The sequence below is a fragment of the Procambarus clarkii genome, chromosome 30, assembly GCF_040958095.1.
Source record: "Procambarus clarkii isolate CNS0578487 chromosome 30, FALCON_Pclarkii_2.0, whole genome shotgun sequence".
Lineage (NCBI taxonomy): Eukaryota > Metazoa > Arthropoda > Malacostraca > Decapoda > Cambaridae > Procambarus > Procambarus clarkii.
Window position 1 is genome coordinate 18,272,064 of NC_091179.1, and position 65,000 is coordinate 18,337,063.

General features: G+C 44.8%; 2 protein-coding genes across 3 annotated transcripts; one reads left to right on the forward strand and one right to left on the reverse strand.

Annotated features, from left to right (window-relative positions):
- Positions 1-2,091: 2,091 nt before the first annotated feature.
- Positions 2,092-6,347, reverse strand: LOC123750853 (uncharacterized). The gene is made up of 2 exons (XM_045732953.2): positions 6,161-6,347; positions 2,092-3,176 (listed from the first exon to the last, which is right to left on the reverse strand). Exons 1-2 carry the CDS (start codon positions 6,345-6,347, stop codon positions 2,092-2,094), a joined length of 1,272 nt encoding a protein of 423 aa, XP_045588909.2.
- Positions 6,348-11,094: 4,747 nt separating this feature from the next.
- On the forward strand, positions 11,095-40,337 carry LOC123750854 (arrestin homolog). 2 transcript variants are annotated; one of them, XM_069333984.1, is made up of 7 exons: positions 11,095-11,715; positions 12,124-12,271; positions 17,352-17,596; positions 20,547-20,819; positions 21,177-21,290; positions 25,278-25,530; positions 39,088-39,253. In XM_069333984.1, exons 1-7 carry the CDS (start codon positions 11,614-11,616, stop codon positions 39,132-39,134), a joined length of 1,182 nt encoding a protein of 393 aa, XP_069190085.1. In that variant the 5' UTR covers positions 11,095-11,613; the 3' UTR covers positions 39,135-39,253. The 2 variants fall into 2 exon arrangements, with proteins under 2 accessions (XP_069190085.1, XP_045588910.2); XM_045732954.2 differs by lacking the exon at positions 25,278-25,530 and having other exon boundaries at positions 11,100-11,715; positions 39,088-40,337.
- The last annotated feature ends 24,663 nt before the right edge of the window (positions 40,338-65,000 follow it).

The following is a 65,000-nucleotide window of genomic DNA, read 5'->3' on the forward strand; positions in this document are numbered from 1 at the left end:
TAATGAGGCAGGTGAACAGATAATGAGGTATGTGCAGGCAGACGCCTAGTCCCTCCTACAGGCAGCTCGCGTCACCCCCCAAACTGTTCCACCAGGAAATGATTGGATAGGATAGTTCTATCCACCAGGATAGAAGATTGGCGGAAGATGCTCAACAGAATTAGTTCTGAAAATAACCTTTGTCCCAGCACACGCAGGTTGACGGCACGGGCGTCATTTGTTTCAACACAAGGGAAGAAGATTGCTTACATTTTTACCCTAACGGGTGGTAGAGAGTAATCAAGGGTGCTAGAGAGTAATCAAGGGTGCTAGAGAGCAATCAAGGGTGCCACAACATAATCAAGGGATAAATCATAAATCATAATCAAACCACAACTCACAAACAACAGCCACAACTCACAAACAACAACCACAACTCACAAACAACAACCACAACTCACAGACGACAACCACAACTCACACAATCAACACACAACACTCACTCATCACATGGGTAACCATGAACAAACACGTCAAATGAGTAATTAACATGTACGTAATGTGTTTTAATTCGTGCGTTAATTAGCAGCAACCACTTAATGAGGTGATTAAGAGAGCGAAAGGTAATTACTGTCTGGCGAATCTCACCTTAACGTAGACTATTCTTTGATGAAATCTATTTGAATTTGACTCTAGATAGAACCACATCAACTGGGAGATTATACAGAAGTTTAATAATAAAACTAATAATATATATATATATATATATATATATATATATATATATATATATATATATATATATATATATATATATATATATATATATATATATATATATATATATATATATTGAGAGTTGTGCCTTAAGCAGAGACACTGTGTCTTCCCATATTAACAGGGACTTGATGAAATTAACGTATAAATGACCCCTCACTTGCTCTGGTGCTCTTGGGAGGTGTTGATCTTTGGGGTATTTAAATACTCCGAAATTACCATCTCTTTTAAGGGTCTGAGCTGGTGCTGGAGCGGGTTAAGGCGTACCTGTTATGCCAGTTGCTGGAAGGCTTCTGTGCTGGCTAGGGTTCGAGTCTCCTGGTGGGAAAGTGTTCTAAAGTTGTATATATATATATATATATATATATATATATATATATATATATATATATATATATATATATATATATATATATATATATATTTATATATATCAAACTACAAAACTATATGTGCAATATGCAGGCGATGAGTCACAATAACGTGGCTGACGTATGTTGACCAGACCACACACTAGAAGGTGAAGGGACGACGTCGTTTCGTTCCGTCCTGGACCAAGATTCTCAAGTCGGAGAATAGTCCAGGACGGACCGAAACGTCGTCGTCCCTTCACTTTCTAGCGTGTGGTCTGGTCAATATAGGTGCAATGCATTGCAATGGGGAAAACGAGTTGCAAGGACACTAACAAGGCATTTTGATAGTTATCACAGGAAAATAGGCACAATTACTGAATAAATTTTATCATTAGGCTCGCGCCCAAAAAGATACACTTCAGCAATTACGAATCGAACCCGGGCTATTCGGACTACGAACCCCGAGCGCTGTCTACTCAGCCATGTGTGTGTGTGTGTGTGTGTGTGTGTGTGTGTGTGTGTGTGTGTGTGTGTGTGTGTGTGTGTGTGTACTCACCTAATTGTACTCACCTAATTGTGCTTGCGGGGGTTGAGCTTTGGCTCTTTGGTCCCGCCTCTCAACCGTCAATCAACTGGTGTACAGATAAAACACAGATTATTGTGTGTGTGTGTGTGTGTGTGTGTGTGTGTGTGTGTGTTAAACACACCATGAAAAAGTATATCTATAAGTCACAAATAATCACATACATCGTAAAAAAAAGCAAACTTTAACTTTTGTCAGGGATCCATCATAAAAGTTTAAAGTTGGTGAGCCGGAACTGCCAAAAATGAGGGGAAAAGTTTGGCGTCGAGGAAAATGGTCAAAGGGAAGAGGGGAAAAGCTGGAGAAGCTGCAGAATTAAATGGTAATTAAGAGAACTAATAGCAAGAAGATAGTTCACTAATGAACAGAGGAGAGTAAGAACAACACAATTATGGGTATTTAACATCGTAAGGAATTATTTAATACATCTACAGTCTGGTCTCTAGTGCTTGAGTCTACCTCTACAGTCTGGTCTCTAGTGCTTGAGTCTACATCTACAGTCTGGTCTCTAGTGCTTGAGTCTACCTCTACAGTCTGGTCTCTAGTGCTTGAGTCTACCTCTACAGTCTGGTCTCTAGTGCTTGAGTCTACATCTACAGTCTGGTCCCTAGTGCTTGAGTCTACCTCTACAGTCTGGTTCCTAGTGCTTGAGTCTACCTCTACAGTCAGGACCCTAGTGCTTGAGTCTACCTCTACAGTCAGATCCCTAGTGCTTGAGTCTACCTCTACAGTCAGATCCCTAGTGCTTGAGTCTACCTCTACAGTCAGATCCCTAGTGCTTGAGTCTACCTCTACAGTCAGATCCCTAGTGCTTGAGTCTACCTCTACAGTCAGATCCCTAGTGCTTGAGTCTACCTCTACAGTCAGATCCCTAGTGCTTGAGTCTACCTCTACAGTCAGATCCCTAGTGCTTGAGTCTACCTCTACAGTCAGATCCCTAGTGCTTGAGTCTACCTCTACAGTCTGGTCTCTAGTACTTGAGTCTACCTCTACAGTCAGGACCCTAGTGCTTGAGTCTACCTCTACAGTCTGGTCCCTAGTGCTTGTGTCTACATCTACAGTCAGGTCCCTAGTGCTTGAGTCTACCTCTACAGTCTGGTCCCTAGTGCTTGTGTCTACATCTACAGTCAGGTCCCTAGTGCTTGTGTCTACCTCTACAGTCTGGTCTCTAGTACTTGAGTCTACCTCTACAGTCAGGACCCTAGTGCTTGAGTCTACCTCTACAGTCTGGTCTCTAGTGCTTGAGTCTACCTCTACAGTCAGGACCCTAGTGCTTGAGTCTACCTCTACAGTCAGGACCCTAGTGCTTGAGTCTACCTCTACAGTCAGGACCCTAGTGCTTGAGTCTACCTCTACAGTCAGGACCCTAGTGCTTGAGTCTACCTCTACAGTCAGGTCTCTAGTGCTTGAGTCTACCTCTACAGTCTGGTCTCTAGTGCTTGTGTCTACATCTACAGTCAGGACCCTAGTGCTTGAGTCTACCTCTACAGTCAGAGACTCTCAGACTGGACAAGGAAACTGTGTATAATGTCGGTCTGTAAACTGGACAGTCTGTTCCTTTAAAGTGACTTAATTTTCTATATATACTTCTTTAAGGGGAAAAAGAAAAGGAATTTTTTTCAGGTTTTTAGGTGAGAGTATACCAATATGTATGAGTTGGAGTATACCCACGTGTATGAGTGTAAGTATACTAGCGTGTATGAATGACCGTATACCCATCTGTACCTTGTGTTTTAACATACAGAAGTGTGCGTTACAACTATCATACGATAATGCTTAAAAATAGGTCTCAAATTAAATATGTAATATGTAATGTATTAAAAATATGTAAAAATAAAAATTAAAAATATGTAGGTCTCCCACCTTCACCATCTTCCAAACATTTCGTTACCTTCGCTTCTCTTCGTCACCTTCACTACCCTTCACCACTCACTCTTTCAGCCTTGTAACTCTCTTCACCTCATGACGTCATCAATAAGTAAACTACGTGTGCCCAAATTAACATTTAATCCTGTTGAATAGATGCTGGATGATTCTTAGTGAAGAGTCATTTCATATTTGGTATTTAGCGAGACTGGAAAATGGTATATATGTTAATTTTTGCTAAAAGGGGGCAACCCCCTAATAATTTGTGAACAACCCCCTAATAATTCGTGAACCCCTTAATAATTCAATGTATTACCTCATTACTACATATAAAGCCAGTTGCCAATTATATATTTAACTATCCATAATTTCCATAATTATTTTCCATAATATTGATTCTGAAATTAGTTGATATTATTGGGATATCAGGGAATATCAGGGAATATCAGGGAATATCAGGGAATATCAGGGATATGATGTATGTCAGAGATATTCAATTCAATGACGTGAGTAATATAAGGGTCAGAATTCCTTATAATTCCTTATAATTCCTATAAAATTCCTTATAGGATGTCAGTAAAGGGATGTCAGTAAATGCCAAATATGCAAGGTATATTCGGGTCTTCAGGGGGATGTCAGTGAATGCCAGGTAGTGCAAGGACATGTTAACGTCATCAGAAATATCAGGGCTTCCAGGGGATGTCAGTTTAGACTACTATAATCATAATATAAAGTTTACCATGAGCCAGAATGCATGCACTTTGCATCTCGCCGGAGGTAATAGGCAAGAACCCTTGGGAAATAAATTTAAAATTCGTGTGACGTTTCTCCATGTATGTGAATATACGCTTATATACCCAGGTATACAAGTCTATGTATATATATGTATACTATATACATTCACATGTATTTATATCACTATTTGTATTATTACTGAATTATAATGGGAGCCGGTCGGCCGAGTGGACAGCACACTGGACTTGTGATCCTGTGGTCCTGGGTTCGATCCCAGGCGCCGGCGAGTAACATTGGGCAGAGTTTCTTTCACCCTATGCCCCTGTTACCTAGCAGTAAAATAGGTACCTGGGTGTTAGTCAGCTGTCACGGGCTGCTTCCTGGGGGTGGAGGCCTGGTCGAGGACCGGGCCGCGGGGACACTAAAGCCCCGAAATCACCTAAAGATAACTGGGATAGAGAGCTGGTAAATGAAATGTGGGTTGTAAACACCGCAGACTTTTCGAGAATGGTTTATAAAATTCTATTTTTCCCACTAATTGTCTCTCTTATTGGCTGGCTTCTCCCAAGACGGAGAAGTGTGGCGGAACACCTTCTTGGTATTTTGTAATGATTAAAAATTCTTGCAATTACCTTTCATATTTTTTGTCAATAATTTTAATTTAATATTTTGTCGGCTCTTGATTTCTCCATTCATTCTGGATTGTTTTTTTTTCTTGGTGATTATCTAGGTTTGCATAAAATATTTAATTTTATATAATTTAATGTTCAATCCTAATTTATTGTTTAATTTTATGTAATTTAATGTTTAATTTAATATAATCTAATGTTAAATTTAATATGATTTAATGTTTATTATAATTTAATGTTTAATTTAATATAATCTAATGTCAAATTTAATATAATTTAACGTTTAATTTAATATAATTTAATGTTTAATTTAATGTTTAATTTAATATAATCTAATGTTAAATTCAATATAATTTAATGTTTAATTTAATATAATTTAATGTTAATTTAATGTTTAATTTAATGGTCAAACCTAATTATATGTGTATTTTTGTAATTAAAGTTCAAAGAATTGGCATTTTAGTACATTAACCCGTCATTTACTAATCTTGTTTGTTGAGTCTTTTCTTTAATATTTCTCGTACTTCTTGATGTACCTGTGCTGCCTGGCTCTCTATGTGGCGGCCTACTGGCACTGTCTGCTCCACCTGGCACTGTCTGTTCCACCTGGCACTGTCTGCTCCACCTGGCACTGTCTGCTCCACCTGGCACTGTCTGCTCCACCTGGCACTGTCTGCTCCACCTGGCACTGTCTGCTCCACCTGGCACTGTCTGCTCCACCTGGCACTGTCTGCTCCACCTGGCACTGTCTGCTCCACCTGGCACTGTCTGCTCCACCTGGCACTGTCTGCTCCACCTGGCACTGTCTGCTCCACCTGGCACTGTCTGCTCCACCTGGCACTGTCTGCTCCACCTGGCACTGTCTGCTCCACCTGGCACTGTCTGCTCCACCTGGCACTGTCTGCTCCACCTGGCACTGTCTGCTCCACCTGGCACTGTCTGCTTCACCTGGCACTGTCTGCTCCACCTGGCACTGTCTGCTCCACCTGGCACTGTCTGCTCCACCTGGCACTGTCTGCTCCACCTGGCACTGTCTGCTCCACCTGGCACTGTCTGCTCCACCTGGCACTGTCTGCTCCACCTGGCACTGTCTGCTCCACCTGGCACCGTATTCACCACTCTCACTGTTTGCTCAACTGTTGGTGGTACTCATGCATCATTCATCCTGATACATTTGCGTGATTCATTGCACTATTCATCGTTGAACGTCCGGCATGACTACTCATGGCACTGCTTACGATACTCATCATGGCACTGTTTACGATACTCATCACGGCACTGTTTGCATGACTCATCGCGGCACTGGATGAATATACGACGATACACTTTGCCTGCAAACCTGTAATTACCCACATAACAACCGGTGATAACCTGCAATTGGTCTATGTCTTCCGGTGCATGGTTGCTTGTGTTCGAGTTTGCCATTTCTGTGCCTGTCTGTGTTCGCTACACTACTGTCTCCGCCTGTCACCGCCTGCTTCTGTCCGTACTGGGGACTGTGGACTCTCTTCCTGCCCTTCAACTTATGAATTAGATGGTAAGAACACTCTCAAATCTTTGGAGTCAATTTCAACTAGATGCCAGGTGTGTAATTGGGCATTTTCTACTCAACTGTTCAACTATTAGTGGGGAACACATGTGATTAATCGAGGCTTCTCCCTAGAACACCTTTTAACGCATTTACTCACGATTGGTCAAAATAAATTCAGGATTAAGGCGTGATAAGAAATGATAGTATGTATAGATATAGCTAAAATGTTAGTTATATATCTTTCCTCACCTGTAACTTTGCTGTACCTTCCTCACCTGTAGCCTTGCTGTATCTTCCTCACCTGTAATTAGAAAGATCGTGGGTTAGATATAACAGTATTTCGCCCTATTCTATGTATTATACCTATGAATACATGGATTATATATATATGAAAGCATCGTTCGAGTATACATACGCTCACGGACCTATATTATCCTCCGTGTAGGTATATTTGGTGTATACTCCATATACATATATATATACACACACACACACACATACATACATATATAAATATATATATATATATATATATATATATATATATATATATATATATATATATATATATATATATATATATATATATATATACACAATATATATATACAAGTACACTTTATTGTATATATATATATATATATATATATATATATATATATATATATATATATATATATATATATATATATATATATATATATAGAAATAAAGAGTACCACCTCTAGCTGGAAGAAGGGGGACCCATAGCCTCGGAGGAAACCACGCATAACGCATTAGAGGGAATGTTTAGATCCCCTCCAATACAGTTTCTGTGTGCTTTTCTCCTACCACCCCCTTCCTTGAATATTTTTTGTGCTTTATTATGCATTTGATGGTTACAAGATATACATGGGTTGATACAAAAATAATAATGCAAAAAGGTGCTTAAAGGTTATGAATCTCTTGAAGAACACAACAATGGGAAATATTGATGAATGTCACAGACGGGTTCGATCATTGTTGCAAGTCAAACACTTCTTCGAATTCCTCTGAAGTTGGACTAGTGCCCAAGACGCAACAGGCATTTCCCCTCTGAATCGCAACACTGAGGCGCTGGAACAAGAAACTTTTTGCTCTCTGGTCTTTTGTAGCGCTGATCAATTTGAATTTATATAATTATAAATTTATATTATAAATAAATTTATTTATTTTATAAATATAATTTATAAATTTATATTTATATTATAATTTAATTTTATATAATTTATATACAAGCTGAATTTATATATATATATATATATATATATATATATATATATATATATATATATATATATATATATATATATATATAATAAAGTGTACTTGTCATTGGGGGAGTGTTGACCTCCGTCACCTTCGATATTGACCTTATTAGTGAGGATAGAGGTCATAGTTGATGGTCAATACTCTCCCTCCAGTATTAATCTCCCTGAAGATGAACCCCCTCCTTGACCTCTGTCAGTCATAATCCCTGACTTCAGCGAGACATTTCCCGGGTAATGAATCATTATCTACCGTTGCAAATTTCTCTTGCTAATTACCAAGGCGTTAGGTCTAATTGTTGACCTGTAATATCACGTATTGATATTGTGCCCATTACAGAGAGCGTTCTGTGTTATCCTGTTGACGATAATTATAGATAAAAGATAACGAGGTGTTTCTTCAGAGATAAGTGAGTGAAAGACGCCTCGTCGACGTTGTCTGAGCTAAACGTGTACTTAGATGACAGGATTTTCGTGCCTAAGTTTGTGAATGCTTCGCCCTAGCTACCCCCTTGCAGCAGTAGCTACAGCAGCAGCAGCAGCAGCAGTAGCTACAGCAGCAACAGCAGCAGCAGCAGCAGCAGCAGCAGGGGTCCTCGTGGTAAACCGCAAAACCTTGAATTGGTGGTCTGGTTGATATCTGTTTCTCGTCTGGTATTGAAGGCACGCAAATAACGGCCAACATCAAAGGCATATTTGACAGTCATGAAATATTGCGAGTTGGGGTTGAGAAGTGGCGGGGCCCAAGCTTTATTATTGCGTGTGTGTGTGTGTGTGTGAGCACACGCACACACACCACACACAAACACACACATACACAGGCATACATAAACATGGAAGTTAACTCGAAACTGTTTGCATGTTAAATTTGTGAAATTATGGTATGAATTCAAAACTTTGATAAGTATTATTAGAAAGTTATCATATAATCAGAATTATTATTTGTTTCTATTTGTTTGTTCCTATTGTTATCTCTATATCTCTTACTCTGTCTCTCCCTCTCTCTCTCTCTCTCCCCCTCCCTCTCTCTCTGTTTTTTTTTAACTAAGAATAGGGTTCATTAGGGCTGTCAACTAAGGTATCTATTGAAACTGCCATCAAGAGCTGTTATCCTATCTCGGCTCATTTGAAGCCTTCCCCTACAGCCTTTCTCTCTCTCTCTCTCTCTCTCTCTCTCTCTCTCTCTCTCTCTCTCTCTCTCTCTCTCTCTCTCTCTCTCTCTCTCTCTCTCTCTCTCTCTCTCTCTCTCTCTCTCTCTCTCTCTCTCTCTCTCTCTCAATGGCTTCAGTGCTCCAATAATTAATTCCTAAAGAGAAGAAAAGCTCCTTTGACTAACGGTAAACCGTATTGACGAAACCCAAGACCTCTCGGCCTCGACCAATCACACACTCTCGTTTTCAAACCAACCAATCACAAGAGAGGATGATGATGACGTCACTGAGACCCGTCCATAATTGGGAATAAGATGGGAGAGTTATGAAGTCTAGTCGTAGTTTAAGACAAAAAAAGTCACTTTACTGGCATTGAAAGACTACCAAATGTTGTATTTAATGACATATACAAATCAATGAGAATTTCCGTCTCCTGTTAAGTAATTTAATACCTGAATTTTTTTTCCTATATAATTACGTATTTGTCTGGGATATTTGTGTCTGTGTCAGGTGGCTTTCTTGTCTTTGTCAAGTGTCGTGTTTTATCTGTGTCTGTGTATTTCTCTGGTGTCTTTGTCGTCTCTCAATGTGTGGTTGTAAACTGTTTTCTGTCTCTTTTATTTCATCCTAATTCTTGTTAATTATGAGTCTTAAAACAACAGTTGTTTTTAAAACTTTATTTCAGTTGCTGAACTGTGAAAATAAAATGGAGAACATGAAGCCATTAGCAGTCACGTGTGTGTGTGTGTGTGTGTGTGTGTGTGTGTGTGTACTCACCTATTTGTACTCACCTATTTGTGCTTGCGGGGGTTGAGCTTTGGCTCTTTGGTCCCGCCTCTCAACTGTCAATCAACTGGTGTACAGATTCCTGAGCCTACTGGGCTCTATCATATCTACATTTAAAACTGTGTATGGAGTCAGCCTCCACCACATCACTGCCTAATGCATTCCATCCGTTAACTACTCTGACACTAAAAAAGTGTGTGTGTGTGTGTGTGTGTGTGTGTGTGTGTGTGTGTGTGTGTGTGTGTGTGTGTGTGTGTGTGTGTGTGTGTGTGTGTGTGTGTGTGTGTGTGTGTGTGTATGTGTGTGTGTGTTCTCACCTATTTGTTGCTGCAGCATCGAGTATTAGCTTTTGGATCCCGCCTTTCTAGCCCACCAGTTTTTCTAAAGCAATGACTCCAGGCTTATTTCCCTATTATATCTCATTTTAATATGATGAAGGGAGGTTTGCCCCTACACCCTGCTCCTCCAGTTCATTCTACACAACGTCCAGAAAGCCGACAGGAACTTGGACAGAGAAATATAATGAACACAATAATCACATCATGTGACGAATGTCATCACATTATGTGACGAATGTCATCACATCATGTGACGAATGTCATCACATCATGTGACGAATGTCATCACATCATGTGACGAATGTCATCACATTATGCGACGAATGTCATCACATTATGTGACGATTATCAGATAGTTACTTGTTCATAACTTGTTGTTCACTGTTCACTAACTAGTAGTTACTTGTTAACTAAGTTGTTTCTACCTGTTCACTACATGCTTCCCTCTTAAGTTATCTTGTTATACCCTCTAAACCGCTTAGTTCACCTATAACTACCCACCCATCTGAGTAAACTACTCAACGACCTCACATTTAACGAATCAACTATCTCGTTGATGCTTGTTAACTGTTCAGTAATTACTCGTTCACCTCGTTCATTACCAAGCATCTCATCTAGCTAACTACTCAGCCACTGGTAACGATGCCCTTCACTGATAAGATGCTCAATTAACTGTTTCGTCACCAAGCTACAGATAAGCTTACCATACAGTTTCCCATACAACTTACCATACAACTTACCATACAGCTTACCATACAACTTACCATACAGCTTACCATACAACTTACCATACAACTTACCATACAACTTACCATACAACTTACCATACAACTTACCATACAACTTACCATACAACTTACCATACAGCTTACCATACAACTTACCATACAACTTACCATACAACTTACCATACAACTTACCATACAACTTACCATACAACTTACCATACAACTTACCATACAACTTACCATACAACTTACCATACAACTTACCATACAGCTTACCATACAACTTACCATACAACTTACCATACAACTTACCATACAACTTACCATACAACTTACCATACAACTTACCATACAACTTACCATGCAACTTACCATACAACTTACCATACAACTTACCATACAGCTTACCAGCTTTCTGCGCATTTTTCTTGTCACTTGAACTAGCTAATGTCCCTCCAGATTAATCCTAATTTATTTAACTATCATGTGAACCTAATTGCTTGTTGTCTCTCCCCTCTGGCTGGTCGGTACAGCGACGGCCTCGCTTCTTGCAGGGCGGCGTTCGATCCCCGATGGTCCTAAGCAGTTGATGGGGCACTATTCCATCCCTCCGTCCTATCCCAAGCGATGTCTCCTGATAATGACCTGCCCTATGTGGATACCAAACTGGTTCTAACTATTTCCTTTGTGAGACAAGATTGTGGTGGGCGTTCGAGTTAGATGGTTCGTTAATGTGTCCAATTTCCTTCTCTATTGGTCAAGCCCAATTTCCTGATGTAATTGATTCCCGTTTGAGCCTAATTATATGTTCTGACTCCCGCAGGAGGCTAATTACCTAGACTAATGACTCAATTACCTCCCACCCAAGGTAATGGGACTGAGGTTCTGCAACGAGGCGTGTCTTCAGGCCCAGCAGCTGTGGCCTGTCCCTGAGGACGACCACCACGACCACATGAACCTCACGCCGCTGCAGGTGGGTGGTGGTGGGTCGTCCCGGTGGGTGGTGGGTCGTCCAGGTGGTGGTGGTGGTGGGTCGTCCAGGTGGGTGGTGGTGGTGGTGGAGGGTCGTCCAGGTGGGTGGTGGTGGGTCGTCCAGGTGGGTGGTGGTGGGTCCTCCAGGTGGGTGGTGGTGGGTACTCCAGGTGGGTGGTGGTGGTGGGTCGTCCAAGTGGGTGGTGGTGGTGGTGGTGGGTCGTCCAGGTGCGTGGTGATGGTGGAGGGTCCTCCAGGTGGGTGGTGGTGGGTACTCCAGGTGGGTGGTGGTAGTGGTCGTCCAGGTGGGTGGTAGTGGTCGTCCAGGTGGGTGGTAGTGGTCGTCCAGGTGGGTGGTAGTGGTCGTCCCCCACAGGGCTCACCAAGGTACCCTCCTCCTCCCCTACAGGACACGTTGGTCAAGAGGCTCGGGGCAGGAGCTGTGCCCTTCACCTTCACAGTCTCGTCCCTGGCGCCGCCCTCCGTCACCCTCCTCCCCGCCAGGACCTACGTCGGCGCCCCCATAGGCACCAACTACGACCTCAGGATCTTTGTAGGTGAGTGCTGGGGGGTGTGGTTGGTGGCTCGTGTGGTTAGTGGCTGGTGTGGTTAGTGGGTGGTTGGTGGGTGACAGACGGACGGTTGACCGTTCGCCTGTCTGTCTCTCAGTAAATTTAACATTACGAAACCATGAAAACTGCTTAAAAGCTCCACGAGAAACAAACGATTTCAAAGACCACAATCGGAGGCGATATTTCTTAAAGTGAGACAATCTGGCTGACCCCATCCAACCTATGACAGTCACATACCACCTATGTGTCGTCTTGAATTGTTTTTCCTGAAACTAGCCATAAGCATCTGGCCTAAAAATAACTTTTGAATGTAAAAATTGAGAAGTGACCCATTTTTATATAGTTTCAGATCCTCACGAGTTGTGATAATCCTGACCTACTCCCTCTGTAATATATCCTCGGCTCTCTCCCTCTCTTCTCTTTCATCTCTCCACTCCCTTACCCATCTCCCTTGCCTCCTTCCTCACCTTCCCTTTGGAATATTCAGAGTGGATTACCTCCTCACCCTTGTTTGGCCTCACTGCTGTTAGGTAACTTGTTTACCCCTCTGTCTCTCTCTCTCTCTCTCTCTCTCTCTCTCTCTCTCTCTCTCTCTCTCTCTGTCTCTCTCTCTCTCTCTCTCTCTCTCTCTCTCTCTCTCTCTCTCTCTCTCTCTCTCTCTCTCTCTCTCTCTCTCTCTCTCTCTCTCTCTCTCTCTCTCTCCCCTTGACACAAGCGGTGCTGTTAATTGTTGTTGCTTGTGTGTGAGTCTGTGTTCACCTGCTCGTTGGTACCTGCCGGTAATTACACCTCCAGAGCCATATGCTTCACCTTGTTCCCCTCCTTGGTTTATATCATGCTTGGTTTAACACCACTAGTGGTTTATCGTCAAGATGTACTCACCTAGATGTACTCGCCTAGATGTACTCACCTAGATATACTTATATATACACTCTTTGCCTATCATTCAACCTCACAACATAGTAGTCAACAACACTCCCACACAACACACTGGTCAATAACACTCTCTTTACAACATATTGGTTATTAACACACTCTCACAACCCATTGATCAATAACATCACAACATATTGGACAATAACACCGTCTCACAACCCATTGATCAATAACACACCACAACATATTGGACAATAACATCGTCTCACAACCCATTGATCAATAACACACCACAACATAGGTTATTGATAAGGCTGCGGACCCCGTGTGTTCCTGTGTCATGTGCTGTGACACGTGGATTCAAGTGGATCGCTAAGACTGTGATGGTCATCCCTCCATGGAGTTCTGCTAGTCGCTTGTCAGTCTTCCTAGCGAACGCCTGCCTGCCTGCACCGGCGAACGTAAGTTCTACCTACACCGGCGAACGTTCGTCATGCAGGCAACTATACTGCTGGTCCTGTACAAGCTCTCAGGGATCACCAACTTCGTCTTGGTGAGGTTAACTGGCGTTCGGGAACGTTAACATGACTGTAATTGATCGTTTAAGCACTAGTGGTTATCCCCGGTAACAGGGTGATCGTGTGAACGTTCACAGGAGCGGGTGTAACATGGTGTAACTCTCTCTGGATTATGGGAACTAAAGCTCAGTGATTGGTGATCTCTGAGACAGATTATATGTGAATCTGTCTCTCAGGCTGACTGTCCTGTCACCTTCCTTCTCTCATACTGCCTCTCTCTCTCTCTCTGTCTCTCTCTGTCTGTCTCTCTGTCTCTCTCGTGCGCCAGACACTGCCAGGTGGTGAACAATAGAATCTGGAGGCGTCTGGAGGTATCTGGAGTTGTCTGGAGGAGTCTGGAAGAGTCTGGAGGTATCTGGAGGTGTCTGGAGGAGTCTGGAGGAGTCTGGAGGTATCTGGAGGTGTCTGGAGGAGTCTGGAGGAGTCTGGAGGTGTCTGGAGGTGTCTGGAGGAGTCTGGAGGTGTCTGGAGGTGTCTAGAGGAGTCTGGAGGTGTCTGAAGGTGTCTGGAGGTATCTATAGGAGTCTGGAGGTGTCTGAAGGTGTCTGGAGGTGTCTGGAGCAGCCTGCGGCCGTCGGGAGCTTGTGTCAACCCTCAAGAATATTTTCACGATAATTATTTATTCCTTGTCATTATCTGATATTAAATGCGTGTCGAGACTTATTGCAGTAATACATCGATGTGAGAAATTGATAGGAGTAGATAAAGACAGTTTACTTAACACCAAACAAGCCACAGAGACATTAGAAAGAACTATTTTAATGTTAGAGTAGTTAACAAATGGAATTATTATTATTATTAACATCTTTATTGACAAAATTAATTACAATTTTGCCTAATCTGAGGATTTTGATAGTCTTATTAAATTGAGGTTAATGCTAGTATTCACTGTCACGCAGGACAGAGGGTCATACATAAGACAATAGGCCTAAACTGTAGGCTGAAGCACATATATATCACGGTTACAATCAATGTTTTAATGTGTGGATATGTGAAAACAACTTTCTATTGTGCACTGCCACACAAGTGCAGGGATGGGTTCATAAGTGATACAGCTTAGAATATAAGTAGAAATTGTTCTTCATTCTTTAAAATGGACAAGCAAATTTTGGGTAAATTGTTAGGATGTCGTCCAGAACACCTGAGTCAATAAAATAGTTACACAGTTGGTGGTACAATAGGCCAGGAGGTCTAAAGTCCTTTACGGTTTCACATTCATCAATATAGTGTTCTAGTGAATGCATTAAAGGTTTATCACAGAGTTTACAATCTGAATATTCTGGTAGTGGCTCAGCCTCACTAACCTGCCAGATGTGTCTATAGCCAAGGCGAATTCGCGCGATTACTACATCACATTGCCTGGTCCGGTTACTGTGCTGACCATACAAATACCTATTATTACAGAACTTGTCATAACTTTTAATACTGCAGCTTTCAGGTCTCTGTGCATTTCTTAGTTCTTCTAAATCTGAATTAATTTCTTTAATTTGTATGTTTCTAATAACTGCATTAGATAGTCCAAAATCATAATCAATGTTTTCTTTCCTGCAAGCCTCATTGGCCAATTGATCTACAAAGTCATGTTTTTCAACTCCAACATGGGATGGGATCCACACAAATTTTATACAAGAATTATTATCATTGGCAAAAATTACATTCCATTTAATATTACAAGCTACTTCCGACATACATTGTGATGGGTTATTTAGGGACTGCAGAGCACTTTTAGAGTCACAGAAAATAACTCCACCACCATTGAGCTTAAGGTATTCAGTGGCTAGATAAATACCCAATAGCTCGGTCTGTGTCGTGCTTGCCCAGTTGTTCAATCTCTGTGTACTAGTCATGATCATTTCATTCCCTTTATACACTGCACATGCACAACCTGTTCTACCAGTGCCTAACTGCACAGAGCCATCAGTAAAGGCATAGGATTCAGTCGGTTTGAGAATTTGAAGATGACTGTCAATAGCTTCTAATGTTATACATCTCAAAATGTCAGTGTTATACATTTGTTTTACACTGATGGGAGTATAATGCAGAGAGACCTCCACATCTTTCCAAGGGGGAATATAGTGAACAGTTTTATCAGGGTTAAGAGATACATTCAGTTTCTGAAGATTATAGACACAACAACTGAGCCACACACTGTAGGGAGCTTTTTGCGGCGGATTGAGGGAACAGTCAGAATTGTTTAGAATGGATCTCAATTTAATTTGAATAGAGCTGGGGGGACCATTATTTTTCAAAGTTTTGGCGCAAAACATAGTACTAAGTAGAACAAATGGAATGCACTAGAAAGTCATGTGGTGGAGGCTGACTCCATACACAGTATCAAATGCACATATGATAAGAGCCCAGTAGGCTCAGGAATCTGTACACAAATTGACAGTTAAGAGGCGGGACCAAAGAGCCGAAGCTCAACCCCCGCAAGCACAACTGAGTACAAATTAAAAACTACATTAAAAACAGAATATAAATTTAGCGAGACACTCCTCACATAACTACAACAACAACAACAACAACAACAACAACAACAAATTTTTACTTAACATTTTTCCCAGACGAAATGGAATGTGAGACTTTTTAGAAACAATTTTCTCCTCGTTAAATAATGTAATTTCTTTATTTTAAAATTTTGACTTCTTCAAACTGTAAACATGACACAGAGTTCACAACAATGACGCAATAACCTTCACCAATCACAGTGGATGAATTCTGGTGACGTGTTTCAGCAGCGACCAATCGTCACCTCTAATGCTATGACGTATTTACATGCCAGCCAATGGCTGTTAGGCGCGTTCACTAACTACCCCCCACAGCAAGTTTTGCCTAATGACTTCCGCAGCCGCTGGCCACGCCGCATATTTCACTCTCGCTGGACAAGGCGTATGAATAAATGTATTTTTATCACTCCTGTTGTATCATTCAACTGGAAAGAAAACAGTGTTGCAGAAATGATCGAACTGGAACACTTATCGCTCACGATTGCTGTCGACACGGGTGAGGGACACAGACAGACTAATGACAAACAATGTTGGACAGAGAATAATGTTGACTGTAACCAGAGACGCAGAATAAATGCCTCAGAGCGCCGGCGAATGTGGAATTTAATTTTGTTTTTACTCAACTGATGGTGAGGTGAAAATGATTATTTTATGAACACTTCTCTGACCTCTGATGACCTCTTTTAAGGTCACTCATGATTCTTAGTGTTGTTCTAGGCAACACTAATTATATTGCAACACTACATACTTCTCTTCAACAGGGTAATGGTACCGCCACACACCACCAACAGTCTAATGGTACCCACACACACACACACACACACACACACCACAGACAATCGAATGGTACACCCATACACCACCAACAGTCTAATGGTACCCCCCATACACACCGTCAACAGTCTAATGGTACCCCCACACACCACCAACAGTCTAATGGTACCCCCCATACACACCGTCAACAGTCTAATGGTACCCCCCCAAAATACACTCAACAGTCTAATGGAACCCCAACACACACACTAACAAACCTCCCACCCCTGGTACCCCAATCACCACCCCACCAAGGCAGCCATCCCCTAACCTCTCCCTCTCCTGCCGCAGGCGAGAACCCGGAGGATAAGCCGCACAAGAGGTCGTCTATCCGGATGGGGATGAAGCTGTACCAGATGGCATCCGGGGCGGAGGTGGCCCTGCCCTACGCCGCCGCCTCCAAGCCGCTGCTCCTGGCCGACGGACAGGTGGAGGTGGAAGCCACCCTCGACAAGGCCGTCTACGAGAGGGACGAACAGGTCAACGTTAACGTCTCCGTCACCAACCACTCCTCCAGGAACGTCAGGAGAATCAAGGTAAGTGCAGGGTGACGGGGGAGAGGAATAGTGAGAGAGAATAATGGAAGGGAGAGAGGAAGGGTTCAAAGGGGAAGAGGATAGGTGTAGACTAAGGGGTATATAGCACTACGTATATAGCTACTAAGGGGTATATATACTACTAAGGGGTATATAGCACTACGTATATAGCTACTAAGGGGTATATATACTACTAAGGGGTATATAGCAAGTGCTATATACGAGTATATAGCACTTGCAAAAGGGGTATGAGGGATAAGGATTTAGGATAAGGCAGGGACGGGGGATAGCAATGTTGCACCCTATCAATCATGATATTTACTCCCACACAGACACACATTTATGCAACTGAGGTCTTCACGGCATTAATATCACTCCACCCACACTATCATATGTTTCAAAAGTCCACAAATCCTATTTATATCTTGTCATGTCATTCACCTGTGATGCTTTAAGATGTCTCTGTGAGAGAACATTACCTCAGGAATCCCTCCAAGTGTGGACGTCACTTTTATTCATTAATAACTAAATTCTCAGTTATTTCGTGTACTCGACCAATTCCTTGCTTGAATTGGTCTGCCACGCTTTTTGCAGGGTCGGCGTTCGATCTCCGTTGGGCTAAATGGTTGGGCATCGTTCTTTCTCACCATTATCATCATATTCCAGCTCCTTGTCCTCATATCCCAGCTCCTTGTCCTCATATCCCAGCTCCTTGTCCTCATATTCCAGCTCATTGTCCTCATATCCCAGCTCCTTGTCCTCATATCTCAGCTCCTTGTCCTCATATCCCAGCTCCTTGTCCTCATATCCCAGCACCTTGTCCTCATATCCCAGCTCCTTGTCCTCATATCCCAGCTCCTTGTCCTCATATCCCAGCTCCTTGTCCTCATATCCCAGCTCCTTGTCCTCATATCCCAGCACCTTGTCCTCATATCCCAGCTCCTTGTCCTCATATCCCAGCTCCTTCTCTTCATATTCCCTTCAAGTTGTAGAGTAACCCAACCCCCAAAAAACTATAGTCCTTGCAGTAACAACTTGATCGAACGTACAGAAATTCATTGTTACAGCAAAAATGTTCACACTGTGTACCAATAATTGCACGAAAAACACTCAGAAGATATTTTCAGGCCTAGTATAGTATACATATGTACGAAATTAGGTTCCTGTAACTGCAATCATTTTAGGACGCTGGGTTATTATACAATTCGTGCCCTTTACAGTCTTCTGACAGTCACTCAACATCAATAACCTAATGATGCGATTATTGTAAACTAAATTAGATTATTACATCAAAGGTCAAAACAAAATAGAGTTCTGAGCATTTTTTGTCCAATAAAAGCGACATATCGGAATGATTATTTACATGTTAATTATATCAGTGGGTATAGTTAGAATATATATATGTTTTTTTGGGTGGTCAAACGTGCGTTAAGGACTTTGGCGTTTGTGTGTGTTTGTCAGCTGACGGGAATTATACGGATCAATTAATTGTCGCCTTATGACAACATTACGCAGGAGTGTTGCCATATGGGGAGGATTGTTATTGATGGCCCATGATGTCGTTGGTGGTGATTGTGGAATTTTTAATTAATATAATTACTACAATGGTATTATTACTACTAAAGCTGCTAATAATAATACGACACAAGTTAGCTATCTTTATCTGGATATCTTTATACTCATTCAACATGTTTATACACAATGAAGATATAGATAATTCGCTGGTTTAAGATAGGAATTTGGTAACACAGGCTTGTTAATATGTGAGTATATGCACATATTTCGGTCGAACAACACCATTCGAAAAACATCGGTTGATCAACACTTCAGTCGAAACTCCCAACAAACAAAGAACAGATAAGAGGAAAAAAATGTATATTAAGTACTAGGACGCTAGAGAGAGAGAGAGAGAGAGAGAGAGAGAGAGAGAGAGAGAGAGAGAGAGAGAGAGAGAGAGAGAGAGAGAGAGAGAGAGAGAGAGAGAGAGAGAGACAGAGAGAGACAGAGACAGAGACAGAGAGAGAGACAGAGACAGAGACAGAGAGAGAGACAGAGACAGAGAGAGAGAGAGAAAGAGAGAGAGAGAGAGAGAGAGAGAGAGAGAGAGAGAGAGAGAGAGAGAGAGAGAGAGAGAGAGAGAGAGAGAGAGAGAGAGAGAGAGAGAGAGAGAGAGAGAGAGAGAGAGAGAGAGAGAAGGTACTGCAGCTCAAATATCACGATCTCTCTCGTGACGGGACCTGTATATTGGTCCTCTAATAGGCCTATATCTGGCCAAGTGATACAAGTACCTTGTTCCTGTGTCGTGCTTGTCTGTTGCTCTACAGGTGCGTCTAGTGACAATGTGTGCGTCTAACCAACTCTCAATAGAGCCAAGTAGCCAAGTAATTCACAATATGTAATCATTGTGTCTAACCACTGACAATATGTGTCTAATCACTGACAATATGTGTCTAACCACTGACAATATGTGTCTAATCACTGACAATATGTGTCTAATCACTGACAATATGTGTCTAATCACTGTCAATATATGTTTAACCATTGTCAATAGTTCTAATCACTGTCTGTATGTGTTTAAAAACTGACAATATGTGTCAATATGTGTTTAAACTCTGACAATATGTGAATCTATGTTTCCCCCTCCACTCACCCAGCTATCTCATCCATTTACTCAACTGCTTACTCAATCAACTGTTTATTATACTCATCTGAATTATCTCTCTCTCTCTCTCTCCCCTCCACTACCACTACCACCACCTACTAACAACAACCACCACTACCACTACCCACAAACTACAACCAAACATGCAACCCCCATCAACACCCACCTGCAAGCATTATTCCCTACCAACCATCACATACCACCACAATCCACCTTCACCAACGTCCCTCGCTACCAACCACACCACAACCACCACCCACAACCACCACTCCACCAACCACACAACAGATCCTAGTGGTCCAGTACGTGGACGTAGCCATGTTCAGTAACGGCAAGTTTAAGAACATCGTGGCGACGCTAGACACAACAGACGGCTGTCCCATCACTTCGGGAGCAACACTGACGCGCCAGTTCGAACTCCAGCCCGCCAGAGGACCCATCAAGAACTGGATTGCCCTGGAGGAGTTCTACGACAGGGAGAGTGCGCTGGCTTCCTCCGTCGTTAGACCCGACGCCCAGGAGAGGAACGTCTTCGCTATTTACGTCAGTTATTACGTCAAGGTGAGCACGGGCAGCGTCTGTGTAGGGGGGGAGGGGAGGGGGTTGTTTGGAGAGGTGTCACTAGCACCTTGGACACTGGTTGCTTCCCTACGTACTCTATGTAGAGGAGGGACCCCTTTGGTACTATTCTAGGCGCTAGGGCTCCTCTTTGGTACCATTCAAGGCGCTAGGGCTCCCCTTTGGTACCATTCTAGGCGCTAGGACTCCCCTTTTGACACGGCTCTAGGTACCAAGAGAGCTCATGGAACCCCTCTCCAGGAAAGATTCACTCCTTCCCCTAACTAGGGGGTCACCCATTTCTTGTGCAAATCTCCCACCTCCTACCCCCATGCTAACAAGGTTCCTCCCCCCCTGCAGGTGAAGCTGTTCACTAGTGCCATCGGGGGTGAGGTGAGTGTCAAGGTGCCATTCAAGTTGATGAGACGCCATACCGTGGATGATGTGGCCACCAACACCTCTCCCACGACAGAGGTCAGTCACCCTCCTGTCTCTCTGTCTATCTTGATTGACAGGTAGCGGTGTGGGTGCACCGTTGTATGTGTGGATTGATCAGTGGTTGATGAATGGATGGTTAGGTTTATTGATGGATGCATGCATGGTTGATGGTTGGATGAGTAGTCTTATTGATGAGTGGATGGATAGATGTATATATGGATAAATGTATGGGTGGATAGGCGTGTTGATTGGTGGATCGATGGTAGGATGGGTGAATGGCTTATTGGATGGATTAGTGGATGAATGTCTTCTTGGGTGGATGGTCTGCTAGGTGGATGTATGGCCGGGTGAGTGGATGAGGGAAGGTTTTACGTGTGTGTGTGTGTGTGTGTGTGTGTGTGTGTGTGTGTGTGTGTGTGTGTGTGTGTGTGTGTGTGTGTGTGTGTGTGTGTGTGTGTGTGTGTAGCTCTAGCTCCTGGTTGCCTGTCGGTAGGTCCCGTTGCCTGAGCCCCGTTATCCCGTTGGCAAAGGGGTGTATGTTACCTTGTCTGTTTGTCTGTTTTAATGGCTCTGTTTTATTAACCCTACAAAGACTCTTCCTCTGTGCAGCTTTGCTAATAACACACACACACACACATACACACACACACACACACACACACACACACACACACACACACACACACACACACACACACACACACACACACACACACACACACACACACACACAACTAGCTGACCGAGACGGATGTAGTGATGAGACAGCTACCAGCAGCAGGAAGTAGCCCCTCACAGTACTCCTCACAATACTTCTCGCAGTACCTCCTCCCTGCAACCCCCCCCCCCCCCCCCCCGCAAGCCAAGACTCAACAAAGCAAGATCGGGGAGCGAAGATCTCCCTTGAAAAAAGAAAAACTATTAGAACAGCAATTCCTGGAATGGGTTTTCAAGCTGAAGAAGCAGCTTAACAGTTTAAAAATAAAACAGGTAAGCTTAGAAGCGAGGCTGCCAAGACAGGCGTAATTACCGATGACTTCGCACAGGTAATTCGAGGTTGGAAATGTAATTAAAATCAATTATGTTTCACAGTTGCCAGGGGGGGGGGGAGTTGAACAGGTGAACAAGCTCCACGAGGAAGAACAGAGGTGAACAGATGCAACTCGCAGAAAAGGAATGAGAAGCGTGCAAACTGAACGTGAAAAATAATTACATAGAACAGTAGTATAAATTATGAACACGCCATTGAACAGGTGTAACTAGAGGCCAGGGAAATGAACACGAGGGAAGACGTGTTCATTTCTACAACTGAACACTGAACACGTGACGTGGAAACACGTGAAAAAATGGAAGAGGAAGAGAACGCTGAAGACAGAGACTATCAGGCAAAGAAGGGAACTGCCAGAAAGTCAGAGAACTACTCGATAGAAAGGAGTGTCAAAGGGAGGATTGCGACTAATATAAGACTTCACAAAGAGGAAAGCAAGAGATTATCTTCATCCCAAACGTGAGACTAAACAGGAAATACCAGTCCCGGGGTCAATGGCCAGGTCCTAGAATACATAAGGAACAGCAAGAGAACATGCATGAGATACAAAGAAAAGAGAACAAAAGTGAGCCGGAAGAGAGAGAAGAACGTGTATATACTAACAAGAAGAAAAGCTTGAATATGAGAATATTCTCATATTCTTCAATATAAGAATATTCCCATATTCTCAGAGAATATGAGAATAACAAAAAATGCAAGACAAATACTGCTCTTCCGAGCAGTAACATTAGAGAATATCTTTGAGGAGAATGAACAGGTAAACAGGCAAGAAAGAGAGACACGAGGGGTCGGTTGTACAAACAGAAAACAACAAAGAGATGTGTGTGAGAGGAGAAAGCGAGAGAGATTCCTGGAAGAATTTCTCCACGTGCCTCAACCCCCAGTAAACACTGACGACCAGAACTGACGCAATACAAATCAAAAGTTACGCAACAGAAGGTAATGAAACACTCAGAGAAGCTGAACATGACACGGGGCCCAAACTAGCATCTCGCCATTTATGTTGAATGAGGCAGTTGGGAGCAGTTATATTCACTTCGTTATATTCAGTTATATTGAGTAATAAGAATGAATAATGAGATGGAGATCAGATGAGCTTAACGTGACTTTACTGAGCTCAGCCACTGAGTGAATTCCTCTCCAAAATCTTACATGGATTAAAGTATAAATGAAGGAGAGATTATTGGAAATTTGATAGTAATAATAATAATAAAAATAAAATGATTGTAATAATACAGCAACAACAACAACAAATACAACAACTAATACAACTACGACAGTTTGTCCAACTAATGCAAAAGAGAAAATCAGAAGCCATGAAGAGGATTCGAACCTGCTCACTTGCTACTCTACAACTGCAACAACTACAACTATTACAACTACAACAACTACTACTGCAAAAACTACAACAATTCCATCAACGACGACAAAAACAACAACAATTACAACAACTACAGAAGTTGCTGCAACATTTAAAACAAATACAACAAACTACAGCCAATAAAACAATTACAACTGAAACAAATACAACAGCTATAACTACAAGAACCAGAACGACACAAAACACTACAAAACTACAACTACAACCATTGCAAAATCTGCAGCAACTACATCAGCTGAAGTTGTTGCAATACAACACATGTTACAGCTACTGTAACAACAACTACAACAACAACAACTACAACAACAACTACAGCTACTGTAACAACTACAACAACAACAACTACAACAACAACTACAACAACAACTACAGCTACTGTAACAACTACAACAACAACAACAACAACAACAACAACTACAACAACAACAACTACAACAACAACTACAGCTACTGTAACAACTACAACAACAACAACTACAACTACAACAACAACTACAACAACAACTACAGCTACTGTAACAACTACAACAACAACAACAACAACAACTACAACAACAACTACAACAACAACAACAACTACAACTACAACAACAACTACAATACTGTAAGAGTATTGTGAGCAAGAGCAAGATGAGGTGTAAGCAACAGAGTGCCAGCAAGGTGGCACCCCTCACCCCCCTCTCCAACAGTGTGCCAGTGTATAAGAGTGTAAAAACACTACAAACAAATCTCATGTATACAAGCACACTATAATACATACAAGCACAATACACAATACATGGAAAGCACAGTGATAATTCCAAAGCACTGAGAAGCATGTATACAAGCAGGAGAGTATGCGTTCATACATACACGCACATACGCTGCAATACATGCCACACACACACCTTACAAACACTCACCAACAACTTGGCAAACAAAATCCAGCTCAGCTTAGCTTCCAAACACACAAACACAGTGTCAGCGAGGCGGACAGCCAGACTGCTTTTGTAACTCTTGCCTCATCCTCTACCCATTCACCCACCTGTACTCCTTCTGTTGTACCCCTTTCTTTATCCACCTGTACCCCTTATGTACCCTTTCTTTATCCACCTGTACCCCTTATGTACCCTTTCTTTATCCACCTGTACCCCCTTATGTACCCTTTCTTTATCCACCTGTACCCCTTATGTACCCTTTCTTTATCCACCTGTACCCCTTATGTACCCTTTCTTTATCTACCTGTACCCCTTATGTACCCTTTCTTTATCCACCTGTACCCCTTATGTACCCTTTCTTTATCCACCTGTACCCCTTATGTACCCTTTCTTTATCCACCTGTACCCCTTATGTACCCTTTCTTTATCCACCTGAACTCCCAGTGTACCTTTCCAGCATCCACCTGTACCCCTGCTCTAACCCTTCTTCATCACCTGTTGCAAATTTAGTTTTGATAAAAGTACAAAGTATGGTGAGGTTGTAGAATTGTGTTGTAGTTGAAGTAGCACACGAGATCAGTCAATTCTGTCAATTCTGAGCATTAAACGATGTGGAATTGGATGATTTAGAGGACGACGATAGAGGTGGGAGTAACGTTGCTCCTCCGGTCATACAGTCGTTTCCAGAGACCAGCGGGGAACCTGCCATGTCCCCGGAGCCCTCAGGCAGCCTCCAGCAAGCCACGCCGCCCCCCCTGCCTCCGCCGGCCACCCAGCAGGAAGCAGATGTCCCCGATAAGCAGGCAGCGCTTCCCCAGGAGGAGGAGGAGGGGCAGCAGGGGGGACGGGGTGGGGCGGCAGAGGGGGACAAAGTGGTAGGGGGGACTGCCGGAATCTCCCGATGTCTTCGCCTCTGTCGACTCTGCCTGGGTGTGGTGATTCTGCAGCCTCACGCTAAGTCTCACACATCTCTCTATCTTTCTCTCTCTCTCACTCACTGTTTGCATCCCACACTCACCGCTGTGTCTTTATCTCTCACTGTTGGCACTGCCTTATTCCCTCCCGTGTCTCACTTATCTCTCAGTGTTTGCATCTACCTACCCATCCACCCGGACGTGTCTATACCTCAGTGTTCGTGTCTCTCACAAGTCTCTCACCAGTTACATCCTCCCGCGAACTCTAACTTCTGCATTCCCTCGTCTCGGCAACAGTTTAGTTCCCCCTTAAGAGACGCCGCGAGGCACGTCCCTCGTTGACCAGGGGCCAGATTCACGAAAGCACTGACGCAAGCACTTACGAACCTGTACATCTTTCCTGAATCTTTGGCGGCTTTGTTTACAATTATTAAACAGTTAATGAGCTCCGAAGCACCAGGAGGCTGTTTATAACAATAACAACAGTTGATTGGCAAGTTTTCATGCTTGTAAACTGTTTAATAAATGTAACCAAAGCCGCCAAAGTTCGAGGAAAGATGTACACGTTCGTAAGTACTTGCGTAAGTTCTTTGTGAATATGGCCCCTGGTCCCTCACCTTCAGGTGGACGAATGAATCATGATTCCTGACTTCAGACCATTACTAGAGCACAAGGTTCGTCACGATATCGTGTTAGTGTGGCGTTATCTGCTTGTGCTGTGACACAAGCAGCAGCAGACAGTGATAACAGGTGAGTGTAGAGCAGCGTGTGACGTCACGGAAGGCCCTCCTACCAACTAATCCAATAAAACCCGGCCAAAAATGTAGCAGCGGAACGTGGCGGTGTTCGGACCCTTGAATCCTGGCTTCGTTCGCCACTCGTGGGGCTCTTACATCGCGTCCTCCACAGTGTATACAGACAGACACAGACACACTGCGTGATCAGTATGCTCAGATAAACTCACATGGTACACACTGTTGTGGAAGCACATGGGGCATGAGTATGCCCCATGTACACATACTGTGTCTACAATACACACACACACACACACACACACACACACACACACACACACACACACACACACACACACACACACACACACACACACACACACACACACACACAGTGTGCCTCGCTTTCTAATGCTTGGCCACTCGGTATGTGACTAGCCACCCCTCCCCCCCCCGCCCAACGCCCCCTATATCCCCCCCCCCCTCCTTGTGGTCAGGTGTGTGGGACTTCGGCTCGTGAACTGTCAGAACTTGCACTTGTGTATAGCTTCGTGAGCCCCGTTGTTCAGGTGTGTGATCACTCGTCACATGTGTGTTTATCTGTGATGAAGTCATTATACTCGTACAGTGTTAGTTTACCAAATGGACATACATGTAATGGGGTTTATTAAAGTTGACCTTGGTAGCTAGTGAACTGTTAAATGGCTGTTAAATGGCTGTTAAATGGCTGTTAAATAGCCTTATTGGCGCAGTGATGGCCTCGTGGACTCCTATGAACATTAAAGTCCAGGTTTGTAGAACATACATGCAGCATTTACAAGTTCTACAGTGCCCAGCCAGCCCATACCCCAGCACCCCAACCACGGCATCACACCACTCAAGCCAAACACAAGAACCACGCCACCATTACGAAACACTAGAACTAAACAATTGGGCTCAACCCACTGTTGTGAGTGTCTAAACACACTGGACAATTTTAAAATCAATTCATTTAGCATAACCTTGAGAGATACGACATAATTGTCAGGGCACCCATATTGGGGTGACTTTCATGCTAATAGTTAAACTTGTATATGTTTTTAGTCTGAATTGGATGATGGAAAAAAAACTCAAACGCGAGTACCGACACTCCAGAGTCTGGAAATCCCAGAGTGACGTCACTGGAACGGGAATGACATGGCGGGAATGGTGTCGCGTTCCAGACAGACCCAAAACACTTTTGGTCAGATGGCCAGGGGGGCCGGACTCATCAACCAGGGGCTTGGACTCATCAACCAGGGGCTTGGACTCATCAACCAGAGGCTTGGACTCATCAACCAGGGGCTTGGACTCATCAACCAGGGGCTTGGACTCATCAACCAGGGGCTTGGACTCATCAACCAGGGGCTTGGACTCATCAACCAGGGGCTTGGACTCATCAACCAGGGGCTTGGACTCATCAACCAGGGGCTTGGACTCATCAACCAGTTCAACAAGTATTTTACCGACCTTTACATCTTTTCTCAATCTTTAGAGGCTTCGTTAACATTTATGAAACAGTTTACCAGCTTCGAAACTACCCAGTCAGATGTTACAGTTGTTATAAACAGCCTCCTAGTGCTTCAGAGCTCATAAACTGTTTAATACATGTAAACAAAGCCACGGAAGATTGAGAAAAGGTGTACTGGTTGGTGAGTACTGGTGGAGATGGTTGGTGAGTACTGGTGGAGATGGTTGGTGAGTACTGGTGGAGATGCTTGGTGAGTACTGGTGGAGATGGTTGGTGAATCCGGCTCCAGAGGCTGCAGCATCCGGCTCCTTCCCGCCTCCCGTAGCTCGCCTCCAGCTGCGTATGTAAGCTCAAGGCCACTAACAATGTCTCAATTTCTGGTGATTAGAAAAAGCTTTATAGGAGAGGGGGATATTTGGTGTGGAGTGGTGGTGGGAGTAGCGGTGGTGGTGGGAGTAGTGGTGGTGGTGGGTGTAGTGGTGGTGGTGGGAGTAGCGGTGGTGGTGGGAGTAGTGGTGGTGGTGGGAGTAGTGGTGGTGGTGGGTGTAGTGGTGGTGGGAGTAGTGGTGGTGGGTGTAGTGGTGGGTGTAGTGGTAGTGGTGGTGGTGCTGGGTGTGGTGGTGGTCCCGTAGCCCTGCTGGACACAAATGGTCACTCACGCACCTTACAAAGGTTAAGACACGCACCTTACAAAGGTTAAGACACGCACCATAAGTGCGAGGAAGTTAAGAGTAAGACATAACGGGTTTACAGACGTGATCACAATAACTACAGCATCAGGTGCTGGGACATTACTGCATCTATAAGACAAGCTAACAATGTTGAAGCAGGAAATATAAGTATGGGCCGAGTGCATCTTCCTGGACCGTCAGAAAGACTTCGACATAGTTTGTAACAGAGCTTATGTAATCTTGAGAAATAAGAATGTATAACTGGATGAATTTTGAACTGGGAGAGAATACCAGTCAAATAGGAAACAGAGTAATGATGAGATGAGAGAGAGTAGAGAGGCAGCAAGTCAGTCTCCGTGGTGTAGTGGTAAAACACTCGCCTGGCGTTCCGCGAGCGCTTTGTCATGGGTTCGTATCCTGGCCAGGGAGGATTTACTAGGCGCAAATCCTTAACTGTAGCCTCTGTTTAACTTAACAGTAAAATGTGTACTTGGTTGTAACAACGATTCTTCGCGGCGGGGATCGTATTCCAGGGGACCTGCCCGAAACGCAGCGCGTACTAGTGGCTGTACAAGAATGTAACAACTCTTGTATATATCTCAAAAAAAAAGTGCCTCAGGATTCTGTTATAGAAATTCCTACTGTGCCTGATTTAAACTTTAGAAAATGGATACAAATTTTCCATATTTGTGAGTGATACAAGCTGATGTAACGCTGAGGAGCACTGCCCATTGCTCCAGCATGACCAGGACCAGCTACAAACTTGATCTAAAATCTAAAAATGGTCTAAAAAATGGCTACTTGATGTCAATCCAACTATGTGCAAAGTGATGAAAATGGAGACATTGTTGAAGAGGGCTCATGGAAAATACAATTTGAGAGACAGGCCAATGCTTAAGGCAGACAATTAAAGAGACGTGGGGAAAACCACAGTTTTATGCTTGTCACCGGAAGTACACATTTGCAGGATAACATCAGCGTCGTATGAGACGCTGGCCAACGTTGAGGTGGAGGCCTTCAAGAGGCTCTACACGACCTATCCTAGAGCACTAGAGCCTCACTACATAAACAACAGAGGACAAAACTAGTGCATGCCCAGAGGTCTGCTTCAAGACTGGTTCCTGAATTGGGAGGACTGAGCGGTGAGGAAACAATGAAGGAACTAGATATAACCAAGCTGGAAACAAAGAGAGACGAGAGATGACATGATCACGACATGCACGATCTTAAACCCACTGGCCACGTGAAGGCCAATTAAATGTTTCGCACAAGCAGGTGTTTCACGCAATGGCATTGGTGGCAGCTTGTAACCTAAAGGAGGGGGGACCTGCTGCATGGGTAACAGCTTCTCCCCCGTACCAACCTATCCTGGCTTTGCGCCCTGGTGAGGCCACTCCAGACCGACAACCAGGGGCCAGATTCACGAAAGCACTTACGCAAGCACTTACGAACGTGTACATCTTTCCTCAATCTTTGACGGCTTTGGTTACATTTATTAAACAGTTTACAAGCATGAAAACTTCTCATTCAACTGTTGTTATTGTTATCAACAGCCTCCTGGTGCTTCGGAACTCATTAATTGTTTAATAATTGGAAACAAAGCCGCCAAAGATTGAGGAAAGATGTACAGGTTTGTAAGTGCTTTCGTGAATCTGGCCCCAGAGCGCTACTCCATAGTCTCCTGAGACTGATGGATGACTACTACTATAGTAGCCTAAATGAAGGAGTGAATAGTGATACAAGGAAGAACTTCTTAAGCGTAAGTGATCAAGTTAACTGTGCCTGAAGGACAAGTAGTTGAGGCTAACTTCATACATAGTTTCAGAAGATATGTTAAGATACAAGTCAGTCAGGAAACACTGTAATAGCTGACCAGAGGCTGAAAGGCGGGGACCAGGAGCTGATGTTTTACCCTGCAGAGAACACACATAAATTCTGCCATACTGACGTGAATATTATTATATACTCACCTATTTTTGCTTGCGGGGGTTGAGCTCTGGCTCTTTGGTCCCGCCTCTCAACTGTCAATCAACTGGTGAGGCTTGTATACGTATATATATACGTATATGTATACGTATAGAAGCATTAACATACGTTATCGCTAACTGCGACACCAATGGTGGTCAAACAGACATCAATATTATCTCTTCATTGACCTGGACGCTGAAGAAGCTATCAATTAACTGTGATTACAGGTGATCCCGACCAATTCAACCTTTCCCCCTACCTAGTCCCCTTCCATGTGGAGAATGGTCAGTCAGCTATCAGCCCCTCCTCCCCCTTCTCTGAACACAGCTGCCCTCCCCATCTCCCCATCACTGAACACAGCTGCCCTACCCATCTCCCTATCACTGAACACAGCTGCCTTACCCATCTCCCCTTCACTGAACACAGCTGCCCTCCCCATCTCCCCATCACTGAACACAGCTGCCCTACCCATCTCCCCATCACTGAACACAGCTGCCCTACCCATCTCCCCAACACTGAACACAGCTGCCCTACCCATCTCCCCAACACTGAACACAGCTGCCCTACCCATCTCCCCAACACTGAACACAGTTGCCCTACCCATCTCCCCAACACTGAACACAGCTGCCCTACCCATCTCCCCAACACTGAACACAGCTGCCCTACCCATCTCCCCAACACTGAACACAGCTGCCCTACCCATCTCCCCAACACTGAACACAGCTGCCCTACCCATCTCCCCAACACTGAACACAGTTGCCCTACCCATCTCCCCAACACTGAACACAGCTGCCCTACCCATCTCCCCAACACTGAACACAGCTGCCCTACCCATCTCCCCAACACTGAACACAGCTGCCCTACCCATCTCCCCAACACTGAACACAGCTGCCCTACCCATCTCCCCAACACTGAACACAGCTGCCCTACCCATCTCCCCATCACTGAACACAGCTGCCCTACCCATCTCCCCAACACTGAACACAGCTGCCCTACCCATCTCCCCAACACTGAACACAGTTGCCCTACCCATCTCCCCAACACTGAACACAGTTGCCCTACCCATCTCCCCAACACTGAACACAGCTGCCCTCCCCATCTCCCCAACACTGAACACAGCTGCCCTACCCATCTCCCCAACACTGAACACAGCTGCCCTACCCATCTCCCCAACACTGAACACAGCTGCCCTACCCATCTCCCCATCACTGAACACAGCTGCCCTACCCATCTCCCCAACACTGAACACAGCTGCCCTCCCCATCTCCCCAACACTGAACACAGCTGCCCTACCCATCTCCCCAACACTGAACACAGCTGCCCTACCCATCTCCCCAACACTGAACACAGCTGCCCTACCCATCTCCCCATCACTGAACACAGCTGCCCTACCCATCTCCCCAACACTGAACACAGCTGCCCTACCCATCTCCCCAACACTGAACACAGCTGCCCTACCCATCTCCCCAACACTGAACACAGCTGCCCTACCCATCTCCCCAACACTGAACACAGCTGCCCTACCCATCTCCCCAACACTGAACACAGCTGCCCTACCCATCTCCCCAACACTGAACACAGCTGCCCTACCCATCTCCCCAACACTGAACACAGCTGCCCTACCCATCTCCCCAACACTGAACACAGCTGCCCTACCCATCTCCCCAACACTGAACACAGCTGCCCTACCCATCTCCCCAACACTGAACACAGCTGCCCTACCCATCTCCCCAACACTGAACACAGCTGCCCTACCCATCTCCCCAACACTGAACACAGCTGCCCTCCCCATCTCCCCAACACTGAACACAGCTGCCCTACCCATCTCCCCAACACTGAACACAGCTGCCCTACCCATCTCCCCAACACTGAACACAGCTGCCCTACCCATCTCCCCCAGCTCTCTAGGGTCAAACACTGAATATAAACGAATTAGGACAATTTTCCCAGAGCTTTAGTGGTTCGATACTATGTGGCAGCTGAGCCCCTTCCTTCCCCTTCCCTCCTCCCCTTCCTTCCCCTTCCTCTCTCCCTTCCTTCCCCCTTCCCTACTTCCCTTCCTCTCCCCATTTCTTTCCCCTATCTTCACCCTTTCAGTTCGTATTTTACCATGTCTTAATCTATAATTTCTATCTACCCTTCGGCTCTTTCTTCTGTCCCTTCATTCTTCTTTCATCACTCTCACCCTCTCTCTCTCTCTCTCTCTCTCTCTCTCTCTCTCTCTCTCTCTCTCTCTCTCTCTCTCTCTCTCTCTCTCTCTCTCTCTCTCTCTCTCTCTCTCTCTCTCTCTCTCTCTTTCTCTCTCTCTCTCTCTCTCACTCTCTCTCTCTCTCTCTCTCTCTCTCTCTCTCTCTCTCTCTCTCTCTCTCTCTCTCTCTCTCTCTCTCTCTCTCTCTCTCTCTCTCTCTCTCTCTCTCTTCCTTCACCACAACCCATCCTTCCATCACCATTTCCCCCCCCCCCATCACCCTCCCTCAAACGGGATAGTGAAGGAACAAAATAATACCTGGCAGCGTATTGGCCCATTCCAGGTAGCTCCTGTTTACATCCACCTAAACGCGTTCCTATATATACACGTGTCTGACCTGCGCTTGAAACAATCCAGTGGTCTCCCCGTACGTTATATTACGTGAAGAATCCTCTTACCAAGCAACTGTCTACAAAGCTATCCTGTGCATCCAAATTTACGCAGATTTGAATTCAATGATTTGTATTCCACTTTGTAAATGAAAGTTTATTAATTACTTAATAAATTTACAAGTGTTTACATTTCAAGAAAGATTTTCAGTATCAATATCAAATTTCAATACATTTCACCGCTTAAAATGTAACCAGAATGTTATACATTTTATAACATATAAGATTCATGTATCTGTTCACCTGTTCAGCTAGGCAGAGTTATAGCGAGTTATAGAAGTTATGAGTAAGGCTTCTGGATGTTACATCAAGGCCAGTAATGATGGGACGAGGCATTTAAGAATCATTTTAGGGAACAATCGCTGTATAATACAACATCTGAGATTATGTTGTTAAAGATTTGCTACTTGGAACAAACAGTTCCAAGTAGCACGGGCTATGGTGAGCCCGTCTCTATCTGAGATTAGATAAATTTTGGGCAGGGGGCAAATTTTAAGGTACATTGTTGACCAGACCACACACTAGAAATTGAAGGGACGACGACGTTTCACAATCGACGACACAATCGACTTGAGAATGGTCCAGGACGGACCGAAACGTCGTCGTCCCTTCAATTTCTAGTGTGTGGTCTGGTCAACATACTTCAGCCACGTTATTGTGACTCATCGCCTGTTTAAGGTACATTAATCTTTGTAATTTGAGTCCATTTTATTTACTTTAAGGCTAGCATATTTTAGCCTGGTACACTTGGGATTAGGACACTTTAGGTAAGGGGGTATTCAAGTCAATAATAGAATTTTGAGCTTAAAGTGCAGAACATTTTAGTGAGAGTTTATGACTCACAGCGAATGCAGTCATTATTCTTTTTCGTTCACATATAATTAATTCTGGAGAGCAAATGCAGGGCAATTATACACTGCCATAATTAAAATTAACTACCCTGATGTAACTATATATATATATATACATATATATATATATATATATATATATATATATATATATATATATATATATATATATATATATATATATATATATATATATATAATTTAGTTCGTAGTATAGAAAATCTTTGAATTCCACTTTGGATTGAGCATGTCATAAATACTTTATATTTAGTTATGCTACAGTGACGTTATTTGTGTTGCACTAAGCTGTTGTGGCATGCAGCGGTTATCACCTGTGGCTCAGGTCTATTAAGTGCCATTAGTGACGTGAGACACTTGTGTTCAGGTCTAAATATAGTCCCTAATTACGAGGCGGAGAAGGTCTCTTTCTACGAGCCCCCTGTGTGATGGTTGTTGTTGTTGTAGGTGTTGTTGTTGTTGTAGGTGTTGTTGTTGTTGTTGTTGTTGTAGGTGTTGTTGTTGTTGTAGGTGTTGTTGTTGTTGTTGTTGTTGTAGGTGTTGTTGTTGTTGTTGTTGGTGTTGTAGTGGTAGCTCTGAGAAGCTTTTATATCTTCTTCTCTGTCTAGTGGAGGCATGTGTTGTAAATATTGTAAAAACAGCTGGCACTTATATCTAAAACAGTGTGTGTGTGTGTGTGTGTGTGTGTGTGTGTGTGTGTGTGTGTGTGTGTGTGAGTGTGTGTGTGTGTGTGTGTGTGTGTGTGTGTGTGTGTTGTGTGTGTGTGTGTGTGTGTGTGTGTGTGTGTGTGTGTGTGTGTGTGTGTGTGTGTGTGTGTGTGTGTGTGTGTGTTGTGTGTGTGTGTGTGTGTGTGTGTGTGTGTGTGTGTGTGTGTGTGTGTGTGTGTGTGTGTGTGTGTGTGTGTTGTGTGTGTGTGTGTGAGTGTGTGTGTTGTGTGTGTGTGTGTGTGTGTGTGTGTGTGTGTGTGTGTGTGTGTGTGTGTGTGTGTGTGTGTGTGTGTGTGTGTGTGTGTGTGTATGTGTGTGTGTGTGCCCGCGCGCGTTTGTGTATAGGTGCTCGCGCGCGCGCGCGTGCGTGTGTGTGTATTTGCTTATCAGCAAATGCTTTTAAAAACATAGATGAAAGCTGTCTCATTAACCCCGCAATAATTGGCCTGCAGAGTTTAGCAATAATCTCCACACTCCTGCTAATTTGCTAACTCATATTTATTCAAATAATTACCTAACAGATCCCTGATAATTTAGCAATAATACGATTGCAAAGATAATGATGATTGCATGACGAGGGTTAATTTAATATCTTTACTGATATTCATATTGCCTGATAGTAAATGAGAATATTATAGTCTGTTTATAGTTGAGTTTGGCGCGTCGACGTCAACTATCCGTCAATATTAACTACCTATATATAACTGTCGACCTCAGCTATCTGTCTACCTCAATATACAATGAGTGCAAATTGATGTGAAGAGGCAGAACAATGCGGAGATCGCCCCACTATCCAAGGGAGGTACTAAAGCAAAGGCAACACAACTACACACTAGTCACCTATGGTTATGGCGTGTGAGGTGCTAAAATAACCCAATTTGCCAGTTATAGGGGAAAAATGATATTATACAATCCGGGTCAAAAGTGACCATGGAAATTATAGCAATAGAATGAAAGTGTGGAGGAGTCAGGAGGTGGATTATAAATTGTCTAATAGTTTACAAAGTTTGGCAGTAAACTCAGTACACTACACCCTGGGTGTTGTATCGTGGGTGTTCCTGTCCAAGTAGGTACTGTCCTCCCACCGCTGCTCTCCCACGCCCTCTGGGACTCCCCTCCCATAGTCTTAGGGGGTCACCCTTGACTCTCGATATCGAAATAAGTATGAAAGCTACCTCAGGGGGCAAGATCTAGCACAATTTCAGATATAAAAAAGGTCTTCGGTGAACAGAGGAAAATAACATGACGTCTGTGTGCAGATGATGAGTCACAATAACGTGGCTAAAGTATGATGACCAGACCACACACTAGAAGGTGAAGGGACGACGACGTTTCGGTCCGTCCTGGACCATTCAAGTCCTGGACTATCGACTTGAATGGTCCAGGACGCACCGAAACGTCGTCGTCCCTTCACATTCTAGTGTGTGGTCTGGTCAACAGTACAGGAAATACAAAATAAATCCAATGAAACGCCTTGAACTTATTGCCAGAACCCGGTGTCAACCCCACACGCCAGAACCTGGTGTCAACCCCACACGCCAGAACCCGGTGTCAATCCCACACGCCAGAACCCGGTGTCAACCCCACACGCCCACAACCCGGTGTCAACCCCACACGCCAGAACCTGGTGTCAACCCCACACGCCAGAACCCGGTGTCAACCCCACACGCCAGAACCCGGTGTCAACCCCACACGCCCACAACTCGGTGTCAACCCCACACGCCAGAACCCGGTGTCAACCCCACACGCCAGAACCCGGTGTCAACCCCACACGCCAGAATCCGGTGTCAACCCCACACGCCCACAACCCGGTGTCAACCCCACACGCCAGAACCCGGTGTCAACCCCACACGCCCACAACTCGGTGTCAACCCCACACGCCAGAACCCGGTGTCAACCCCACACGCCAGAACCCGGTGTCAACCCCACACGCCAGAACCCGGTGTCAACCCCACACGCCAGAACCCGGTGTCAACCCCACACGCCAGAATCCGGTGTCAACCCCACACGCCCACAACCCGGTGTCAACCCCAGACGCCAGAACCCGGTGTCAACCCCACACGCCAGAACCCGGTGTCAACCCCACACGCCAGAACCCGGTGTCAACTCCACACGCCAGAACCCGGTGTCAACCCCACACGCCAGAACCCGGTGTCAACCCCACACGCCAGAACCCGGTGTCAACCCCACACGCCCACAACCCGGTGTCAACCCCACACGCCAGAACCCGGTGTCAACCCCACACGCCAGAACCCGGTGTCAACCCCACACGCCAGAACCCGGTGTCAACCCCACACGCCCACAACCCGGTGTCAACCCCACACGCCAGAACCCGGTGTCAACCCCACACGCCAGAACCCGGTGTCAATCCCACACGCCAGAACCCGGTGTCAATCCCACACGCCAGAACCCGGTGTCAACCCCACACGCCAGAACCCGGTGTCAACCCCACACGCCAGAACCCGGTGTCAACCCCACACGCCAGAACCCGGTGTCAACCCCACACGCCCACAACTCGGTGTCAACCCCACACGCCCACAACTTTTTAATCTGCTAACAACAAATATAATAAATGGCGCTGGAACAACAGTGGGAACGTCCAGGAGAGAACTGGACGAGCTTGTGGCGAAGTTACCGGATCAGCCAGGCTGTGATGGGCGTGCGGGTCTGCGGGCTACCAACACAACACCTTCACAGAGCTGGCCCTGGTGACTGTTATGATAGCAGGTGGGGCAGGTAGCAAGGCGGACAGCTCGACTGTTATCATACCTCTCACACGAGTCAGCAAGGCGGACAGCTCGACTGTTATCATACCTCTCACACGAGTCAGCAAGGCGGACAGCACGACTGTTATCATACCTCTCACACGAGCCAGCAAGGCAGACAGCACGACTGATATCATACCTCTCACACGAGTCAGCAAGGCGGACAGCACGACTGTTATCATACCTCTCACACGAGTCAGCAAGGCGGACAGCAGGACTGTTATCATACCTCTCACACGAGCCAGCAAGGCAGACAGCACGACTGATATCATACCTCTCACACGAGTCAGCAAGGCGGACAGCACGACTGTTATCATACCTCTCACACGAGTCAGCAAGGCGGACAGCACGACTGTTATCATACCTCACACACGAGTCAGCAAGGCGGACAGCACGACTGTTATCATACCTCTCACACGAGTCAGCAAGGCGGACAGCACGACTGTTATCATACCTCACACACGAGTCAGCAAGGCGGACAGCACGACTTCCTCACACTATCAACAACTCTCTCTTCCTCATCTTTACCGACAATCCTTCTCTTCTACAGCATCCTCTCCACTTGGTATCTCCTCTCGTTCTCTTCTCCTCACCCTTCTCTCCCTCTCCGCCTCTCCCCTCTCTACACAATAGATTCATAATTTTAATACTGAACAAGAGAAGGTGTTTAAATAGTCATACACTCTTTGTTGAACCTTGAGCAGGAGGGTAAGATTGTGTGAGAGAGAGAGAGAGAGAGAGAGAGAGAGAGAGAGAGAGAGAGAGAGAGAGAGAGAGAGAGAGAGAGAGAGAGAGAGAGAGAGAGAGAGACCACTTACCTTATAGCATCTTTCGATAACTTCCCTCCCCTCCTGATAACAGACCCTTGATATCGTGCCCTTTATATCACCCCCAGACGAACTCGGGTCCCTGGAGGGTTCATACTGCTTCCCCAGATGGTCCTCCGAGCCCTTCAGGGCAAGGGACCCTTCAGGGCCCCTTGCAAAGGGCGTTAAAATTGAGTTTTGTGGATGACAAAGGTGCCAGTGGTGTGTGGATTATAGAGGAGAGCTGGTTACATGCACCTTTCTCTCATAATCACTTTATTACCTCTCTGAGATTGTATTATATGTATACTCTATATATTTACTTCAATCCTGTTTTTAGTATGCATTACGGCTTTAAATGCTGTTTGAACATGTGTGTGTGTGTGTGTGTGTGTGTGTGTGTGTGTGTGTGTGTGTGTGTGTGTGTGTGTGTGTGTGTGTGTGTGTGTGTGTGTGTGTGTTTGTGTGTGTGTGTGTATGTGTGTGTTAGTGTGTGTGTGTTAGTGTGTGTGTGTGTGTTAGTGTGTGTGTGTTAGTGTGTGTGTGTGTGTTAGTGTGTGTGTGTTAGTGTGTGTGTGTAATTACCTAAGTGTAGTTACAGGATTAGAGCTACGCTCGTGGTGTCCCGTCTTCCCAACACTCTTTGTCATATAACGCTTTGAAACTACTGATATCCATGTGTGTGTGTGTGTGTGTGTGTGTGTGTGTGTGTGTGTGTGTGTGTGTGTGTGTGTGTGTGTGTGTGTGTGTGTGTGTGTGTGTGTGTGTGTGTGTGTGCGCGTGCGTGCGTCCTAGCAAAGAAAGGCATGACTATATCCATGTTTTTTTTCCCACCTTCAACAATCCATTGGCAATTCAGATATGTTATTTTATTCCCTCCCTTCTACGGCTTTGTTAACTAATGCCGGTGACCTTTGACCCCAACAGGCAGCAACCGATGGGGCGCCGATAACTACCTCCCAGTCCATGTTTGACCTGAGCACTGGCGACCCGCGCAGAGGGGCGACCAAAGTCAGAAAGTCGCCCCCGTCACGGTCGACCAGTGAAGACTCCGGCAGGAGCACCACAGCATCGTCAGCAGCAGCAGCAGCAGCAGGGCGGGGCTCCGTGGCCGCCGACCAGGGCGGCTCCGTGTCGGGACACGGATGCGTGGACGCGGAGACCTTCAGTACCACGGTACAGATCGAAGGGACTGGCCGTGGCCGGCTTGTGAACTCCGCCTGCTGAAGAAAGGACTCTGCACGTAGTTCTCGGACCTGTAAGGAGAGTTCTCGGACCTTCAGGGAGCGTCCCGAACCTAAGTTCGAAAGTCCCGGACTCTCCCGCTCCACCTTACCTCAAAAAGACTAACATTAAAGTCCTCATTTGACTAGTGGGATCAAACGAAAAATATTTTGACTTAGTTTTCGAAGAACTCCATTCGTCTTGAAGTTATAAAATGGTTGGTGTTGTAAACAAAATAATTTATACGGTTAAATATTCGTAATGAAAGAAGCAAACAGATTGGAGTGCCGGTTAATGGAATTAAATTAAATATTCGAGGCAACATATTTTGGTAGTGGGAGCTGGTGCCATGCCCTCGTATTGACCTGTGTCTGCACCACCCTCGTATTGACCTGTGTCTGCACCACCCACGTATTGACCTGTGTCTGCACCACCCTCGTATTGACCTCTGTCTGCACCACCCTCGTATTGACCTGTGTCTGCACCACCCTCGTATTGACCTGTGTCTGCACCACCCTCGTATTGACCTGTGTCTGCACCACCCTCGTATTGACCTCTGTCTGCACCACCCACGTATTGACCTCTGTCTGCACCACCCTCGTATTGACCTGTGTCTGCACCACCCTCGTATTGACCTCTGTCTGCACCACCCACGTATTGACCTGTGTCTGCACCACCCACGTATTGACCTGTGTCTGCACCACCCTCGTATTGACCTGTGTCTGCACCACCCACGTATTGACCTGTGTCTGCACCACCCTCGTATTGACCTCTGTCTGCACCACCCTCGTATTGACCTGTGTCTGCACCACCCCCGTATTGACCTGTGTCTGCACCACCCTCGTATTGACCTGTGTCTGCACCACCCACGTATTGACCTGTGTCTGCACCACCCTCGTATTGACCTCTGTCTGCACCACCCTCGTATTGACCTGTGTCTGCACCACCCTCGTATTGACCTGTGTCTGCACCACCCTCGTATTGACCTGTGTCTGCACCACCCTCGTATTGACCTGTGTCTGCACCACCCACGTATTGACCTGTGTCTGCACCACCCTCGTATTGACCTCTGTCTGCACCACCCTCGTATTGACCTGTGTCTGCACCACCCACGTATTGACCTGTGTCTGCACCACCCACGTATTGACCTGTGTCTGCACCACCCACGTATTGACCTGTGTCTGCACCACCCACGTATTGACCTCTGTCTGCACCACCCTCGTATTGACCTGTGTCTGCACCACCCACGTATTGACCTCTGTCTGCACCACCCTCGTATTGACCTCTGTCTGCACCACCCACGTATTGACCTGTGTCTGCACCACCCTCGTATTGACCTCTGTCTGCACCACCCACGTATTGACCTGTGTCTGCACCACCCACGTATTGACCTGTGTCTGCACCACCCACGTATTGACCTCTGTCTGCACCACCCTCGTATTGACCTGTGTCTGCACCACCCACGTATTGACCTCTGTCTGCACCACCCTCGTATTGACCTGTGTCTGCACCACCCTCGTATTGACCTCTGTCTGCACCACCCTCGTATTGACCTCTGTCTGCACCACCCCCGTATTGACCTCTGTCTGCACCACCCTCGTATTGACCTGTGTCTGCACCACCCTCGTATTGACCTCTGTCTGCACCACCCTCGTATTGACCTCTGTCTGCACCACCCCCGTATTGACCTCTGTCTGCACCACCCTCGTATTGACCTCTGTCTGCAACACCCTAGTATTGACCTCTGCAACACCCTAATATTGACCTCTGCAACACCCTAATATTGACCTCTGCAACACCGTCGTTCTGAGCGGCGTCTGCAGGGATAATCACCATTCACCCCGAGGCTGGTGACCCACTTCGACCTGAGCAGTCTTAACGAGGCGCCCGTGGCAATGACTTCGACTTGACCGTATTGGCCTGTGCGTGTGACCCCTTGTTGTCAAGTCCGGTACTCCTGTTAGTAACGTCACCGTAACGTGGAGACTGTTTCTGTCCTCGTGTCCGTTACCTGTTCTAGCAGAGTAGTCTGTTTAACGGAGTGGTCTGTTTAACGGAGTGGTCTGTCTAACGGAGTGGTCTGTTTAACGGAGTGGTCTGTTTAACGGAGTGGTCTGTCTAACGGAGTGGTCTGTTTAATGGAGTGACCTGTCTAACGGAGTGACCTGTCTAACGGAGTGGTCTGTTTAATGGAGTGACCTGTCTAACGGAGTGACCTGTCTAACGGAGTGGTCTGTTTAATGGAGTGACCTGTCTAACGGAGTGACCTGTCTAAAGGAACGAGTATCCTCGTTGCTCTAATCCTTTACATATTAACTCTTTTCTGATTTTCTCAAGTTTAGGCTTTATCTCTCACCGTTTTCTCACCTTATGACGTTTTCTGAATTTAAGGGTGACTGAAGCTTCTTGTCGCGAAGTGCTGTTGACTTTGTCATGCTCCTTCCTTATCTTGTGAATGCTCTGTCTTGGCAGTCATAGACTTGAATCATATTTTTATGACATGACATCATCTGATGACATCCTCTCTTGCTCCTCGAAATATGACATGTTATGGCGACTTTGTTGAACTCTACAGACGTATCCATATACATATATTAAAGTGAAATATGATCGTATAATGTATGGAGCCAATGTAGGTTTTATAGTCATGGCTACTTGACATAGCGAAAGGATAAGGACTAGTTTTAAAGTGAATGGTTAATGGTTGTTCATCTCTTCAAGCTCCTCTGATTCCAGGAAGGAATTGAAGGCACAAGAGTTTACCCTCTGGATCGCCACACTGAGGCGCTGAAGCTGGAAGCTGACTACCCTCGAATTGTCGGTATTAATGACCTAATAACTCAATTCGTGTGTCGATGGCCCAATTGCCTACGCTAGTTGAATTTAACTGCTTTCCTTTGGTTGGTAGCGCCAGCTTTCTGAGCTACGCTGAGGGAAAAGACAGGCATCAGGTGTGCTGGATACAGGTGTGTAGACCCACACCAGGTGTGTAGACCCACACTAGGTGTTGACCCACACCAGGTGTGTAGACCCATGCCAAGTATCCACCACCCTGCCGGGGAAGTATTGTGATGCCATCTGGACGACACACAGGACTGCCAGAGGTTTGTATCTGAAGAGATCAAGGCACTCCCCTTGTTAGGCACCAGGCAACGCTCCTCCTCTTAATGATACCATTAGTTGCATCGTGTCTTGCACGCCAACCCTTTGAACGTCTGCAGAGTAAACCTTTCAGTCCATACTGGCTACCTTCCGCATTACTGCAAATGCACTTTCATTCAGTGTCAACTGAGGAACCAAAGCGAAGGACCACTGGAGTGTGAAGGGCATCAGGGGCCCAAGACGAACGCCTGTTACATAAATATTGCTAAGAAAGTCCCATGCATGGGGGACACGCTCGGCAGTGAGACAGACCATCTCCCAGTGGAATGATGGAAGACATTCCCCTATTTTCCCCGCCAGTGGGGTGTGTGTTGTGTGTCGGGGTCTGGTTTAGGGGGCTGTGGCTGTGGCATCATCCGCTGGGATTTCTTTTTCAAAGGTCATGAGAGGCAACTGAGGAAACGTTGGTAACGCAATCAAAAAGGCTGTGCGGACACCAAGTCTGACAGGAATTGTAAGCTGTTTCCACTGCAAATCAAGAGCAAGAATGATGATTTTTTCTAGTATGGATTTAGTTAGTGTCATACTCAGTTTGTTGTTGCCGTGAGATGGGAAAAACAGTTCAGAAAGTTAGGAAGGGATTGGCATCTTGTGAAGGGTAGAAAGTAATATGTCAATAATATCGGACATTTTTGTTAGCCAGGTCATTTTTGTACCTAGGATCTCATCGCTTCCATTCCAGGAGTGTGTAATCCACAGGATCTTTATGCGAGTGTTAGCCTCGACATCCTTCACTCAGTCAACAATGCGAGATTTGGATAAGACTATTCATCCAAGGATAAGCTAAGAGCGAGAGCTAAATTGACTGCTTTCTTGAATTCTGCTCTAGTTCTCCAGGAGAGACTCTTAGGTCCCAGCGACTGTGTCATCAACAAGGAACCAGACATACAGCTCCCTGGACAGGCTACCGGTGATATTTCTAAATGGTCAAGCAAAAACGATAGGAGGGTGAGGGCTAAGGAATTCACGTGTTGGACGCCACCACACGAATCAATTCCATCTTCCCCAAAGAGAAGCTTTGTGTCGCCGCTGTAACATGACTTAACGACTCGATAAAGAGGAGATAAATGGCGATGAAAGGCTTGAGACGACAGCATCTTTACTGGCGCGGTTGAAGGCATTATTAAACTCGAGCTTAACCAGTGCCTTCTGGTGTGTGAACTTGGCAACGTGTGTGTCTGCTGCATGTGTCGCCACCACACGACCTTCGGGAACCACAGACCCTGGCTGACGAGGTGTGACCACTGTGGTAACTACCAGGTTAACTGCTCTCACCACAGGCTTTAGGCGTTGGACGATATTGCCTACAACAACGGGCCTGATTTTTTCCTAATCATTTTAAAGCACAGAGGGAGGCCTAAAGAGGCCTAATTGACCTCAGGGACGCCACCAGCCAGGCACTTGTTGGAGGGAACTTCAGGGAAGGGAATCTTCAGTTCTTGAAGAATCTTGAAGTTCCAAGGGAATCTTCGAACTTCATCTAGAAGATGCTGTTTTACAGTGTCAAGTGCATTTGTTGTGCTGGGATCGACGTCCCGTAAAGCCGCGAGCTGATCCAAGAAAGATATTTTTGGGAAACAACTTAAGATGGTCGATGTGACCACGATAACACATCTTTCCTGAACAAACTTTATTTGCAAAGTTAATCCCAAACTTATTGTAGCCTAATATATTTAAATTGTTTCTTCAGTGAGATATGTTAACGTAAGTATATTTTCTGCAGTTTGCACGTATACCTCGCTTTTAGATAATCAAAGGAGCAGAAAGATAGCGTAAACTAAGTCAATTTAGATATATAACGTATCCTTAATCACTATAACGAAAAAAATATTAACCGACAACATTCGAAAAAATAAAATTTTAACCTTATTTAAGCGAGTTTGTGCTCAACATTTTTGTCTAACTTAGCACTAAACTGTCACAATAATATTACAAACTGACACAGAAATATAAAACTTTTATAACGAACTTGAAAAAAAATATTTGGTGATCAAATATATTTCAACCAATCATCAGCAGTCATCAGCGCTTAAACTCCCGTTACAGCCGCTGATTGGCTGTCTTCTTCGCGCCAGTTACCAGATATCGCCTGACTTCAAGCGCCTGGCGATCCATCCCTACGATTCATCTTGTAATTCATCTTGTGATTCATCCTGTAAATTAACCGATGGGCAAGACTGAGCATCAATGTCTATCAATCATTTCTGTACTATTGGTCTCGAACCGAGGTCCACGATTTGGGGAAAAAAAAAATAGAAACTTAGTCAATTCGAATAGAAAAACCTTTTCACGTTTTCTAGAAGAGCAACTTTTAGTCAATGGCCCCAGTTATGCTTTTCTAGGCATCTACCCCCAAAAAGGCATCTACCCCCTAAAAAAATGAGGTATATTTGTCCTGTCGCCGTAATGCAGTTAGCGGATTCACGATTTGGGATTTTCGAGCCGATTTGATCAAGTGAAGAGAGACATATAATCTTTTTTACCATATACTCTTAAAAAAAAAGTGCCTGTTGGAATTTAGAACAACATTTTAACCGTGTATTTGCTGTATAAAATAAATCTGCTTGTGAGAAATCTTTAGATACATATTTAAACCATAATATTCTGATATGTAAAGAACTGCTTATGTTCACATTTTAACCGCCTCGTTGCAGCTAATGCAAAGTGTCTTTTATCATTCCAACCAATGGGACAGTAGCTCACTATGTATCTGACCAATGGGAAACCAGCTGAATATGTCACTGTCCAATGGCAGAGCAGCTGATTATGTCTGGCCAATGGCAGAGCAGCTGATTATGTCTGGCCAATGGCAGAGCAGCTGATTATGTCTGGCCAATGGCAGAGCAGCTGATTATGTCTGGCCAATGGCAGAGCAGCTGATTATGTCTGGCCAATGGCAGAGCAGCTGATTATGTCTGGCCAAAGCGCGAGAATATAATAAATTCCTAAACTTTCGAACAAATAACGTTAGTGTCCTTTACCTATATATTTAGTGCTGTGTAATTAACACAGAATTAATTATGTCTTTAGAAATGGAAAGTGTTATTAACACAAACCCAATTATGGGCATAATCAAAGTGCGGAATATTTACACAGAATTAAGAGAGATGAAGAGCTTATGAAATGGGCAGAGAAACAGGATAATTTTTATGGAAATATGTGCTAAGAAAATGTATTGCTTCGTTGTTTTTCCTGTTCATTGTAAGTCTGTCAGTGTTAGCTGTCGAATAATACATTATATATATATATATATATATATATATATATATATATATATATATATATATATATATATATATATATATATGTATATATATATATATTTGATTGAGAAAGAGTCTTATGTTTGGTTATTTCTAACAATAAAACAATGCAAATAAATACAGTCCTTTATTTACATTTGTTGTCGTTCAGAACACACACACACACACAATCCTGTGGCCCGGGTTCGATTCCCGGTGCCGGCGAGAAACAAAATGGGGCAGAGTTTCCTTCACCCTGATGCGCCTGTTACCTAGTATTAAATAGGTACCCGGGAGTTAGACAGCTGTTACGGGCTGCTTCCTGGTGTGTGTGTGTTTGGGGGAAAAAGTTTTTAGTTAGGAGTTAGTAACAGTTGATTGACTGACAGTTGAGAAGCGGGCCGAAAGAGCAGAGCTCAATCCCCACACTTCCCACTTCCCGCCCTCACAAATTACTTTCCTTAGAGTTCCTCCTTAGGGGTTGAGGGGAGGGAGGGAGGGAGGGGGTTGGAATACCTCCCATTACGGCCAATAAAATCATCTTCTATTGAGAGAAATGACATAAACAGGCAATTCAGGGCAACTTCCAGAACTGACCAATGACGAGGAAGAATGAAGCCTGCTCTTTGGTGATTGGTCCGTTGAAAAGGCTCGCCTGCTAGCCGAATGGTTGGTTACAATGTTTTCCTGCTCGTGAAAAGGTTCGCTTGCTCTGTGAGTGAGCAGTCCTGGGCACTGGCAGGGGCTCGAACAGGCGGAGCAGCCGCCAATCTTCCGGCAACGACTAACAAAAACATCTACAGCGCCTCAGCTCAAATACAACAATTCTAACAAAAGAGGTAGAAAGACATAGGAAAAAAGAATAGGAAGAAGGAACGATACAATTAAGAGGAAGATAGTGCTATGTGCGTGATTAAAGCGAACTGAGGTCCTCTATCACCCCCGTCCTCTTAAGGTTCCCCAACGTCAAGAAACTGCCGTACTAAAGTGCACTTATCCTAACCTACCAGAGGACCCAAAACAGAAAACGGGGACAGAATGTCAATTTATCGAGCCGCTATCATTTTCCAATACAATTTTTGCCCTTAGGTAGAGTATACGTCAAAATGCGACGTTCTATTAGGAGGACGGGTTTCCTCGATAGCAAAACTGGCTATTATATACGTTCTCGACTCGCAACTGATGAGGTCGGGTTTGATCCCCGGACGAAACAGAAATGGTTGGGCACGTTTGACTTACACCTGATACCGCTGTTCACCTGGCCGTAAGTATGTACCTGGGATTTAGTCAACTGTTGTGGGGATTTCATCTTCAGGAAGATCAGTAGTGTCCCCTCCCCACCATGGTGGGGGGGGGGACTTCGACACAAGCATAACATTTTATATAATATATATATACATATATATATATATATATATATATATATATATATATATATATATATATATATATATATATATATATATATATATATATATATATATATGCTTCCAGTCCCCGAGAAAACGAATTAATTATTATTACAGAGAGGAGGGAGTAGGAGAGTTGCATAAGAGAGGTTGCAACGCTCCGCCTCTGACAATTGCAAGAACTGTTGCGTGCCAGGAATGGGGGGAATTTAATCTGTAATGGGAATCCCGATTGGAAAATTCCCAAAGTTGTTTAGTTAAAGTTCCTAAAGATTGACTTGCTGGGAACAGTGCGTACTCACCTAGATGTGCTTGAAGGGCATAGTATGGGCTCCTAACCCCGCCTTTCCCCTAGTGCTGAGATCTGGCGCCTAGTTCTTGTACCTAGTGCGTTATGTATCATGCCATTCAGGTGCTAGGGCATGTCATAGGACTTCTAACACTTGCCCAGTCATTCCAAATGTTTACCTGCAATACAGGCTCGAGGGGAGCCGGTCGGCCGAGCGGACAGCACGCTGGACTTGTGATCCTGTGGTCCCGGGTTCGATCCCGAGCGCCGGAGAGAAATAATGGGCAGAGTTATATATGTATATATATATATATATATATATATATATATATATATATATATATATATATATATATATATATATATATATATATATATATATATATATATATATATATATATATATATAACTGCCCGAAACGCTGCGCGTACTAGTGGCTTTACAAGAGTGTAAATACTGTACTATGGTATGTATTCTCACAAACCCAATGTGCCTTCTTGTATATAAATAAATAAATATATATATATAAACATAAAAAATTGAAACATAAGATCACACAAAAGGCGGAATAATCTTGTTTTTGTTGCCACTGAAGAGATGCGGTTGGGCTTCCAGGAAATATAAAAGCCTCTTACAGGAATGTATTACATCAAAGGGCTGACAAATCAACCTATAATATCCCCCGTCCCTTTCATATAGTTATAAAGCTTATACAATAAAATATAAATCATTCTAGTAAACATTCTTTACAATAATCGCTAAGACAAAAGGTGGATTTAATGAATCGTTTATCGGAATGGGTTTTATATGAAAGACTTTATTAATGTTCTTGTATCACGATGAAGAACAATTGTGAACTCTTACATGGAGATGAACACAACTCAGGAATTCGAAACAGTTGATTGACGGTTGAGAGGCGGGACGAAAGAGCCAAAACTCAACCCCCGCAAGCACAAATAGGTGAGTCTATGTAACATGTGAACATCATGAGCAAAGGTACATCAAAGGTGCTGCCCGGGGCCTGCCTTCGACGGTTCTGGAAACCATCGAGCAAAATGACGTCTCTTTAGGTAATGCCAGCAACCTTCCCGCCAAAATCTTATTACGCTGAAAGAACGCCCGACTGGCAGGCGGGAGTGTTCGAATCCTCGCTTTGAACCTTGCCTTACGCTTCGCATCACTTAGAGTCGAAGTTACTCATAAAACCAGCTACATCACAAGACATTTTTAAATCGTGCAAGAACACTCTACCTATATACCTTTATAATTCATGTTGCATGCAACGAGGCTTGGAGAGGTGCAGTCAAGAGTGAAGTCACAGCTCGGGGATTGCGAGGCGTCTCGCCAGCAACACCAAGATTGAAACAAGAAGACAAAAGAGTCAGAATTATAATGAGTAACAGCGTCCTCATTGGATGTCTTTCCAGCCGGAAATGATGTCGCTTCTCGCAATATTATTATAATTTTTGTGAAGTAGTGTCACATAAGCGGCTTGTCGGGTTCATTGTTCCTTGTTAGGAGCGTGTGGGTGTGTGGGGGGTGTGTGGGTGTGTGTGTGTGTGGGTGTGTGTGTGTGTGTGTGTGGGTGTGTGTGTGTGTGTGTGTGTGGGTGTGTGTGTGGCTGTGTGTGTGTGTGTGTGTGGGTGTGTGTGTGTGTGTGTGGGTGTGTGCGTGTGTGTGGGGGGGGGGTGTGTGTGTGGGGTGTGTGTGTGTGTGTGTGTGTGTGTGTGTGTGTGTGTGTGTGTGTGTGTGTGTGTGTGTGTGTGTGTGTGTGTGTGTGTGTGTGTGTGTGTGTGTGTTCGTGTACACATGTGCAAGCGCATATCTGAGTGTACTCGCCTCATTGTCTTACCTAGTTATGCCAAGTAACATTAGGCTTAAGCTCTTGGACTCCACGCTCGTCTAATGCAATGTATATTAATGGTGTACTTTAACACACACACAATATATGTATATTAAAGTACATTACCCAAGTCTGCTGCATGGGTAACAGCTTCCCCCCCTCGTATCAACCTACCCTGGCTTTGCGCCCTGGAGAGGCCACTCCAGACCGACAACTGGAGCACAACTCCATAGTCTCCTGAGACTGATGGATGCCTACTACTACTACTACTTATTAAACTACTTTGCAGGACAAAGCCTCAGCTCCTGTGACCCAGTCTTCCCAGCTGTCGTTCGCCTAATGCAGTCATTCTCGTCCTTCGTCATAAATCTGGTGGTTTCATATTCCTCGTGTGGTGAGTGGCTAACATGGCACTCCTTTGAGGCACTCATGCGAGGCACTGTCCTTGCTCTATTGTGAACATCTCCTGGAATCTCGTGAATGTGAAGGGCAGAAGGTGAGGCAGGAGACATTCCCCTCTGACGCTCCCGGGCGCCTTCTCGCAGGGGAAGACATGGCCGCCGAAGGCCTGGCGGGAGACGTAGACGGCTCGACAAAATCTCGGTAAGGTACGATCATCAAAGATGTGACGTCACACGTCTTACGTCATCACAGGGTTGTGTTGCTGATGCACGATGATGTTCAAGAATTAAATGTCTAATTATTATGACTGCTGGTGAAATTCACTGACAATTATTGTATTAAAATTTCAATAAATCTGCTTTATTACAGTGATAATTATACATATTATTACCACTATTATTCAATAGTTCTTAAATGATGTTATTAATTTGTAGTTACTATTCACAATTTTTATTACTAACTCCCGTCACAAGCGAACTGCCGCAGTCACGAGGGAAACAGTCAAATTTAGGTGGTTCACATTAGTTAAGGTAGTTCAGACTAGTTCAGGTAGTTCACATTAGTTCAGGTAGTTCAGACTAGTTCAGGTAGTTCAGACTAGTTCAGGTAGTTCAGACTAATTCAGGCAGTTCAGATTAGTTCAGGTAGTTTAGACTACTTCAGGTAGTTCAAACTAGTTCAGGTAGTTCAGACTACTTCAGGTACTTCACACTAGTTCAGGTACTTCACACTAGTTCAGGTAGTTCAGACTACTTCAGGTACTTCACACTAGTTCAGGTACTTCACACTAGTTCAGGTAGTTCAGACTAGTTCAGGTACTTCAGACTAGTTCAGGTAGTTCAGACTAGTTCAGGTAGTTCAGACTACTTCAGGTACTTCACACTAGTTCAGGTACTTCACACTAGTTCAGGTAGTTCAGACTACTTCAGGTACTTCACACTAGTTCAGGTACTTCACACTAGTTCAGGTAGTTCAGACTAGTTCAGGTACTTCAGACTAGTTCAGGTAGTTCAGACTAGTTCAGGTACTTCACACTAGTTCAGATAGTTCAGACTAGTTCAGGTAGTTCAGACTAGTTCAGGTACTTCACACTAGTTCAGATAGTTCAGACTAGTTCAGGTAGTTCAGACTAGTTTCATATTTCCAGGCTGTTAACGTATCACAAATAATCACATTAACGAGGTCTTCCTGTCCCTAAACCCTTCCTTTTATCAAATTATTGACTGTTTCCCCTCATCATTAATCTTGTTTATCGCTTATTAACCTTTATTATCTTTTATCGACGGTTTATATCCACCGAAACTTTATTAAAGCGACGCAGGAACGATGACCTTTGAACTGAAGGCAATTGCCGAAAAAAAATTCATATATAAAAAGTCAAAATTAATGTTCGGGCCCATTTATTGGGCTCCCCATTTTTGGGTCAATATTTTTTGCTCCAATTTTAAGTTTATTTTTGTTCAGGACGAGAAAAAAATAATTGGAAGAAATAAAAAATGTATTTTCTCTGGAATTATTTTTTATCGTTCTCAGATGTTGTTGTTGTTGTTGTAGTAATTGTTGTAGTTGTTGTTGTAGTTGTTGTATCTTGTTATTGTTGGAATTGTATTAATGGTAGACTTTAACATTCGTATTCATGGTTGACGTTAATTAACGTATATTAGACAAGAGAAAGTGAGTCACTAGTATATTAGACAAGAGAAAGTGAGTCACTAGTATATTAGACAAGAGAAAGTGAGTCACTAGTATATTAGACAAGAGAAAGTGAGAAACTAATATATTAGACAAGAGAAAATGAGACACTAACATAAAAATGAGACACTAACATATTAGACAAGAGAAAGTAAAAAGAGTCCAACTCATTAGACAAGAGAAAGTGAGGGAGACCAATATATTAGACAGGAGTAAAGATTAGCGACTGCACGCTAAGCTTAACATTTAGACAGTAAGAAATGCCAACTGCTACCAGACTCATCAATCACTAACTTTCAACGATTTGGACCTGGAGAAGGAGATAACAGGTCACACTTGTGACTGAGAACCCACAGTTGGTGGTGATAACCAGACTGCATAACGATATCCAGACAGGTTTGTAAATGAGTGCAAAAAAACTTAGAATTCACAGATGAAATTGACATTTTTAAAGAATGAATTTCGAATCTTCAGTGACAATAAAGAGCCACGTGGTTAACCTAGCCCAAAAGGCAGCCAGTAAACTTATAGTTCAATGGTGCAACTTTACTACGTCCCAAGAACAAATCCAAAAACCTCTGCAATATCAGACACAAGAAATAAATTCCTTTGGCTGTATTAAAAAAATACAAAAATCGGTAAATTTGTTCCGTGGAGAGCTGGCTGGTGGACTGAATCTTGTTCAAAAGTTCACGGGGACACATTGCCGTATAGTCGACACGTGTCTTCCACACCTGTTGGATACACGTGTTCAAGAGCCGTTGGACACGGGAGTTAAAAGGCTGTTTGATGCATGTGTTCCAACCCTGTTGGCTGGAACAGGGCTACAATGGGTGCTATTGCCCATTGGCCTATAATGGGTGCTATTGTAGGCCTCACAATGAGGCCTACAATAGCACCCATACCCATTACCACCCCTCACAACCATCTCACCTACACACCCTTCCCATCGCCCCATCACCACCTAACATAACCCATCCTCACTGTGACTGTCCCATACCCCTTCCATCTTCCCCTCTTCCAGATATCGGCCCCTGTCCGTTGATTTCCTCTCTGTCAGCCGACCATTTCCCCTCTCTGGGCCGGAGTTTTCGTTCTATAGCAAGAGTCCTCGAAATGCGATCAGAGTCCTGGCTGGTAGAGCACCGTCTTTGCTCCTTGTAAGGTCGTAGTTTGATCTCTGATAGCCCTGGTTGTTGAGCATTTGGTCACTCAGACCTCAAATCCCAGCTCCTTGTCCTTATATCCCAGCTCATTGTCCTCATATCCCAGCTCATTGTCCTCATATCCCAGCTCATTGTCCTCATATCCCAGCTCCTTGTCCTCATATCCCAGCTCATTGTCCTCACATCCCAGCTCCTTGTCCTCATATCCCAGCTCATTGTCCTCATATCCCAGCTCATTGTCCTCATATCCCAGCTCATTGTCCTCATATCCCAGCTCCTTGTCCTCATATCCCAGCTCATTGTCCTCATATCCCAGCTCCTTGTCCTTATATCCCAGTTCCTTGTCCTCATATCCCAGCTCCTTGTCCTCATATCCCAGCTCATTGTCCTCACATCCCAGCTCCTTGTCCTCATATCCCAGCTCATTGTCCTTATATCCCAGCTTCTTGTCCTTATATCCCAGTTCCTTGTCCTCATATTCCAGCTTCTTGTCCTCATATCCCAGCTCATTGTCCTCATATTCCAGCTTCTTGTCCTCATATCCCAGCTCCTTGTCCTCATATCCCAGCTCATTGTCATCATATTCCAGCTTCTTGTCCTCATATCCCAGCTCCTTGTCCTCATATTCCAGTTTCTTGTCCTCATATCCCAGCTCCTTGTTCTCATATCCCAGTTCCTTGTCCTGATATCCCAGCTCATTGTCCTGATATCTCAGCTCCTTGTCCTCATATCCCAGCTCATTCTCCTGATATCTCAGCTCATTGTCCTCATATCCCAGCTCATTGTCCTCATATCCCTGCTCCTTGTCCTCATATCCTTTTCTTGAATCCCGTGATATAAAAAGATTATTGATATGCATATGTATGTGTGTACATGTATGTGTGTACATGTATGTATATATATATATATATATATATATATATATATATTTATATATGTACGTGTATGTAATACTAACAATTATGTAACTAGCGTCACAAAATCAACTTGGTTTAGCTATACGAACTCTGAGGTACAGTTCCTGAACCCATTATGAACCCTCTTTATCCCTTTCCACCACCGCCCACGAGATGGGTATGGGGTGCATAATAAATAACTAAATGGAAAATGGTTCAGTCTCCCCTACTCAAGGCCTTGATTCCCACCACTGAACACTGAAACGTGTTCTGAAGAGCCTCCAAATACCATTTCCTTTTCTGCTTATGTAAATATTTACAATCTCTACATGATACATATACATACAGGTACACATGAAGTCATGTACATAATTATATGTACAAGGGGGCGCCAAAGATAAGGATTCGATCCTATCTCACAGGATCGAATCGATCCTGTCTTGTCGTTTGCTTATTTCATGTATATGTGTGCTCACATACATAATAACACCCATACACATACATATATTCATAAAAAATGGGTAATATATTTGCAAACTAGAATCGTTTTGTTCCTTGAATAAGCGCGACTTAACATAATATCCACAGGCCACATTTTTGTCAGGGAAAACATCATTCGTCTGGCAGCCCAACGGACGCATATGTGTCCGCACTGCGTCGTACACCCGGCAGCGCGGGCTCTATTATTGACATATGAATGCATACATCTTTGAACAAAATTTCTGACGGTGAAAACATAAGCGTCCATCTCGGTGAAATCCTTTGGGCTCACAGGTATATATATGATGAAAATATTTACCTTACATGGTAAAACTCTTTCTGAAATTCTAAAACGTGCTTTTAGATGTATACTTAAAGGTTAAAGGATGTTATCAAATTTGCAAAGATGTTTAGCCAGTGCTTTAAGTGATCAGCTGATGGGGGTAAACATAAACAAACCGGCCACGTGGCTCATGACCGTGAGCTGAGATCATCTCACAGCTCCTGGGGGATGGTAACTGCGCTACTTACTGAACAAGGGAGATTGTTGGTGAATGGTTACTGACGCAATAGCAATGAATCATTCGGGAACCATTACTGAATAGAGGAGAGATAAGGTCAGAATTATATACTGTATAATTATAGCAGTACTGATGGGGGGGAGAGGGGGTACCCGGAGTTGCCCGGGTCCCCTTCTCTCTTCCTCGTCCTCTCTCCTATCCCCTTCCCAAACTCCCCTTCCTTCTCCCACCCTTCGAGTAAACCCTCTTCTCTTTCATGAAATATAAATTTGTTTCCTTTCTCAATAGCACTACGGGCTCACCATAGCCCGTGCTACTTGGAACTTAGCGAATCTCAAACAATAACAAAGAACGTTTCATTTCTCATTAATATTGTGAGTTTCAAAAAATAATTTGTTCTGATGACGAAAAAGTCTTCGGACATTTAAACGAATATTTCACACTTGAATCCAATTGAATCTGTAGAAGCAGGTGGGAATAATTAATAGTTTTTAAATAATTAAACTTAGGCCTACCCCGATCGACCAGCCTATATCCGTTCTGCATCCAAGATCAATTACCCATCTTCGTACAGGCAGACAGACAGACTCTAGAAGAGCGTCTGAGACCGTCTACATGAAGCGACGGTCTCGCTTCATGAAGATCGGCGTTCAATCCCCGACCGTCCATAAGTGGTTGGGGCACCATTCCTTCCCCCCGTCCCATCCCAAATCCTTATCCTGACCCCTTCCCAGTGCTATATAGTCGTAATTGCTTAGCGCTTTCCCTTGCTAATTCCTTCCTTCCTTCATCTATAATAGTTTAAACCCAGCCTCTGAATGTCAGCTGGGTTGAAACAGTGCTATACAGCCAAACTGGCTTAGCACTTTCTTCATACTTGTGCCGTTAAAGGACATAAAACTTGTGCCGACCATATACTAATTACCATCATCACACAGCAAACTCCTCAATTAGCTAAACAAGCGGGTTAATTACCAATTAAGTACGAAAACTGCAGTGGTTCACGGCACACTTCCCGAGCCTGGAGCTGGGATTAATGACGCCATCCCACGTGCTGGAGTAATCCCACTAGATTAAGCTAAAAAAATCCTGTTGAACCCGCGCAGGTAATTCCACCACAAATGCGGGTGTCTGCTTTTAAGACGGAAGTCCTTTGATCTGAAAACGTTGCAATAAGACGTGACGTAAGCATGAAACTGTTGCAATAAGACGTGACGTAAGCATGAAACTGTTACAATAAGACGTGACGTAAGCATGAAACTGTTACAATAAGACGTGACGTAAGCATGAAACTGTTACAATAAGACGTGACGTAAGCATGAAACTGTTACAATAAGACGTGACGTAAGCATGAAATTGTTGCAATAAGACGTTATCTTGAGGTTATCTTGAGATGACTTCGGGGCTTTTTAGTGTCCCCGCGGCCCGGTCCTCGACCAGGCCTCCACCCCCAGGAAGCAGCCCGTGACAGCTGACTAACACCCAGGTACCTATTTTACTGCTAGGTAACAGGGGGCATAGGGTGAAAGAAACTCTGCCTATTGTTTTCTCGCCAGCGCCTGGGATCGAACCCAGGACCACAGGATCACAAGTCCAGCGTGCTGTCCGCTCGGCCGACCGGCTCCCTAAACCACTGTCAATGATTCTGATCTGTGGGAATCAATCACTGTCAACGACAATTCTCTCTCTCTCTCTCTCTCTCTCTCTCTCTCTCTCTCTCTCTCTCTCTCTCTCTCTCTCTCTCTCTCTCTCTCTCTCTCTCTCTCTGTCTCTCTCTGTCTCTGTCTCTCTCTCTCTCTCTCTCTCTCTCTCTCTCTCTCTCTCTCTCTCTCTCTCTCTCTCTCTCTCTCTCTCTCTCTCTCTCTCTCTCTCTCTCCCCACCCTCTCTCTCTCTCTCTCTCTCTCTCTCTCTCTCTCTCTCTCTCTCTCTCTCTCTCTCTCTCTCTCTCTCTCTCTCTCTCTCTCTCTCTCTCTCTCTCTCTCTCTCAAATACCCCATCTACAAGTTCCCTCAGCATGTATCTTTGTCTAATAAAATGTCGCCAAATCTCCGCTACAAAAATATACTTGTTGAAGGACTCGTGGGATAATGTATATAAATATTTAAAAAATATATATTAGTTTCAATAACATTTCCAGGGCCCTCGCGTGGCCGCTGTATCAAGTGGTCGCTGGAGGATCTGGCAACCTGAGTTTCCTGGAGCCGGATGTTATCGAGTGCGATCCGGCTAGTGCAGCCTGCTGGACATCAAAGGCTGGTGTTTCACCGGTCTCTCCCGCACGTTGTGTTTGGGCACGGCATCTACGTGCTGGGCACGTGTGTTTGGCCCGTGCCTCTGGGTCGTGTCCACGTCCTCTTCCTCCTCCACCTGCTCCTCCACCTGCTCCTCCACCTGCTCCTCCACCTGCTCCTCCACCTGCTCCTCCACCTGCTCCTCTTCCTGCTTCTCTATTCCTGCAGTGAAATAATGTTAATATTTCTGTAAATATGACGAATCGACTTGAGAATGGTCCAGGACGGACCAAAACGTCGTCGTCCCTTCACCTTCTAGTGTGTGGTCTGGTCAACTTACTTTAGCCACGTTATTGTGACTCATCGCCTGCATAGATATGACTAAGTTCTCCACCACCCCCCTTCCCACCCCCGTCCCAAGATTGTGCCTACTGGTAATACCACACATGCTACCACACGGTTGAGAGGCGGGACCAAAGAGCCAGAGCTCAACCCTCGCAAGCACGATTAGTTGAGTACATGCTATCACATATATTATTACGAACCCGGTCTAGCAACTCACACACACACACACACACACACACACACACACACACACCTGTGGGGCCTCGTAGCCTGGTGGATAGCGCGCAGGACTCGTAATTCTGTGGCGCGGGTTCGATTCCCGCACGAGGCAGAAACAAATGGGCAAAAGTTTCTTTCACCCTAAGTGCCCCTGTTACCTAGCAGTAAATAGGTACCTGGGAGTTAGTCAGCTGTCACGGGCTGCTTCCTGGGGTGTGTGTGTGTGTGTGGTGTGGAAAAAAAAAAAGTAGTTAGTAAACAGTTGATTGACAGTTGAGAGGCGGGCCGAAAGAGCAAAGCTCAACCCCCGCAAAAACACAACTAGTAAACACACACACACACACATGCCTGAACATTTTTACAAGCCCACAACACAGTGATAAAGCATTAGACCGGAAGACAGAGCTAAGACCCACCTGCCCCTAGAAGCGAAAATAAAATCCATAAGCATGGAAAAGTAACCATAACGGACTCTCGTAATTACGCCGAAATCTGATGAAGTTTTAAAGCTCCTTTGACCAAGTGAACTAAAGACAGTCTTTCCTCTGCAACACGTCAGCGTCGCCAAGGCAACTTTGCAACTTAAAACAAGACTACAAAAAAAAAAAATCGCTCCAGTGTATTTATTACAAGACTAACGATCGAGAGCTAATGACCAATTACCGCCTGGTATGTCCTTGCAACAGTTAGTAAAGTATTGCAAACTTGCCACCAACATCGTCATTCTGTTGCATTATTAGATTTCTTCCTCAGATACTATAGGTTCTTTGCCTGCTGTGTTCTGACTATTTATAGTAACCGTACGTATTCCGTATGTCTGCTGGAACACCATCCGGGTGTCTGCTGGAACACTATCCGGGTGTCTGCTGGAACACCATCCGGGTGTCTGCTGGAACACCATCCGGGTGTCTGCTGGAACACCATCCGGGTGTCTGCTGGAACACCATCCAGGTGTCTGCTGGAACACCATCCGGGTGTCTGCTGGAACACCATCCGGGTGTCTGCTGGAACACCATCCAGGTGTCTGCTGGAACACCATCCGGGTGTCTGCTGGAACACCATCCGGGTGTCTGCTGGAACACCATCCGGGTGTCTGCTGGAACACCATCCGGGTGTCTGCTGGAACACTATCCGGGTGTCTGCTGGAACACCATCCGGGTGTCTGCTGGAACACCATCCGGGTGTCTGCTGGAACACTATCCGGGTGTCTGCTGGAACAACATCCGGGTGTCTGCTGGAACACCATCCGGATGTCTGCTGGAACACCATCCGGGTGTCTGCTGGAACACCATCCAGGTGTCTGCTGGAACACCATCTGGGTGTCTGCTGGAACACCATCCGGGTGTCTGCTGGAACACCATCCGCGTGTCTGCTGGAACACCATCCAGGTGTCTGCTGGAACACCATCCGGGTGTCTGCTGGAACACCATCCAGGTGTCTGCTGGAACACCATCCGGGTGTCTGCTGGAACACCATGCGGGTGTCTGCTGGAACACCATCCAGGTGTCTGCTGGAACACCATCCGGGTGTCTGCTGGAACACCATCCGGGTGTCTGCTGGAACACCATCCGGGTGTCTGCTGGAACACCATGCGGGTGTCTGCTGGAACACCATCCGGGTGTCTGCTGGAACACCATCCGGGTGTCTGCTGGAACACCATCCGGGTGTCTGCTGGAACACCATCCAGGTGTCTGCTGGAACACCATCCAGGTGTCTGCTGGAACACCATCCGGGTGTCTGCTGGAACACCATCCGCGTGTCTGCTGGAACACCATCCAGGTGTCTGCTGGAACACCATCCGGGTGTCTGCTGGAACACCATCCAGGTGTCTGCTGGAACACCATCCGGGTGTCTGCTGGAACACCATCCGGGTGTCTGCTGGAACACCATCCAGGTGTCTGCTGGAACACCATCCGGGTGTCTGCTGGAACACCACAGTTCAGCAGACCAGGATAACTCTCACTCAGTGCCATAAAAGATTTACTCGACCGCGCCTCAGACTCAAAAAATATGATTGTGTATAGATGGACAAAGACTGCTAGGAGGGAGGGAGAGAGAGAGAGAGAGAGAGAGAGAGAGAGAGAGAGAGAGAGAGAGAGAGAGAGAGAGAGAGAGAGAGAGAGAGAGAGAGAGAGAGAGAGAGAGAGAGAGAGAGAGAGAGGTACTGTGATCAACACCAGCCTCCCCAACCACCTCCGCCATTACCCCAAGACAACTGCTGACATAATTACCCCGAGCTAATGAGTAATATTTCACCTCCGTCAATACTTCGGCGCCCTCCGTCAATATTGGAGGGGACGCTGCGGCTCCACATGGGAGGGGATATACACTGTGTGTTGATATAAAGTGGAAGCCACGTAGGTCAGGTCAAGGTCAGGTAGAGGTCAACCGTCTTCAGCTCCTGTGGCCCACGTGGCCACCTGGCTGTTCCTCACACTATTCCGTCAATAACAATTAAAGAGATATTAACCACACGCCGAAGAGGAATATCCAGAGGAACCGGATGGCGCTTGAGTGTCTGGCTGTTAGGGCGACGGGTTGTGCAGTTACAACACGAACACAGCCCCAACAACCACTTCACTAACAACCACTTCACTAACAACCACTGCACTAACAACCATACTAATATTTACAAGTTAAAAAACACCCACCAAATCTTCTTTAACAACAGGAGCAAAACACGAAACAAGGAATCAAAATAAAAGCCGCTGTGTGTAGGGACCAATGGACCAATCAAAAAGCATAACCTTCCAAACGCAGAGTTCTGATTTGTCATTGCAATTGCCAATCAACGGCAGGATGGAAGGCAGGTCCCCAGGGCTATATTTTTCCTCACATACTTCCCTTTTCTGCCAACCCATTCCTCCCCCCTCACCTCTCTCTCTCTCTCTCTCTCTCTCTCTCTCTCTCTCTCTCTCTCTCTCTCTCTCTCTCTCTCTCTCTCTCTCACAGCCTCCCTTAAGGTTATCTCCAGATATCTCTGCTAAGTCTACCACCTTTTGTTTCACAACATTTTGTAAATAATTACAGAAAATAAGAAGTATGGAGAGAGAGAGAGAGAGAGAGAGAGAGAGAGAGAGAGAGAGAGAGAGAGAGAGAGAGAGAGAGAGAGAGAGAGAGAAAGAGAGAGAGAGAGAGAGAGAGAGAGAGAGAGAGAGAGAGAGAGAGAGAGAGAGAGAGAGAGAGAGAGAGAGAGAGAGAGAGAGAGAGAGAGAGAGAGAGAGAGAGAGAGAGAGAGAGAGAGAGAGAGAGAGAGAGAGAGAGAGAGAGAGAGAGAGAGAGAGAGAGAGAGAGAGAGAGAGAGAGAGAGAGAGAGAAATTAATGAAGGTAATCCCACTACAGTCAAGAAAAGATCGTTAAAAATGTCTGGGGAGCAGATAAATTAGGAAGAAGAGAAGATGGTGAAAGAGGAGGAGAAGGAGAAGGAGGAGGAGGAGACGCCGAGAGAGCACAGAGAACGAACACGTGGGAAAGAAAGTCTTAGTGTTAAGAATGATGCCCATCACCTAAATAGTTAACATTACAAGTGTAAACCAATATAAAAGTTTCCCCTCGCCCTCCTGACTACCCCCCCCCCCCACCCCGCCCCCCCTAATACACAACACAATAACCCCGGGTCCGTAATTCGTCCTTCAGACCAGAAAACACTCCAGGTCATTAAGGATAGCAATTAAGAGCCGCTGTAACAAGCTAATTACCACTCACTAGCCCCGGCAATAATTATTCCTCCGACGTGATCGAGTCGCAAACTACCCCCCCCCCCCTCTAATGTCCAAACATTAACGACGATGATGATCGTAACAGCGTAACAGCCTTGTTTCAGCGCCCAGTAGTAAGTCAACCAGGAGTTTAACTTAACCTTAATGTAAAATTACCAGTGGTTAACCTTAAAGATTTTAAGACCTTTAAGGTCTTAAAACCTTAAGGTTTTAAGACTTTAAGGTCACGGTGACCTTAAGACCACAAGACAATAAGAACAATACGTCACATACCCAAGGAGCCGGAAGCCAAGAGTCACAGCTCGACCTTACAAAAACATCAACAAACGCCCCCGCGACCTGCTATATTTTCCTCCCATGACGATCAAGAGCCGCACCCCGAGGCCAAGTTATAACCAACGGGTTTCCGTCAAAACACTCGTCGTTCATCCTAGGGAACAAATCATGTCGCCCTCCCGCCAATTCTGCTCAATAAAGATTTTTTGGGGGGTATAAAAAGTATATAAGAACTGAAGGCTTGGGAGGGGGGTGGGGGGGGGGGGGAGGGGTTGAGGAGGTGTGAGGGGAAGTGACAGCTTCTGATGAGTCTGTCAGTCAAGAGATGAGGGGGGGGGGGGACTCGCTTTAGAAAGGGATAGAGTAGAGAAAGGGAGTGTTTTTGTGAGTTAACGTTAGGGGAGGGAATGGTTGGTGGGGGGGTGGTTGTAGGGATGGTTGTGGGGGTGGTTGTAGGGGGTGGTTGTAGGGGGTGGTTGTAGGGGATGGTTGTAGGGGGTGAGAAAGAGAGGAAGCAGTGAGATATACAATTATAAATGCGATCAAAATATCCATAGTGTTGTTGTTAATTTCTTAAACTGAGCAGTAATACAGTGTTCTAAATGTATTCTGTATGTATACATTCAGCGTCCTCCTTAACATGTATACGTCCAGTATATTATCTTCTCCCCCCCTCCTCCCCTCCCCCCCCCCCCCACCTTCCTCCCTCCCTCTCTATGACCCCAATTGACTTTTTGACCTCATTACTGACCCCTAAGGGCCGTGACCTGTGACCCCCTTCCCCCCCTACGGTGATCTCCCGCTAACGAGACCACTTAAGGAAAGTTTTAGGAGAGAGGATGGGTCGTTAGCCGTCCCACACCTGAGGGAAAGGTAGGTGTGGTCGTGGGAAGGGAAGTGTGGTCGTGGGAAGGAAGGTGTGGTCGTGAGAAGGAAGGTGTGGTCGTGGGAAGAAAGGTGTGGTCGTGGGAAGGAAGGTGTGGTCGTGGGAAGAAAGGTGTGGTCGTGGGAAGGAAGGTGTGGTCGTGGGAAGAAAGGTGTGGTCGTGGGAAGGAAGGTGTGGTCGTGGGAAGGAAGGTGTGGTCGTGGGAAGAAAAGTGAGGCCGTGGGAAAGAGAGGATTTACAACACACCGTCTCATAAACATAACATATATCTATTTCAATTAAACTGTTTGCTTATCCTCAGATAGGCAGCCAGACGCTCAATAAACTTTGCAGGATGACAGGTTTGGGGTGCGGGCAGCACATAGGGTGGTGGTGGTAAAGCTCCGTATGTCTCCCGTTGCGATGTCATATCGCAACTCTACGTCATCAAGGAAACGTATATTAAACGTATTAATTAGGATTTAGAAAGATATTAGAAAATCATTTTAAGTAATTAGAAAGCTTCACATGGAAGGTTTCTAATTACTCGGGTTAGCTTTCTTACTTTTCGAATGACCATTAGGACTTGTTGAACGTTATGTTTTATTTAATAACTTACTGGAGCCGCATTCTCCAGTACTGGTCTCACGTAGGTTGTGTACAATGATTGAAATGCCTCTTTGTCAGAGTTTAGGAAGTTGTTTGGGTGCTTGCAGCTTCTCATATGGTGCTGATGTGGTTCTGTTGATGTGTACCTGGAGATAAGGTAAATATTTTGTGTGTACTCATCTAGTTGAGCTTGCGGGGGTTGAGCTTTGGCTCTTTGGTCCCGCCTTTCAACCGTCAATCTACTCGTGTTCAGATTCCTGAGCCTACTGGGCTCTATCATATCTACATTTGAAACTGTGTATGGAGTCAGCCTCCACCACATCACTGCCTAGTGGATTCCATTTACTAACTTCTCTGAGACGGAAAACGTTCTTTCTAATGTCTCTGTGGTTCATTTGGGTACTCAGTTTCCACTTGTGTATTTTTGTGCGTGTACCACCCGTGTTAAATAATCCATCCTTGTCTACCCTATCAATTCCCCCCTGAGAATTTTGTATGTGGTGATCATGTCTTACCGAGCTCTTCTGTCTTCCAATGACGTGTGTGTGTGTGTGTGTGTGTGTGTGTGTGTGTGTGTGTGTGTGTGTGTGTGTGTGTGTGTGTGTGTGTGTGTGTGTGTGTGTGTGTGTGTGTGTGTGTGTGTGTATGTGTGTGTGCGCGCGCGCGTACGCGCACCCAATCTCACTTTTGTTACGCACACTATCATCCATAACACGTCTTCTGTACCAGATAAGTCCACTAGGGGCTCACCATAGACCGTGCTACTTGCAACTCTGTGTTCTGAGTACCAAATCTAAAACAAAAACAACAACATCCTCCTTTTCCACCTAACACTCTCCGTCCCTTCCTCCCCTCTCTCTCTCTCTCTCTCTCTCTCTCTTCCCTTTCCCTGTCCTTTATCCCTCACTTTAATTTCTAAAAATACATCCTCCATCACAGTCATGTAATCCTTAGTGAGGAAGGATTAATCCTGTCGCCTCTGGAGAACGTAAATGAAACATTTTATTTAGGTAATATAATCTTTTGTTTATCTCCCACTGTCTGACGTGATATTAGAGGAAGGTTAGGTTAGGTTAGGTTAGGTAACTAACGCTAGCTAGTTAGAAACGACCCTAACAGAAAAGCAATGTGCTCGAAAATGCATTAGTGGAAGCCTATTTTGTCCAGCGCGCGCGCCCACACACACACACACACACACACACACACACACACACACACACACACACACACACACACACACACACACACACACACACACACACACACACACACACACACACACACACACACACACACACACACACACACATACACACACACACACACACATACACACACACACACACACACACACACACACACACACACACACACACACACACACACACACACACACACACACACACACACACACACACACACACACACACACACACACACACTCACACACACACACACAAAGAGCCAACACACTCTAAGAGCCAAAGTTCAACCCCCACAAGCACAAATAGGTGAGTACACACACACACACACACACACACACACACACACACACACACACACACACACACACACACTTCCTCGTGTGTATCAGGTATGGCTTAAACATGTAGATGTCATCAGTATTCTAAAAGAACAACAAATTCATTTCAGGAAAGTGAGGTTGCATTGACAAACTTTTTCTCGTTTCCCTTCTCTTTATTTTGTGACCTCTCTAATGTCTGCCTCTCGCTCGCGGTTCGCTCAGACTGGTAACTTTAGTCACATATATATACATTAATGGGACACATATTTATATACATTGGACACACATATATACATTAATTGAACACATATATACATTAATTGAACACATATATATACATTAATTGAACACATATATATAAATTAATTGAACACATATATATACATTAATTGAACACATACATATATAAATTAATTGAACACATATATACATTAATTGAGCACAGGACTCAACAGCCATCACTCCTTCAAGGAAAGGTGGTGATAGACCAACCTAGCGAATAACCTAGACCTTCCCAACCTTTCCAAAGGTCACTATGAACCTGCGCTCAAGGGTCTCCCAGCGCCCGGGAGGTGTCTCGATCTCTAAGAATCCCCCACTGGTGCTTGAGTAACGAGATTAATAGCAGCTGACTCCAACCTAATCTACGAGGGAAATACTTCTGTCTCCTGGCTGAAATTGGTTGTTGTGGTGTCTTGAGTCACGGTGCAGTCCTTGCACGG

What these genes read in the sequence shown, in the direction of transcription:
- LOC123750853 (XM_045732953.2), bottom strand. Translation starts at nt 6,347, where the DNA reads ATGGCAAACTCGAACACAAGCAACCATGCACCGGAAGACATAGACCAA. An exon ending in ACAGTGCCATGATGAGTATC is followed by an intron (nt 3,177 to 6,160) that starts GTAAGCAGTGCC and finishes CTCTGACTGTAG; the next exon opens with AGGTAGACTCAAGCACTAGG.
- LOC123750854 (XM_069333984.1), top strand. Translation starts at nt 11,614, where the DNA reads ATGGGACTGAGGTTCTGCAACGAGGCGTGTCTTCAGGCCCAGCAGCTG. An exon ending in GGAACGTCAGGAGAATCAAG is followed by an intron (nt 17,597 to 20,546) that starts GTAAGTGCAGGG and finishes ACCACACAACAG; the next exon opens with ATCCTAGTGGTCCAGTACGT. An exon ending in ACGTCAGTTATTACGTCAAG is followed by an intron (nt 20,820 to 21,176) that starts GTGAGCACGGGC and finishes CCCCCCCTGCAG; the next exon opens with GTGAAGCTGTTCACTAGTGC.